Genomic DNA, 69,380 nt, shown 5'->3' with positions numbered 1-69,380 from the left:
GGAAGGAGTTAAATAAAATTATTTTTTATTGGACCATTCTAGGAGGATCCATTTCTATTGGTCTTCAGGTGTAGATTGATTTTTGCTGGACTGCAGCCAGAGGAGCAAATGGTATCAGGCCAAACTTGTGATAGGACAGAAGGAAGCAAATAGTTCTCTTTGATCGGATCACATTCTATAAACTAAAAACAGAGATTTTAATGGAACAAAACAATGGTTTTGCTCTTCTGTCCTTTATTCTCAGCCTGATCTCATGAAAATTATGTGACTGTGGCAACAGTTTTGCAAATTATTACATGGTTCCTTATACATAACTGTATCGGGGAAGTTCCAAGGTGAAATGTCGACTGTGTGGTACTTAAAGCGAGTTAAATTTGATGAGGTTTTTAAGTTTAAGTTCTATCGAGTTTTAAATGAACAAACCTCCCTACCCTAAACCTTAAACTTAAACCTAACTGATGATGTCATAAATTGCAAATGTGACATGAAAAATGCATTTGCTGAAGCAACCACATCATTTTGTTGTCCCACATGTCCACTGGCATGCTCTTCAGGACTCATACCCCGATCCTTTGGGTCGCAAATGCAACAGTCTTATCAGTTGAGCTACCACGCAATTTGAACACGCATGAACAAGCTTATAAATGCAATTGGTCATGTAATGCAAACATTAGAATGTATGTATAGTAAAAGTGTTTTGATGTCATAAGACAGCATTGTTTGAGGAACAGGGTGAAAAGTACGTGTTTATAAACTGATAATCTGCCGTTTTACTCATGATTTGTGTGAAAGGGAATTAAAGTCATGCTGTTTTAGCACCTCTAGTGGTCATTAGTGTGCCACGATACGTACAAGCCACATAAAAATCTTTTTGCAAAAATGTAGATATAGTAACTTCATTCTAGTAACTTTATTCTTGATGATGATGAAAATGAAAATGAATTTCGAGTGAATCTACAATCAAAAGCATCTGTTTTTTCGTTTATATGTGGCATACTCCTGCAGGATTTAAGATCAAAAAAGAACAAATATATATGATAAAAAGAAAAAAACAACTAAATTCTCTTGTGACAACTCTATTATTGTTTAATGGCCAGTGGGCTCAGAGCGGCATCATTGGCAAAGGAGTGGAGATTATTACAGGCAGTTGTTTGATAGCTCTTTGATGGAATTCTTACAGGGGATTACATGGAGTCCAGCCATGATTGCTTAAATTGTTTACTCCCATTCGCGCAAATGTTCGGCTCATTCAAGCACCGTGGATGAGAGATTTTAATATGCAAATTTAAATTGGGGAGCGCTGATCAATGACATTGTTTTTGAAAGCTTGAGTTTGTTTGTGTCTGTGCATGTGCTTAAAGTGTGTTAGAATGTGAAAGTGACAGAATGATGCAAATTGAACATCTGCTTCTATTATTTGTGTGTGTGTGTGTGTGTGTGTGTGTGTGTGTGTGTGTGTGTGTGTGTGTGTGTGTGTGTGTGTGTGTGTGTGTGTGTGTGTTTGTGGGCACATATGTGTAAACAACCCAACACTGTCGGCTCACAGGCACAGTTGATCATTTTAATGGTTGAGACGAGTCTGAGCATTTTAATCTGCCTGGAGATGTTGACTGACGACCCTCTCCAGGTTTCATAATTGACATATAACAGAGAGGAAGTGTTTGACATCAAAGCAGAAGGAAAACTGTGAGCAAACAGCTCTTTGTAATTCCACAGGCAGGTTTAAATGGTTTACGAGGACTTTTTTTTTAGGTTACAAACTGGTAATTGCAAGGGTATTATGCTATAAATGTGGTTTATGAGGACATTTCTAGTGTCCCCATAATTCAAATCACTTAAAAAACATACTTAACGATGTTTTATTGAAAATGTAAAAATGCAAAAAGTTTTTTGTGAGGGTTAGGTTTAGGGGTAGGGTTAGGGGATAGAATCTATAGTTCGTACAGTATAAAAATCATTATGTCTATGGAGAGTCATCATAATGATAGCTGCACCAACATGCAGTGTGTGTGTGTGTGTGTGTGTGTGTGTGTGTGTGGTCATGGTCACCCCAATGTCCTTGAGTCGTGGCACGTATTCCTTGTTCTAAACACCCAAAAAATACAACTAAACTCTTTTCTTACTGATCATTTTTGTCCTTATCTAACCATCCTTTAAACAAGAAAAAAACAAACAAAGCAAAAAAAAAAACACTTGAGAAGCATGATAACACAAGATATTAATTCTAGTTGTTCTTGTAAAAACATACTAAACTCAATTTTTTTAATTTTATTTTATTTTTTATTTTTTTTTAACAAGACATTTGAATTGTTTTAAAAATGTTTCTATATTTTTACTGGAAAACAAGACAAAAGTACTATGAAAAAAATATTTTACAGTAACAGACTAACTCAAAGGACTTGTTAGAAAAATGCTAGATACTTTATATTTAGGAAAATGTAATAGAAAGTCAGAAGAACATACAGTGAATGTTAACGAAGGTTTGTGCATGTTGCAGAACGTTTTAGCATGTTGAAACATGATATGTGTATGTGGACAATTGTAGTAGTGTAAGTTGTTACGAGAAGAATTCATAAGAAATAGTTCATCATAAAATAAAAATTCTGTCATTATTTAATAACTCTCATGTCGTTCCAAACCCAAATTACTTCTTTCATCTGCATAACACATACAGATATATTTTACAGAATGTTGCGATTGGTAATTTCCATACAATAGCAGTTGATAGCAAATCACTTTAAAGCTTAAACACTTGAAAGTGTCATGAAATAGTCCATGTGACTCATGTGACATATTCCAAGTCATTTGAAGGCATCTGATCACTTTGTTGATTAACAGATTGAAATTTAAGTAATAATTAACTCATGTAAACAGAAAAGAAACCAATCCAATTGGCAACACATCAATAACATCAAACTTCATTGGTTCTTGTCCATCTTGTGACCAGACTTCATGACAAAAGAACCACAAGTAGTAAGTCACTACCAAATGTTATTTTATGGAAATCAGCGGTCGCAACATTATTTAACATTTATTTTTTTGTGTTAATTTAGGTTTGGAACAACATAAGAGTGAGTAAATAATGACAGGACTTTCATTGTGGTGTGAAATATTCCTTTACAGAGAATTCTCGTATGTCGAAGAGTAACTAGATAAAGACTTTATGGATTAACTCAAGAAAGTTTGGCTATGCGAGACAAAATCTGGGATGAGTGCGTTCTCGCTGCGAGAGTTTCTGAAAGTCCTGAGGGCAACTCAGTGATTGAAGTTGGTGGTGAGGAAGACGACTTTAGAGACATTAGATTATGAGAAGGAAACTGGAAGATCATTAAGATGGATTTTTGGAGGAGAGCGTGTTCTTTGGTGCTAATGATGAGAGAGAGTGAGATAGTGCTGTGCAGAGCTCCTGGTGTGTGAATTAGACACTGAACGAATTTCTTGCTGATTGAGCGGAAGAGGAAGAGGGTCCTTTGAGGATGGGGGGAGGGTGATGTATATGTGTGTGTGGGTGTGTACACCAGCTACCTGGCCCAACGGAGATCGTTGAGAATACAAGGACGAATGTGGTGCAAACACGCCCCCTCATGTGTGCTCCAAAGTCACGCTCCATTTCCTGAGCAGTCTCCCTAAACACTCTCCTGTGCGTCCATTGGCTAATAACCTTCCCTCCAGCTCTCTCTTTGTGTGTGTGTGTGTGTGTGTGTGTGTGTGTGTGTGCGTGTGTGCGTGTGTGTGTGTAAGAGAGAGAGAGAGAGAGAGAGAGAGAGAGAGAGAGAGAGAGAGAGAGAGAGAGAAGTAACGATCGATTGACTCAATAAAAGCCAAACTGGAGAGCAATAGCCCAGTGCTGTGAGCAATAATTTCCCTGTGCAACTGAGGAAACCAAGGACATTAGCTGACTATGAACTGGGAGTTTTTTGTGAGACTTTATCGGGTCTGTGTGAAAATGTAGGAGGAGACTATACTAAGACATAGAGTCAGTTTGAAACTTAAAGTGTAACCTAACCTAAAAATGTAAATTCTATAATTATTTACACACCTCATGCGTGCGGCATGAAAGAAAGAAAGTCATACATGAAAGTATGACTTTCTTTCTTCAGTGGAACACAAAAGGTATTTAGGCACTTTGATTAATGGCCTTTATTAATGTTACTTGATTTATGAATAACGACTTACAAATTTCATTCTGTTCCTCACACAAAGCAATTGTATTGCTTTAGAAGTCTTATTGATTACTTTTACTGTGGGTTAATGGTGTTTTTTGTCCTTTGTCGAGCATGGCAGACCGGACTCGTTATTCACTTTTATTATATGGCAGATAAACCCTGTGAAGACTTTTTAAAATTCACAAATGGTAAAAAGAAAGCTCACGGTTTTGGAGCAACTTAAATATCAATCTAAATAATATCAGAATTTGAAATATTATTTAAAACCCAAACTCCTTCCTTGTGCCCTCTCTCTTTTCCTAGACCTGGCTTTACTGTGTGTAAAGTTGGTTGGTAGTATTATGGTCTCAGATCTCTCCTGACTCTCGCTCTCTTTTTTAAATCAGGGCAAGTTCTCAAGGACACATTGAGTCCACCCTCTGTTTCATTTTCCCTCAATTCAAGCATGCATAAATGAGTCAGACATGCGTGCTCCACAAGGATCAGGGGGAACAATTATGACATTTTCATGCTGTATGTCATACTATATGTCTCTCAGAGGAGTAAAAAAGAAAATATATGTATATAGATCAAAGAATTATAAAAAAGTCATATGAATGATAAAAAAGTCAAAATGATGACAGTACTGTATATGGGTGCTTTAGGGGAGATAGGCTGCCTGGTCTTGCTAAAACTGCTGTGAGCCATATTGTAAGGACTTTGGAAATGTACAGATTTTATTTTTTATTTTTTTATTTTTTTATTATTGAATTTTATTTACTTGTAATATTAATTAATACAGAAGGCCATTTTTCTACCCTCAGTAAACAGAAAGATCCAGGGAGTCAGTAGTAGACAAAAAAAAATTAAATGAAAAAAATCTTATGGGTGCTTCCTTGAGCTAAGAATAGTTGAACTTTGTTTTTATTTTGAAAGAAAATGGATGCTGAAACCTTGTATTTGCTTGAGTTAAAATGTTTTCCCCTTGTGGTGACTTGTTTTATATTCTTTTCTTTTCTTTGATTTATTTTATTTTATTTTTTTAATTACCAAACTAATGGATTAACTTTTAATTACAACCTCCTCACCCACAGCAAATGATGCATTAATGACTTTGAGGGCTGTAAGCGAAAACCTGCTCGAACTGCAACCTGAAAGCCAGTGCACTTCTCTCGATCAGGAATTACTGCAGGTGTCTTCCAAACAAAAAAGAAAACAAGCCAATCCCTTTCTTCCCTATCTTCTTGTCTTCCAAAATGCAAATAAGTCTTCCACTAGTCTGAGTGTGGCAGTAACTGCCAACTGGAAAGTGGCTTCCTGATAAGCCCCACCCCCAATCTTACCAATGAATGCAGGTATGAGCTCATTGGCTGTTCAGATAGCCACTGGAGGCAGAGTTAATTACACCAGCCCCACCAAACAGCATGGAGGTCTTTAAGGAGACTTAAAGGACAGAAATACACATACACGTGCTCAATGGCACCACAGGCTGACCATAGCTTAACAGCCAATAGGAAACGGCCTGTCTGCTCGCAATATCTGCTTTGGACTACAAGCACTTAGAACCCCAAACCAGCATGGCAGTGTGGCAGTGAGATACAAGACGTGCTGCTCTGACAACAAAAAGCCGACACACCTGGGAGAGTGGACTCTTGTACTGCACGCATCCCTCATTGGAAGTACTAGGAGAGGACTCCTCTATTCCAGAGCACAGGATCTCTTTAGCACCCTCTCCTGGCCTCCGAACTTGCCCCGTCTACATTTCTAGAGCAATTATACATCTCTGGGCCGGGAGGAGGGAGGGGGGCTTTACATATTATTACATATTATTGAATAAAACAGTTATATTTGTATGATTGTAAGAGGTCTGTGATGGACTGTATTGGAAGTGAGAGTGCAAGTTGTGTGTTTGTTCATGAGTCACAAAATGTCCTAACCAGACAATATGAGATAATTATTTTATTTTATTTTATTTTTTTTTATTCATTTTTTTGTCCTAATCAGCCGTGACCTTGACAAATGACAATTTGTTGATGTTTCTATTTCAGCAGCATCATGCTTGGAAGCCCCGCCACTGTGAAATATAATTGGTCTAAAATCCTGCTCCACATAACAGTATATTAAACATCAGATATGTTCTAATTGGCTGGTGTCACATTGCGCAGCATTTTCGCGTTCAGTGTGGACAAATTACTACCTTCTGAGACCCCGCATCCACATGCGTGGCCATTATGTTTTGGCATTCCTATAAGCTATGCATTTTTTATTTTGTTTTAAACAGGCTGATCTCCATTCAGGAGACTAGGCTTTCATTAAAGGGTTAAACTTTTGTTGCACTTTTGATTTGTTTGACAAAACAACATGTTGCGAACTCAGCTGAGATTGTCTTTGGGAGAAACAGCAACAAAACTACATCTGGTAAGAAACTTAACTAAGTGAGTACTTTGAAACCTGTTTGAGTCATAAGTTTAGAGCTCTAGTTTCATCCGATATGCCATTTTAAAAATGTAATCGATTTATCGTGACACGGCACGCTGTTAAACACAATTACCACGTATGTGGACTATAGGCTAATAATCCTTAAATTATCCTATATTCAATGTGCATTATCACAATGAGAGTCAATAGATGCATCCAAAAGGTGAAAAATGTTGCTTTCGGAGGCTGTATATGGAGTTAGGATGAAAATTTGGTGCATTTCAAACTGTTCTGAGACCTGTGCAGACAGGCAGCACACTGGAGGTTATGTCATTCCCTAATTAGGGAGCATTCTATAGCTTTCCTATGCAGCCAACTTCATTCACTCCTAATATCCGTTCAAGAGTTCGGTTTCAGGCTGCAGATGATGTTTGGGCCACTCAAAATGTTTGGCAGACATGAGGCAATGGTAATTAGTACATAGATTCAGACGTTTTCATGCAACATTTTATTTTAACATGGTTAGCAGTGATTGGATGATGCTGGCCATTACTTTGAATCAGAAGTAATTATGCTAATTTCTGATGTAATATCTGTAACGTCTCAAAAACATGAATAACTCAACACTCCTGGAAACATAATGAACAATTTGATTTAAAAAAATCTGACTTTCTATAGTTTAGTATTATTTAAAATTTCACAACTTAGTCCCACTGTCCACATCTGTGGACATACATTTTTAAGATTTTGCATGTTTTTTAGGGGCTACTTGTTACAAATCAAAAAGGGGAATGGAAAATGCACACAGCAGTCACGCTTGGGTCTCAGGAGGTTAAAGAATGTTGCTATTGCTTATTTTCATGCAATAGCGGTTGATAGTGACTTACTTTATAGCTTAATAAAGCACCCAAAAAGTGTCAAAGTAGTCCACGAGACTAGTGTGTCTTAATCTAGTACGTATAATAAACCATATATGATGAACAGACCAAAATTTAAGTCGTTATTTGCTCTCAAATCAAATTAAATCATTGATCAACTTAAGTATACATAGCTCAAATCAAAAAACATCTGACACTTTTGTGTGCTTCAGTTACACTTTTGTGTGCTTTTTTAAGCTTTAGTGAGTAAATAATTACTCTATAATAATGAACTATTCCTTTAAGATACAGTGTAAGACAATGTGTGTGTGTGTGTGAGAGAGAGTGAGAGAAAGTGTTTATTGTGTCATTGAGTGTTCTTACGTGTTTACCTGCCCCTGGTTTTGGAAAATTACCATCCATAATATCTGAGGCATGCAGGAAACAGATGGCACAGACAGCTGCATGTACTCACAGGTGAACAGAGCGAGAGACAGGTGATAGACAACCTCTGCTCCCATCACTAAGCATTGGCACGCTGCACATACGGACAAACGCAATTATGCACACAAACATGCTTGCTTAAACTTTCCCCTTTTGTGTCACCAGACCCTGACTAATCCTCTCACTGGCCACCTACAAACATCTGCATTATGTCACTGCATTACAGGAAGTCTCCCTAATCAGATAAGCAAGAGAACTTATACTGCAGGGTGGAATATAAAACACAGCCCACAGAATCCCAAATACACGTAACAGAATCCATCTCTTGCATGCAGAATCTTTTTAAAATGACATCATCTTCTAGGCCCTGTAATTTCTGAAAAATCATGCAGAGATCAAATTATAATTGTCATAAATACATTTGCATACCCAGCAAACTCTTAAAAGCAAACTTCTTCAATAGATTAGCAGCCAGTTGATACATTAATATGCAAAAATTACATGAAACACAAGGCATGTTTTCAAGATTAATTTCAGAGTGGGAGAGAAAAATCTAATTCAAATCCCTCTGCTGTTTAACTAAAAGTAATCACAAAAACTCATTTCTAGATCAGGACTCCTGCTGTGAAAATATTTGGGAATATTTCAAAGGCAGATTGCTTATCTTGGATAATTACAGCAGCATGTGTGTTATACAAGAAAAGTACAAAACGACTACAAATGCGAGACATACATTAAATCATAAAAGTTGGGGGGACAAGCTGGGTTTCCCTCCACTTTTTATAATGAGAATTTTGCAAATGTTGGAAAGAAACACTAAGATGTAAATAAAATCTTCAAAATGCACATAAAACAACGTATACGCCCACTTGAGTTGGATAGATTTTTATTCGATAAGAAAACATGCGCATAAACTGCGACGGAAACACATTTACTTAATAAATTCCTAGATGTGCATCAAAAAGGTATGTGACTGAATAATCCACTCATATCTGGACTAACCGGCGTACCAATATCGTCACATAGCATCTCAAATGTTGGTCATTTTGAAATGCCAGAGCCAAATCCTGTCATCAATATGATTGGCTGCAATTACCTCGCAGAACTGCCTGACACGCTTTTGTTCCCACATATAAGGAATCTGCCACCTATCGCAAACAAACATGAGGTTCATGAGATTGTTTTGTCTGTGCACTTTAAACCACACGTAATTTAATACATTGAACAAAAGAGCCACAGTGCCAACTTTTCCTGGAAAGTGGGAAAAGCTGCTTTATTCAAAATTGTTTGTGCGAAATGCAATTTTAGTTTTCATGTTTTGGAAACATGACTGGTGAGATTATTTCTCTCCAAATGATCTCCAAAGAGATAAAAATGAAAGACTGGATGAAAGTATTAGAACCCACATAAAAGGGTTATGGAAACAAACAATAAAATGATGTTAATGGAACATCCTTATGACATTGTTAGCATTCGATAAAGGATCTCGGGATGTCAGGAGAATACATTCTTAGCACAATATTGTTTTTGTGTTGTACATAGATATGTACTTTTTTGTGTTCAGTTACTGTACGTAAGCATATTTATCACTGCATACTTATATACAAGTATATTTGTATTATTTACTGTCTGTTACTTAATTCCTTTACTTCGCATATACATGTTATCAGGGGTGCCTGAAGTATGTAATTTGTGGTTACGCACAGGAACTGTACCAAGTAAAGAAGTTTTAATTCTTTTAAAAAAGAATAATTTTTTTGCAAAAACAAAACACAGAGGCGTTCAATTCTGGTGACTCATACTGAAGAAGATATAAAAATGCTTCTCTCGGTGTATTGACATTTATGTAACTATAATACATGTTCACATGACACAGCACTAGTTGAAGATTCTCAAAGTTTCCTCTCAACTGATTGTTAATGAATATCTACTTCATGCAGCGCTCTGTTTGATCTCTGTGCTCTAAATGATCCAGAAACTGTTTTACTGCATGAGAAACAATCTCAGCTAAATCTCACTGCTGGCTACTTTTCTCAATTCTTACCTCTAGTTTTATTCATTTGGAATTATTTTATAGTATACAGCCTACATTTATCCTTTCTTAATTCACTTGTTTCCCAGCAAGACTTAATGAAGTCATATGTGACTTACATTTATATTGTTGTTCTTGGCACGGACCTTTAACAAAAACATAAACTTGTAGTTACAAATAATTTTATTTCACCCAAAAAATGTATTTCTGTCATCGTTACTCAACCTCGTGTTGTTTCCTACATGAATTTCTATCTTCTGTGTAGCACAAAAGAGATGTTAGGCAGAATGTCAGTCTAAGTCACCATTCACTTTCACTGCATCTTTTCTCCATACAATGAAAGTGAATACTCAAACTAACATTCTGCCAAACATCTCCTTTTGAGTTCCACAGAAGAAAAAAATCATACAAGTTTGCAAAAACTTGGAAATGAGAAGTGATGACAGAATTTTCATTTTGGGTGAACTATCCCATTTTATCTTTAATATACAAGTATTAATATTACAGTATTTATACGTATTATTAATATGTTTACTATTACCGGTTCATATGGCCTGTTTTTATTATTAAACTTGACTAATTCACAAAGGCAGAGAAAATACCTGTATAGCCTACATCAGATAATGGAGATGAGGGATGTGAGCGTTTCTCTTCACTCTGAGTAGTTCTGTTAGCATGACACACAAGGCATCTTTTGCTGTTTCTGCCTTTCTTGTCAAAGATGCTGTTTTATAAGGGCAAGACAAAATTAGATCACTCCAATGTTGCGCACTTGTGCTGATGAGATTGTTTTAGTATTTCATATCAAATTAACAGGTTTATATAGGTGTAATCTTTAAGTCCAGTAAATGTTAAATTCTTTTAATCACTGTGTTCTCACACTAAACTCGACAAGCGTACGGAATGCTGCAAGAGAGAGAGAGAGAGAGAGAGAGAGAGAGAGAGAGACTATGACTTTTTAAGTCTTTTTATTTTCCAAAAGTTAAAAACATCACTCAGCAAAATTATTTACCACAGAACAACTGCATTAAATATATAAGACAAGAAAAAAAAAAAACAACAACAGCTCTATACAACACATACTAACTACACATATCTACTATGGAGGTCCAAAACTGCCAAAATACAAAATAAATATAGAAATAAATATATCTTTAAAGAAATGCAAAAAAGAAAAAGTGTACATATAAATAAATAAATAAATAAATGTTACAAATCTGACATAAATGTATAAATTTCATGTATAAAATCATACATTTCCTTATTTATGCATTATAGTATTTATTTATTTCCATATTAATGTATTTCCACATATTTATTTCCTCGTTTATTTTTTCGACATTTCTTTATTTTTACATGTATTTATTTCTACATTTATTTATTTATACATGCATACACAGTATGTCCATATTTATATATTTCCACATTTATTTATTTTTACATTTATTTATTTCCACATGTATTTATTTCTACATTTAATTATTTCTACATTTCTGTGTCTGTATGGTAATGAGGGGGCATGCTTTCCACTTCAGGCACAGCAGTTGAGCTCAGAGTGCTCCAGAGTGTAGCTTGGAGGCCACAGTGACATCTTGTGGTTTATAAAATGAAATGCACATATGGGTGTGTACAAGAAATTTTAAAATGTACCTGTAAGTAGAGAAAGTCAAATAGGAAATTAATTGTCTGTATTGAATGAATGACTTATACTGTGGGTGGGCTAAATGATCAAAATCTTATATCACTACTATTTAACTAATTTTATATTTCTGTAATTCTGTGTACCTAGAGTAACCATACCTGTACAGACTTTGAAAAATCCTGTCTGCAATTTCTAAAATGTCCAGGACGCTGCTGAATACTTTGGCAGATAAATTAAACAGAAACTCAACTTCAACAGATCTGATAACAGACACTTTGATATTGACAAAAAGCTGTGTGTGCACATGAAATTATCCAATGTCCAGTTTTACGCAAATGCGCGGATGTTGGCGATAGAAGCTTGCCTTCATTCAGGACAGGCACGTATAGCCAAAGTAGGCATCTCTGCAAGGGTGGCAATATATATATATATATATATATATATATATATATATATATATATATATATATATATATGGAAATATATAAATATGGACATATATACATGTAGAAATAAATGTAGAAATAAATACATGTAAATACACTTTTTTAATTTTTACATTTCTTTAAAGATATATTTATTTATATATTTATTTTGTTTTGGCAGTTCTGGTCCTCCATAATCTACACATACCAGTATAAAACAATAAGTACAGATTAATTGATTCCTTATTTAAATATAAACATGTAGGTCATCATAAGCAACTTCACAAATACAATTATTAATTGCCCATTTATATTTGAAGGTATCTATATCTTCAACCTGTTTGTAATATGTACAGGTGCATCTCAATAAATTAGAATGTCGTGGAAAAGTTCATTTATTTCAGTAATTCAACTCAAATTGTGAAACTCGTGTATTAACTAAATTCACTGCACACAGACTGAAGTAGTTTAAGTCTTTGGTTCTTTTAATTGTGATGATTTTGGCTCACATTTAACAAAAACCCACCAATTCACTATCTCAACAAATTAGAATATGGTGACATGCCAATCAGCTAATCAACTCAAAACACCTGCAAAGGTTTCCTGAGCCTTCAAAATGGTCTCTCAGTTTGGTTCACTAGGCTACACAATCATGGGGAAGACTGCTGATCTGACAGTTGTCCAGAAGACAATCATTGACACCCTTCACAAGGAGGGTAAGCCACAAACATTCATTGCTGAAGAAGCTGGCTGTTCACAGAATGCTGTATCCAAGCATGTTAACAGAAAGTTGAGTGGAAGGAAAAAGTGTGGAAGAAAAAGATGCACAACCAACCGAGAGAACCGCAGCCTTATGAGGATTGTCAAGCAAAATCGATTCAAGAATTTGGGTGAACTTCACAAGGAATGGACTGAGGCTGGGGTCAAGGCATCAAGAGCCACCACACACAGATGTGTCAAGGAATTTGGCTACAGTTGTCGTATTCCTCTTGTTAAGCCACTCCTGAACGACAGACAATGTCAGAGGTGTCTTACCTGGGCTAAGGAGAAGAAGAACTGGACTGTTGCCCAGTGTTCCAAAGTCCTCTTTTCAGATGAGAGCAAGTTTTGTATTTCATTTGGAAACCAAGGTCCTAGAGTCTGGAGGAAGGGTGGAGAAGCTCATAGCCCAAGTTGCTTGAAGTCCAGTGTTAAGTTTCCACAGTCTGTGATTTGGGGTGCAATGTCATCTGCTGGTGTTGGTCCATTGTGTTTTTTGAAAACCAAAGTCACTGCACCCCTTTACCAAGAAATTTTGGAGCACTTCATGCTTCCTTCTGCTGACCAGCTTTTTAAAGATGCTGATTTCACTTTCCAGCAGGATTTGGCACCTGCCCACACTGCCAAAAGCACCAAAAGTTGGTTAAATGACCATGGTGTTGGTGTGCTTGACTGGCCAGCAAACTCACCAGACCTGAACCCCATAGAGAATCTATGGGGTATTGTCAAGAGGAAAATGAGAAACAAGAGACTAAAAAATGCAGATGAGCTGAAGGCCACTGTCAAAGAAACCTGGGCTTCCATACCACCTCAGCAGTGCCACAAACTGATCACCTCCATGCCACGCCAAATTGAGGCAGTAATTAAAGCAAAAGGAGCCCCTACCAAGTATTGAGTACATATACAGTAAATGAACATACTTTCCAGAAGGCCAACAATTCACTAAAAATGTTTTTTGGTCTTATGATGTATTCTAATTTTTTGAGATAGTGAATTGGTGGGTTTTTGTTAAATGTGAGCCAAAATCATCACAATTAAAAGAACCAAAGACTTAAACTACTTCAGTCTGTGTGCATTGAATTTATTTAATACACGAGTTTCACAATTTGAGTTGAATTACTGAAATAAATGAACTTTTCCACGACATTCTAATTTATTGAGATGCACCTGTAAATTCAGTCTTTATTCAAGACAATCACAATGTAACATTTGGAATGTGTTTTAAGAAAATTAGTTTGTTAGCTGGGAAGATATGTTATTTCTGTAGGACAAGAGACAGAATAAAGTCCGAAACATACTTTACACAAGTACGCTTATGCAGATGCGAGCGCTTGGTGAACATTGCCAACGTGCGGTCCGGTTGAACACATTACTCAAATTACTTTCACATTATTGTGGAAGTAACAAATCCTAGTAGGCTACTCACGGGAGTGATAAAGTTACTTATAAAAGTCTGTGCCATTAAACTGGATGTCCCATTTTTTTAGGTAAGTTGCAATAAATATATTGGCTTTATCTTACTTGGTCAGCAATATTATCTTAAAACTGTTGCTCTACCATGCCAGTAGTTGACTTGAAAGTAAAAACTAAACGTACAAGTGGATAGTTTATACTAATGTCCGCTATAGCGGCCCTTATTTCAGTGTAAAAAAATAAATAAATTGCAATGCGTACTTGCATTGTGTTATAATTGTGGTATGAAAATGTTGGAACGTAATGATGCACAAAATTAAGCTTGCGTAGCTAAGCACTTGCATTCACCTAGGCTACTTGCGTAGAGCACGTGTGCCTGTGCAATATGACTGCATTTTATGCACACAGTAACATTAGTCTGCCAGAACTTGATTTTGAGTTCCAAAGGCAGAATTTGAAGAGAAAAGGCGATGATGAGTCAGTGTTGTAAAAAAAAAGAAAAAAAACAAATAAATAATAAAAAAAAAACCCTCACCTGCAGCAAAACTCTCTTGATAAAAGTAAACCACAACAGTCATGCACAAATCTGTCAAAGGTGATAAATGCTCAGTAGAATTTTTCTCCATGGTTATGTTCTAATGGCAAGACTTCCAACTGACCACATAAATGCAGATTGCTGGGGACCCGCTGCAATCTCTCCTGCGTTCACAATGCTCTGGAGGAAATACAGCAAAATGTAAGTAATAATTCATCCATGTATTATTCATGTACATGTCCCTAGAGATGAAGGGAAGAGGGGGCGGGGTGGCAGGGTCAGAGAATGCACCTCAGTATGCTGCTCCTCATTACGTTTGCCATCTGGGCTCAGCATTCAGACTGGGGCTTCCCTTCCTCATCTCAGCCAAAACACACACACGCGCAAACGCGCACGTACACACACAGGCTACAAGTATATTGTACCCAGAAACATGCTTATATACACACGTTTTTACATGCACATATACACACTGGCAAGCACATTCACAGACACACACTTTTGTACACTTTCAACCCTCTCTGATTTCTCAGATGATGATTTTGATCCAACATGGCATCTTCTCATAGCTTCTCGCTCTATATGCTGTACGTGCATCCAAACCTGACATTAAACACACCACTTGAACTCTTCCCTGAGGCCTCCAGCTCTGCCATGAGGCCTCGAGAACACATCTCCAGACTCTCCACAGAGCTGTAGATAGTACCACTTAAAATTGTCAAGGGCTTCAACTCTACGTACAAAATGGCACGAGCACGAGACCTGGTTTACAATGCCATCTAGTGGAAGTAGAAGACGCTGCATCGTCAAAGCACATGTCAATTTTAACGTCAACAGACTACTGTTGGAGAAAATGCGCACTGTGAGAGAAATATTTGGTCACATGTTTGTTAAAGATTTCGCTTTGGGTAAATTGGTACTAGACTCTCTTGTCTATGGTGTTTCTTTAACCCTTGAGTTCCTTTTAATATTTAAAAAAAAAAAAAAAAAAATCATACTTAAAGGAACACTCCAGGTTCAATAAAGCATTTGTGGCATAATATTATATATATATATATATATATATATATATATATATATATATATATATATATATATATATATATATATATATATATTTTTTTTTTTTTTTTTTTTTTTTTTTTTACTCATCCCTCTTAAAAAAGAAAAGAAAAGAATATGGGTTCCAGTGAGGCACTTACAGTGGAAGTGAATGGAGCCAATCCATAAACGTTAAAATACTGACTGTTTCAAAAGTATAGCCACAAGACATAAACAATATGCATGTTTAAATTATTTTAGTGTGATTAAAATCTTTTACTAACTTGTTCTGTGTAAAGTTAAATGCAATTTTACAACTTCTTTACAATGACGACAAAACCAAATACCAAACACTTAAACGACTGTAAAAAAATAAAAAAAATTAAAAAAAAATAATAAAAAAATGATTTAAACAACTTTACAGCTCAAATGATACATTAGTTTTAACAGAAGAATTGGCGGACTTTTATAAAACTATAAGTTTCACATTTCTGCCTTTAAACCCTCCAAAAATTGCTCCATTCACTTCCATTGTAAGTGCTAGAGTGTTAAAGACCCTGTTTATAAAACATGAATAAATGCAGTGAATTTCCATAAGATTCTCTGATTGGTGTACACACAGTACACTTCTGACCGTTGTTTTTTTTAGATTTGTTTTACTGTATTTTTTCTATCATCCATTTTTTTTCTGGTGACAAATTGATCCCAAACAGAACAATGCTACTGTCCTGGATAAGACTGCGAGAATTGCATGCCTATTTTACGGTAAAAATGAGGGGGACATTTTTAATTTCTTTAAAAAGTACTTATTAGATATACAGCGTTTGGTGTCTTTAGGACCCCAAACATAAGGAAAGTCAAGATAACATGAAGGTTAAAGATCGATCTAGAACTTACTATGACCCCATTTTTAAAAAATAAATAAATAAATAAATAAAAATAATAATAATTTGTGACCAAATTACTGACATTAGGTTGAAGTTGGTGTGCAGCTTTGGCTGCAGTGGAAATCAGTAAAATGCATTTAATTGTTCGAGTGCTATATACAAAGCCGTACACACATAGCCTACAGTATATACTGTATGTAGTTTCCTACATAAACACACTCACACAGTGTTTATCTTTAATGTCCTCCATTTTCTTTCCCTTTGAGGCCGTGGCAACATCACCATTGATTTCACTTTTATCTCATTCCCATACACATTCTCTTCTGTCCTTTATTCCCTCATTCTATCTGTCTCACCTTCTTGTTCTCATTAGGATGTAAATTGACTTTATTTTACTTATTAGACCCCAAGAATGAGACGTTTTGGTGATATTTAGCATTCATTATACTGATAAAGAAAAGAACAAAACAAATGACAGGTAAACAACACGGGTTGTGTGAGCTCTCAGACCCTGAACAGAGCCACTGAGACAACGACTCTACCTAGTGGTGGAACGGAACACTACTGGAACATTCCAATAGGGGGCGGTAGAAGGTAGAAACTGTCTGAGATAAAAGCGAGCATGAGAGTTTCTACGAAACTGGGGATAATGATGCTACATCAAAACGACATCATCAGGGATAATGATGCTACAGGATACAAAATATAGGGCTATATGTATGCAGACACCCTAGAGTTAATTAATTTTTATCTAAAAAATTAAGATGAGTTAAAATGAATATGAAAACAACACATTAACAATTGGGTATATTAGCTTCTCAACTGATACAATACTTGTCCCATTTTCTCCCAGCTATGAGTCACCAAGGTTGACAGTTTGAATTACTTTCATTGGAAGTTAAACAATTATAGGGGTTTGTCTAATCAGATCCCCCCCATACCCCTCACCCCCACCACCCCAAACATAGAGGTGACATTCAAATCTCTACTCAGAAAAAAAAGCTCAGAGGAAAAAAAAAAAGATTATTCTTGTACTACCATGATGAATATATTAATAGGAAGTTTGCGTTTGGATACAACGTCAAAAATAAACTCTCGATATGATTGTCCTCTCTGTATGTGGCTGAGAAAGTCACTGGTGGGGTGTGTGAAATGTCTCACTAGAGCATAAAAGAGTGTGAGAGAATATGTGATATGTGGATGTGTATATTGGATTGTGTGTGTAGAGGGAAATAAAAAGCGTGTATCTCTTTGTTTATATGTGTGTGTGGCTGGATTCCAGGAAATTCACAGGGTTGGTGCTGTGTTGTGCACGGTAAAACCTGTTTGGCCAGTACCGGTACATAACCCTCCCCCCAAGAGTCAGAGCAAATAATGATTTTCTAAACAGTTTCAGATACTTATATACTAGATAAGGATGTAAATGTAATTTCAGCTCTACACACTACTGCTATGGGGAGATTCATGAGGACACACATTCACATAGTACATGAAGGTGTATGAGTCAGGAGTTTGTTCTTTCTTTCTGTCTGACTGAAACCTGTGACATCATGATTTGTACGATTACTAAAGACACTCCCTTTTCTCTTTTTCTCTCTGCTCATGTTTGTGATAGTGTTTGTGTGCAAAAGAAAACGAAAATGAATGGAAAAAAAATCTCCTAAACATAAAGTTTGATCACTCCCATGAAAAGCTATTTGAGTTGGCGTAAATGACTACAGGAGATCTGAGAACTACAAAGACTTTACTTTGAACTGTAAAGAATTGTCTAGCTTACCACATTTTTCGGCAAGTACTAGGAGCTTCTGAAATAGTGAATAAATGCCAGAACAACACAGACAGAACTTATCTGTTTCTAATGAAAGGGTTAGAAAAGTGTGCTGGTGGTTATAAAATGATCAGGCCTGGTCTGCACTGTCAGCATCAGGCCTAATCAGGATAACAACCAGCACACTTTTCTAGCCCTTTTGATGGAATTAGATAAGATCTGTCTGTGTTGTTCTGGCATTTATTCACTATTTCAGAAGCTCCTAGTATGTGCCGAAAAACATAAAAATGATGTCTCTTTTTACTGTCTCGTTCACAGTAAAGTTATTTTTTTTAATTAAGTAGGTGATTGGAAATGTTCAGGAACATAATACAGAAAAACTACACAGTTGTACATTGACTGGAGTAGTCTACTATGTCACTATGTTTAATTGAGAGGTATGTTGACAAAAATATTGTGTCTGCTTCAATCGTAAGCTCTTATATTTATTAAAATGGTATAAAGGTGAGGGTTACTTACTGTAAAAGTTGACAGACTTCTTTCAAAACATTTGGTTTTCTGTCTTCTCTCTGTGGCTAATAGTTATCTCTCACATGCCACAATTGGAGTCTAAAAATAATTCCTAAACTAATAGCCTGAGATTTGAATGTCATTCTCACCGTGTTTGCCACTTGTCTTAAGATGGGGGAGTGTAATCTCTCATCCTACAGAGGTTTGTGACTTAGTACCACAATAATTAACTCAATCACTATATTCCAAATACATGGCACCAAAGTGTTTATTTGTGAGGTATGTATAAGACTAAGTACTTTAAAAAGATGCATTCTTATCTGGTGCTTTTATTAGATCACTGGTTAAAAATATGGTGTACATTTCCGGTCCTGGAATACACTATGTAGATTTGACAAAGGGTAAACCATTATATCTGCAGAATTTAACAATGTTAAAGGAATATTCCGGTTTCAAAACAAGTCAAGCTCAATCGGTGGCATACAGTGAATCCAGAAAGTATTCACAGCGCTTCACTTTTTCCACATTTTGTTATGTTACAGCCTTATTCCAAAATGGATTAAATTCATTATTTTCCTCAATTCTACAAACAATACCCCATAATGACAATGTGAAAGTTTGTTTGAAATCTTTGCAAATTTATATATATAAAAAAAAAAAAAAGTATTCACAGCCTATGCTCAATACTTTGTTGAAGCACCTTTGGCACCAATTACAGCCTCAAGTCTTTCAGTATGATGCTACAAGCTTGGCACACCTATTTTGGGCAGTTTCTCCCATTCTTCTTTGCAGGACCTCTCAAGCTCCATCAGGCTGGATGGGGAGCATCGGTGCACAGCTATTTTCAGATCTCTCCAGAGATGTTCAGTCGGGTTCAAGTCTGGGCTCTGGCTGGGCCACTCAAGGACATTCACAGAGTTGTCCCGGAGCCACTCCTTTGTTATCTTGGCTGTGTGCTTAGGGTCGTTGTCCTGTTGGAAGATGAACCGTCGCCCTAGTCTGCGGTCCAGTGCACTCTGGAGCAGGTTTTCATCAAGGATGTCTCTGTACATTGCTGCATTCATCTTTCCCTCGATCCCGACTAGTCTCCCAGTTCCTGCCGCTGAAAAACATCCCCACAGCATGATGCTGCCACCACCATTCTTCACTGTAGGGATGGTACTGGCCAGGTGATGAGCGGTGGCCGATTTCCTCCAGACATGACGCTTGCCATTCAGGCCAAAGAGTTCAATCTTTGTTTCTCATGGTCTGAGAGTCCTTCAGGTGCCTTTTAGCAAACTCCAGGCGGGCTGTCATGTGCCTTTTACTGAGGAGTGGCTTCTGTCTGGCCACTCTACCATACAGGCCTGATTGGTGGAGTGCTGCAGAGATGGATGTTCTTCTGGAAGGTTCTCCTCTCTCCACAGAGAAACACTGGAGCTCTGTCAGAGTGACCATCGGGTTCTTGGTCACCTCCCTGACTAAGGCCCTTCTCCCCCGATCGCTCAGTTTGGCCGGGCGGCCAGCTCTAGGAAGAGTCCTGGTGGTTCCAAACTTCTTCCATTTACGGATGATGGAGGCCACTGTGCTCATTGGGACCTTCAATGCTGCAGAAATTTTTCTGTACCCTTCCCCAGATCTGTGCCTCGATACAATCCTGTCTCAGAGGTCTACAGACAACTCCTTGGACTTCATGGCTTGGTTTGTGCTCTGACATGCACTGTTAACTGTGGGACCTTATATAGACAGGCGTGTGCCTTTCCAAATCATGTCCAATCAACTGAATTTACCACAGGTGGACTCCAATCAAGTTGTAGAAACATCTCAAGGATGATCAGTGGAAACAGGATGCACCTGAGCTCAATTTTGAGTGTCATGGTAAAGGCTGTGAATACTTATGTACATGTGATTTTTTTCGTTTTTTATTTTTAATAAATTTGCAAAGATTTCAAACAAACTTCTTTCACGTTGTTATTATGGGGTATTGTTTGTAGAATTTTGAGGAAAATAATGAATTTAATCCATTTTGGAATAAGGCTGTAACATAACAAAATGTGGAAAAAGTGACGCGCTGTGAATACTTTCCGGATGCACTGTATGTTGCGTAATGTTGATTATTACAAAAAAATAATTTTGACTCGGCCCTCCTTTTCTTTATAAAAAAGCAAAAATCTAAGTTGCAGTGAGGCACTTACAATGGAAGTGAATACAGCCAATTTAAAAAAATAAAAAATAATTTTAAAAAACATTTCAATAATAATACTTGAAATTACTAAAAATAACAAATAAAAAACACTGAATGAAAGTACAACTCTGTAAATCCCATTAAAGGTCTGTCTGTAAGATTCTTTACATTATTTTATTTTTCACATTGAAACAGGAAGTGGATGTAAATCTGATGACACTGTTCCTCATCATCTGACATGTTTGTGTGTTTGTATTTGAGTTTGTGTGGAAATGAGGTTGGTTGTACACAGTGTTGGGGAGTAACGAAATACATGTAACGGGATTACGTATTTAAAATACAAAATATAAGTAACTGTATTCCACTACAGTTACAATTTAAATCATTTGTAATTAGAATACAGTTACATTCAAAAAGTATTTTGATTACTGAAGAGATTACTTTGCATTTTATTGTCATTTGTTTCATTTAATATTTAGTCCTTTCAGATGGAAAACATTTATACATATAAATGATGCGATCCAAAGTGCATTTGAACAGTGGTGAAACACTTTCTTATGATGTTTTACATTCATACAAGCAGACAGAGAAGTAAGTTTGAAGTAAGTTTGGAGCACAAGAAATAGAAATAAACCTTGTGTAAATTGTCAGCTTTACGCTAAGCTAAAATGCTATTTCTAGCCATTTTACATGCACGTTACCAGGCACGATCATATTTTTTTATCAAGAAAATTCATGTTGGATCATAATTTCTTTTTTTCTAGTAAGACCTTTGATATTAGGGCAAAAATCGTATTCTTGATAATAATTTTTGTATTGTTTTCCTGTAAAAATATATAAATATCCTTAAAACAAGATCAATTTGATGTATCTTGTTTTAGAAACAACACTGCATAAGATATTTAGGTTTTTCAGAGAATGTATTTTTAACATGTGTATTTTGTCTTACTGTACTGGCAGAGTTTTTATAGTCAAAACAAGTGATAAAATCTACCAGTTCTGAAGAAGTAATCCAAAGTATTTTGAATACGTTACTGACCTTGAGTAATCTAATGGAATATGTTACAAATTACATTTTACAGCATGTATTCTGTAGTGGAATATATTTCAAAAGTAACCCTCCCAACCCTGGTTGTACAGTAGTAAAACACATCTGGGATGGGCTGCAGTGGCAAGAACCAGTGCCTCTGGGTGACAAAATATTCCAAAAAAATTAGGTTTTGTACAAAGTTATGTGAATTGCAGTATAAGCACTATTTGGCAGCGTGTACCTCGGTGCAGACACAATTGTGTCTTTGTAAATTTAGTGACTATTGAAAACAGCACAGGGAAGAAAATAAGACAATTAGAGAGAAAAAGAGACAATTTAGCAGCACATATTATTAAAGCTCTAGAGTACTGTAAATATTTACACAAGTTAACTACTCATTCTTTATTGCAACCAACTTCACATTTGAACTGCTGTTTTGCCACAACTTGGAAATATTCCTGGGTTTGGTTAAATTTTATGAAATATCAGAAGTATATCTTCAAATGTAGTTCTTAGGCAATATATTACTTGATGTGTATTTTTTAAATACCAAATAGATTAAATAGCAAATACTAATAGCAAGACAATCCAATCACGCTCTTATACAGTATAATATTACAGGTAGAGTGGTTTTAGACATATTTTCCATCCTGAAGTACATCACATATGTTAATTCCGAGAGATAGTTGCCTAGAGAAGGCGTCGTTTATTATATATCACTAAATTGTGATATCGCAATCCATTACTCATACTTCCATACGTTGTGTCGTCACGAACCCCCAACCTCTACTGAACAACACTGGCAATTTGAACGATACCGTCAAAGACGAAACTCAAAATGTATCCGCCCATTATGAGGACGAGACTCTTAAAGCTCAAATCAACAGCTCATTTCATATTCAAGGTGCGTCTTCCTGCAACAGGTGTCAGAGTTACCGCATCCACAACTCAAGAGTTTCTGGACCGATTTTTTTTACATTCTTCTTTTTTTTTTTAATTTCAAAACTATTTTTAAAGAACATTTTCTGACATTTGTGTTCCTTTGGTGAATATAACACGTTCAAAGTCGGTGGATTACGGAAACTGCTCTCATTTTTCAGAACAACTAGAGGTCTTTACGGAATTCTGTCTTCCCAATTTCAAACCGATATTGTGATATAGTTGCGAACTTAAAGCTTACTTCGAGAAAATGGCAAATAAAGGAATGCAGCTTCTGGGGTTTGCTCTGTCGATTCTTGGTTTGATTGGACTGATTGTTGGCACAATCTTGCCCCAATGGAAGATGTCTGCCTACGTTGGAGATAATATAATCACAGCGATAGCGATGTATCAAGGCCTTTGGATGTCGTGCGCTTCTCAGAGCACCGGGCAAATCCAGTGCAAGGTGTATGACTCCATCCTACAACTCGATGGTTAGTTAAAACTCATACAAAGCTTCACAAGTCAACTCATCTGGATGTACTTCCCAAACGTTCACATATTCTTTAGTGTGTCTGGGCTGTTTTAGAATGCAAGCTTTGTTTTTGAAATGCTTAAACTGTTGCTTGGTAAAACAGTGTGTGTCAAGAGCGCGTAATTCTCTCAAAAGTGGGATAAGATTACGTCTTCACACTGTGGTGATAATGATACGAGTGTCCTGGCAATCGATATATATTTTATTTCTGTTGTATCATACCTACTTAGATGATTGATTAATTTTAAACATGCTTTACAGTGGTGTTGATTGTGGATATCTTTAAAATGATTACCTGCAAAATACATTGCCACATGTAAACTATGGTGATGCTAGCCTACATAAAAGCCAGCACACAAACTGTTTTTCCTTACCACGCCCTACACTCATTTGGCGGCGAATTGTCTCAGGTTACCGCAATAAGGACACGCACCTGTATTGCATGAATTTCTGACGTAACTTGTTTTGTGTTGTTCGGTGCAGTAAGTGGATAAAAATATCCACTTTGGTAGGGGAAATAGGTGTTTTGTGTCATAATAAATCCGTTTTATCAGTATCATTCAAATTCTTGCAGAGCTGGGTGTTAATGTTTTGTTGCAGGATCTAGAATAGCTCAAAAGGGTACAAAAAAATTGAATTTATTCACAATAAACATAACATCATTATTTAAAACTAAAATGTAAATAGTTTTATCATTGGGGCGAACTTTACGACTGAATGAGCCTAGCTAAAACGTAGGGTGATACGGTTGGGTTAAGCTTTTACTCAAAGTAATGATTATACAGCGAACACCCCCCAACTCCAAAGTGTCTACCTTAATTCAACCTCTTCACTCTAATCACCTGTGAGTGATGGAAGAAATTCGTTTTGCTCACTCTGCCATTGTCTTTATGGCTGTGTTGATGGGCACTAAAGTAATTTAGTCAACTATCATATCAATGTCATTGATAGGGCTTGTTATTAACAAATTCTTATCGGGGAGTTTGTTTTACATTATCTAATGCAAACAAAAGTACAAGATTTTGCTATTCAATTATATTTTGCTGTAGTATTGTTGGTGATGAACCATTAGACATTATGCATACCATTGTAAAAACGAAGAGAGAAGAAAAATACGCCAGGTGACGTAATGGCCAGGAGCCATTTTGTACATCTGTGAGATTTTTGTGCTGGTATGCATTGGTATTGAATTTTGTTGAGGGGTTAATTTTTAGCTAATTTAAGAACTTCCTAATAAATTGAGCTGTTTTGCTTGATGATAAAAGTATGTGAACAGTACTTTGGAAGTCAAGCCCACAGAGCTAAAAGAAAGTGAATGAGTCGTTACAATGAAACAGGTTTCATACTGCCTCCCATGGACTGGTTAAACCAGTTTCTTCTTTCTCTATAGCTAAAGGGCATACTGCAGCCAACATGTATGTACAACCTTCCCGGCTCTCAAAGGAGGTTTCCGGTTGGAACCAGTCTCTGTTGCACCTGACTAAAAATATAGAGGGGGGAAGGGCTATTCTCCAGTGTCAAATGGAGAAAAAAACAAAACACTAAAGCCTGTTGAGAATCGGACAATTTCAAAGCCCTTTAGTCTGTCCTCAATCTCTGTGATTCGACTGTACTGTAAAAACACCATCCATTTTGGGTGATCAACTGACTTTAACAATGATACACCAGATAACCGATTAAGGAAGTAAAATGCCTGCAGCCTCATGTGTTTTTATTTAAATAAAACAATGGTCAGTATATAAGGAGTCTTATTTGCCAAATTAAGAATGACAGATAGCTTTTTTTTTTTTTTTGGTTTAAATCAGGAGGAGATATTAATGTACATGTTGTGAATGTAATTTACTAATGTGTAGCCGCAGAATTATTTACCAATCTCGCTCTACCCCTCCCTCTCTTTCAGGCGCTCTCCAGGCAACTCGTGCCCTGATGATTGTATCGATCATTGCCACCGTAATGGGTCTGGGTGTGGCCAGCATGGGCATGAAGTGCACAAACTGTGGTGGTGATGACAAGGTCAAAAAGTCTCGCATTGCCATGACAGGCGGTATAATCCTCATAGTTGGAGGTACGTTCACCTCAATACCATTTAAATTGCTGTTAGTCTTGTAAAACACACTTTGTTTTTCTTCAGCTGCTGCACAAGAGTTTGTCATGCTTTAATTTTTAAATGTCAAGGTTAAAGGAACTCTTTTGCCAGGTTATTTTAAGATCTCTTTACTCCCCTACTGTGACCATTTCGGTTTCTCATTGTTCTGGATTATAAAGGTACAGGTAACATGTAAAATATGTTCACCACCCCCACTCTGTGGGCGGAAACCGAGTAGGGCAGCATTGTTCCAAGAGGATATTGTTGGATCTTTTCAAAGTTTTGTTTTTCAGTATAAACTAATTTGTCTCTATTTTGTTCCTCAGCTCTCAGTAGCATCGTTGCCTGTGGCTGGTTTACAAATCAAATTGTTCGGGACTTCTACAACCCTTTCACACCTGTCAATACCAAGTAAGATCAGATATGGCTGCAAACCACAATCAAACTTGTTTAATCATTATTTGTTTGCTTCACCTCCTTTTTATTGCGTTAAAAGAGAAGTAGAATGGTGCTATTGTTCTCCATTTAATTATCTTATTTCTATAGGTACGAGTTTGGTGCAGCCATTTTCATTGCCTGGGCAGGCGCTTTCCTGGACATAATGGGTGGAGTCATGTTGGCTGCAACTTGCCCAAAGGGTAAAGCATCTCCCAAGTACCCAAAGTCCTCCAGACCACCAAGCAGCAGCAAGGAGTACGTTTGAGTCGCATCTATTGTTCACAAGCAGGAGAAGACCTTAAAGAATTGCAGAGTCCTGGTAGAAGTTTCCCTGGCTAACTGACCTGAGAACTGTTTAGATTTTTATTTTTTATTGTGATTGAAAGTAGGCTTAGGATAGAACAAACAAGTCAGATCAATGTTCTAGGGCAACTTTTACTGATGCTCCGATGTAGCAGCCCACCTCAGATAAGAGGTCACTACTACTTTCTTTTGATGTAAAGCACCATTTTAGTCTTTTACAGTTTATATTACAAATTATGTTACTGATGTGAGTTTGGAAAGAGGGGTCTTTCCCCAGTGTGTTCCTCATTTCGTAAGACTGCCATGTTTAGTGAACATGATGGAAGCAATGCTCAGGGAAAATAAATACTCATACCCCTTAGTTATAGTGCATCTCTGCTTCTTGCTGTACAGCCATGTCCTAATCTTCTCTGCTTTGCTTGCTGTGCACTATCTTTGGAGTTATTAATTGTGCCAGACAGTAGGCTACATGAAAAGAACAATTTAAATGTATTACTTTTTTTTTTAAAGGTCAGAGTACCAAGGCATAAACAGGTGAGCTCTTGCTCTTAGTCATGCAAATGTCTAGTTAATTTGCTACATGATTTCAGTTTGGTCCATGTGCCTCTAAAACTTCTCTATTCAAACAATACTTCATTTAAACAAATCAACATCCTCTGTGGGAAGCTCCGCTCATGATAACACTTTTAACTGTGTTGTTGCAAAACAATTATTGAAAGGAAAAAGCTACACATTTGTTCCTGTTGCCAGAGAGTTAAACTTATCATGCTGTAATACCAACATCATGGAGAAAGAAAAATAAATGCAAATTAGGCTGTTTGTCATTATCAGCTGAACTGCCCAAAGATTTGTCTGACAAATGAAATGTTTTGTTACGACTAGAAATACTCTCATCAAAGCACTAAACTATTCACATTTTACATGAGATTCATGGATCAGTCAGTTTCTTTTACTGACAACATGATCAATGCTTTTTTCACTTGTACTTTGTCATGAGCAATGTGCTTTACTTTTATATCTGTAAGAACAGTTTTTAAACCAAAGGAATGGCTCTTATTTTTTGTAAAGTTAAAATTTTCATTGCCTTTGTTCTCAAGTGTCGGCCTCATTGTGTACATTTATGAAGCAAGTTACAAATGTTTTCAAAGTGCCTCTTATTTCATACAGGAGAAAAAAAGGCTGTAGATATTTGCTTGGTTTTATCACAGCTGGTTACAAACCAGGAGTCATGTGGGTGAAGTATCTTTTTTTAATTCAATTCTTTAGACCAGAATTGGAAAAAAACTGATCCTACAGTATTTGACCCTGGTCATGCTTCTTCCTCTTTCTTTTATTACAAAATTTCACTTTGTGCTTTGATCACTTGAGGTGGGTTGCCCCTGTCTACTTAGAATAGTCATATTATTTTGTGACCAGACTATGCAAATATTTAACTTTAAAAAAAAAAAAAAAAAAAAAAAAAGTTTGTTCAAGTTTGCAGATTAACAATTTTATGTAAATAAAATTTTTTTTTTAAATGAGACTTGGTCAGTGTCACTGTCTTTATGTGTAGGTGAATGCTTTGACAGTTTCTCATTTGACAATAGAGCTATTCAGCTGTGACGTCAATTTGTTGGCAAACCCGGAAGTCTAATTCCCATGGGTTCCCTCGTGATTTTCCTATCACGATTTTTTTATAATGAGGTTTTTGAACTTATGAGTAAAATAAGGTCTGTGGTAAACTTTACTAGAGGATACATGGACTTTTTGACTACAATATAAATTACACACTTTCATACCTCAAACGTGAATTTTAAAGCCACAGTGTGTTTTTAAAAACAATTATGCAATTCAATAGGGCTTCAAAATTCACATTTAAGGTATGGAAATTATGTGTGTAAATTGTTGTAGAACAAAATGTCCACATATCATCAAGAAATGTTTACCACAGACTAGGGTTGTGCCGATAGATGATGATCTCGGGGATCGACGATGGTCAGAGTGATTGCCAATAACAGATGCCTTTGTCAAGATGATATTTGGCTCGTTTTCCCATTTAATGTATGAAATTACACACATATATATATATATATATATATATATATATTGAAGGAGGGAACAAAATGAATTTATTCACACACATAATGTATTTTCCCGGACATCGAAATACCCGACCGGTAGAGAATGCACAGATGAAGTAGGTTCTTTGCCAAAGAGATGTTACCCTTTAAAACTGTTGTAAAGCCATCTTTCAGAAAGTTGAATAACACACATTTTAATTGCTCTTAAATTTTTTCCAGTTTCATTTGAATTTTTAGCTAAAATAAATAAAAAATAAAACTCAAAGTTTGAAATCAAAGTTTTATTCTGTACAGTGCATCTGGAAAGTATTCACAGCGCTTCACTTTTTCCACATTTTGTTATGTTACAGTCTTATTCCAAAATGGATTAAATTAATTATTTTCCTCAAAATTCTACAAACAATACCCCATAATGACAACGTGAAAGAAGTTTGTTTGAAATCTTTGCAAATTTACTAAAAATAAAAAACGAAAAAAAAATCACACGTACATAAGTATTCACAGCCTTTACCATGACACTCAAAATTGAGCTCAGGTGCATCCTGTTTCCACTGATCATCCTTGAGATGTTTCTACAACTTGATTGGAGTCCACCTGTGGTAAATTCAGTTGATTGGACATGATTTGGAAAGGCACACACCTGTCTATATAAGGTCCCACAGTTAACAGTACATGTCAGAGCACAAACCAAGCCATGTAGACCTCCGAGACAGGATTGTATCGAGGCACAGATCTGGGGAAGGGTACAGAAAAGTTTCTGCAGCATTGAAGGTCCCAATGAGCACAGTGGCCTCCATCATCCGTAAATGGAGGAAGTTTGGAACCACCAGGACTCTTCCTAGAGCTGGCCGCCCGGCCAAACTGAGCGATCGGGGGAGAAGGGCCTTAGTCAGGGAGGTGACCAAGAACCCGATGGTCACTCTGACAGAGCTCCAGCGTTTCTCTGTGGAGAGAGGAGAACCTTCCAGAAGAACAACCATCTCTGCAGCACTCCACCAATCAGGCCTGTATGGTAGAGTGGCCAGACGGAAGCCACTCCTCAGTAAAAGGCACATGACAGCCCGCCTGGAGTTTGCCAAAAGGCACCTGAAGGACTCTCAGACCATGAGAAACAAAGATTGAACCCTTTGGCCTGAATGGCAAGCCTCATGTCTGGAGGAAACCAGGCACCGCTCATCACCTGGCCAATACCATCCCTACAGTGAAGCATGGTGGTGGCAGCATCATGCTGTGGGGATGTTTTTCAGCGGCAGGAACTGGGAGACTAGTCGGGATCTAGGGAAAGATGAATGCAGCAATGTACAGAGACATCCTTGATGAAAACTTGCTCCAGAACGCTCTGGATCTCAGACTGGGGTGAAGGTTCATCTTCCAACAGGACAACGACCCTAAGCACACAGCCAAGATAACAAAGGAGTGGCTACGGGACAACTCTGTGAATGTCCTTGAGTGGCCCAGCCAGAGCCCAGACTTGAACCCGATTGAACATCTCTGGAGAGATCTGAAAATGGCTGTGCACCGAAGCTCCCCATCCAACCTGATAGAGCTTGAGAGGTCCTGCAAAGAAGAATGGGAGAAACTGCCCAAAAATATGTGTGCCAAGCTTGTAGCATCATACTGAAAGACTTGAGGCTGTAATTGGTGCCAAAAGTGCTTCAACAAAGTACTGAGCATAGACTGTGAATACTTATGTACATGTGATTTTTTTTTTCCTTCGTTTTTTTATTTGTAATATATTTGCAAAGATTTCAAACAAACTTCTTTCACGTTGTCATTATGGGGTATTGTTTGTAGAATTTTGAGGAAAATAATGAATTTAATCCATTTTGGAATAAGGCTGTAACATAACAAAATGTGGAAAAAGTGAAATGCTGTGAATACTTTCCGGATGCACTATAGGCTTAACCCTAACTCTGCTTAACAGAAATTGCCCCATAGCAGTGGCGCCTGCAGCTGTACGGCCGTACGCACTGTGATCAGTCGGTTCTATTCAGTGAATTGGCCAAACAGGCTTGCAAATCGGTCTGAATCGATTTGTGATTCAGTATAATTCGTTCGGACCGCTCTCTCAGTGAATCATTTGGAGTGGTTTCTCACACAGTTTTGGGATATTTAGGAATACAGAAAACAAACACGCTGCATACAGTGGAAATGTACCAACAATCAACTGAAACAAAAGTCTGTCTTTTTGAGAGGTAACTTTGAGAAACTTCAGCTAGTGCTGTGTCATGTGAACAAGGGGCTGTTCAAACTGAATGTGTTTTTGTGTCCGCTCACACTGTTTTTCAATCATTTTCCAGGTAAACATTCGCTAGATGGATGTCTTTTGGCAACTGCGTCTGCGTCAGTTTTACTGTGTTTTTAGCATCTCTCATGGGAGCGCTGCATTTTTAGACGCTGTGTCAAGTTAAAAAGATCTTCTTCAACTGATAAAAATACGTTTTGAGACACCTGTGTTCTGCTCAATTCGTTGTGGTGTGTTTTGCTTTTTTAGTGCGAAAACGCGTCTGTCTGAATGGTTACTGGAAGAAATGCTTTAGCCAATAGTTACATGAACGCTACTCATACTGGAGAAAATAAAACAAAAGCTTATCTCAAAGTCACCAGGATTGAACACTTTGGTGTTGTTTTTTGCAAAAAACAAAAAACAAAAAAATCTCCCAGTGGTGCATGCCCCGGACCCCACTAGATATAAGGTTTATTAGGCAGATTTCTGTGCATACCCTCAGATTAAATCCTGCAGGTGCCCTTGCCCCATAGTACCACCTAGCGTCCAACCAGTGGTAATACCGGTGTTCATCGGTCTGAACTTGAATCTCACATACTGACCATAGTACGATCTGACTATGGAGAAGATCGCCCAACCCTACCACAGACCTTATTTTACTCATAAGTTCAAAAATCACATTATAACATCCCATAGGAAAATCCCGAGGGAACCCATGGCGAATTGTCTTGCGGGTTTGTGGACTACAACCTGAACAGCTCTATCCAGCTTATTTTGCAACGCTGAACTAAGCAGCGGCTGCATTTCCGGCATATGCGAGAAAGTTGCCTTTATTTAATTATTTCCAAAGGCGACGTTTCATAAGCCATGCTGAATGCGATATCTGAGTGTCTGTTTACTATGCAACGCTAAGAAAGAGAGAATGCTCTCTGACAAGAACAGAGAGTAATATGCATTTATTATTTTGCCAAGATGAAACAAGATGCAGTTTTGGTGCAAAGAAAGTTGAAGCAGCATTTTCCCGGCAGCTTTCTGGTCTCTGCTGGTTGTGTAAAGTTTGTGGAGGACTGTCCATGTCAGTGCCTGATTTCATTCATTCTGCCAGTGCAACAGTGTGTGTGATTAAACGATGGCAAAATGCGATAAACGGTAAAACTACATGCGCTCAAAACCAATGAGTTTATGAAAATTTTAATTAATGATAATAATATGTCGACATTTATTGCCAGCCTGTAATATAAAGCAGCATAATGTAGTATTTTTGTATAGCTAAAATAGCTGAAAATGTCTTATACCGGAAATGGTCCACATTCAAGGTTGATAATGGAGGCGCCCTAGTTTCACTGAAAAATAAGGTGGATAGACCTTATTCACAGCAGCACCATCTTTGATTTTTTATCGTAATGACAACGAGGCTGTCAGTGATATATGTACAGTCTGTTCAATGGGTTTTTACAGCAGTTTAATGTATTTTTGGATCGTTTCACTGACGAAACATTGAAAAATATCTTTCCAAAACATTTCAGTAGACAAAGAACTCCAGACAACTTAAGTTGTGAAAAATTAGAAGTGATCTTGGAGCTTTTTGATAGCTTTATACAGTGAATGCCATTAAAGAGAGGGTATGCCTATCCCTCACAGCCTAGTTTTCATTCCTGTCAAAGATGGCGCTACTGTGAATAAGGTCTATTTTGCAAATACCTCGGTCAGTACCTCGTCATCATGGTCTCTGTTTTGACGTTCCACATTTGCATTTAGCCTACTGGCCATCTCTGCAAACACTACTCAGCGTAAATAAATCTGTAATGGAAGAATTTGTAAGTGAAGGGGAAACCAAGCTGGGAATCAACGAGTGTGGGTTAAAATCAAAAATCAATAGCTAGGCCTATTGTAGGCTACATGCAGAGCATGCTCGTATTAAGTCGAGCCATCTACCTGTATTTAAAGAATTATATACTTTCATTGAGGCTTAATTCCATTTGATTATTATAAATAAAACCTTTGTTCAACTTCACAGAGCACGCATGTTTCACCTATTAGAAGTGTTAAACAAAATTGTAGGTACTTTCCTCAGTTTATCTTGAGTTTTGTGCTCTCTGCTTCCACCCACTGGTTATATACCGCTATTGTAGCTCTTCTTTAGGCAAGGTGCAATGACAAGTGAGACCACGCCATGTGATGAGGATGACGTGAAGATCCAGGCTATATCCCTCTCTTCTAATTAATTTTCTCATGCATCAAACGTTTGTATATTGCAAGTACATAGTCTAACGCCAGTAACATTGTTGCAATAAAATTAACGAACGCGAATACAAACCAAATGTCCTTTGTTCATTTAATTGGTTTTGTTGCCATCTAGTGGCCAAAAATAGACCGGTTTTACACTCACAAGACACAGGGAAAAAAAAGAGTTCAGGTTTATGTAGTTTATTGTTAAGTCCTTTAAATAATAATAATAATAACAATGATGAGATGCAGGCAACACATAACACATTATACATTATCTGTCACAGAATCAGTGAATCTATCCTTCTCTAATAAAATTGTAGCTACTTTTATTAACTTGTTACTCACCTGATCAACAATGTAAAAAATACATAAATAAATAAGAGGACGGCTTATCATAGCAATAATCAAGTATGTGCATAGCATTTCAAAGTGATAACCACATAATGCAGCATGCAACGTTTCATAAGGCATAAAGCATGTAAACCTCTGGAGCTAGAGATGAAAAGCCTCTAGAGGAGCAGCTTATATTTCCCAAACTTTGAGAGACAAATTGAGTAAAACATGACAACACTGTACAGTTTTCTTCATTTAAATTTTTTAATAAATAAACCAAAGTGAATGAAAACATCATAAAAATAGTGCATCACAAGTCTGGACTGAGTAATCTACTGTACAGTTGCTGGTCTTTGCCTTTGGTCAGATATTTATGTGCCTATCAGCATTCACATGCACATTTCTTCCTCCGATAGGCACAAATGTCACACACAATGTTCTGATCTACGAAGAAGCTACTAAATACGTAACAAATCACCTGTGTGGCCTTTTGTTTGTTGGCTAACTGCTACTGCCATGCGCGGGAACTAAGCTACAGCTGAAACGCATGCGTATCTCGTGTGAATCTGATACTGGAAGGGGTGTCTGTCTTTTCTCCTGCTGAAAGTGTCCCACTGTCCCGTTGCAGAAGGACGCATTTCACGAATGGCTGGTCCAGAATTTTAAGAATGTGAGGATGCTCATGATGGCGCGTTGCTGAGAGGCACAGGCAGCGTTCCGTTGTTGTTGTTCATGGCGTCATCGAGATCTTCGTCCTCTATAACAACTACAAAATAAAGTTTACAGCCTACTGTAACCAGAGTTCAAATCTGGGATCACGCTTAAACTTAATGTAATTGCATTAGTAATTGTGTCCTTCATTTTTTTTTTTTTTTTTTTTTTTTTAATCTATGAAATTATCAGAAATACATAAAAAAAAAAATAAAATAAAAAATGTAGTTCACACAAAACAATAACTTCACCTCTTCAATGATGAAAAATTTTCAATTTCAGATTCCAAATCCATTTTGGTATTTTTTGTAAGTGTTGTAACTGTCTGGAGGAAAAAATGTGATTATTTTGTCACATATGTGATATATATGTGAATCAGTTTTTTTGACATTTTTATGAAAATTTACATTTTGTTCAGGTCACATGGAGCAACCCTAAGAAAACTACTTGATATTCTCGACTCTTGATATTTGTAATATATATATATATTATTTTTATTATTATTTTTTTGTGAAAATTATTTTTATTATTTTTTACAAATTTATGAAACCAATTTTAAACTAGATTTTTAAACGATTTCTCAATTTTATCACCTCAGACAACCTTATTTGTCAATGACCCAAGTACGGAGTAAAAAGCTAATGAACAATGTGTAGTCTTCATAATTTTGTGGAGCTTTAACACATTGTTAATAATAATAATAATAATAATAATAATAATAATAATAATAATAATTGAGTAACGTGATGTTTAATACTAGCTATGTAAATTGTAATAGGTGATCAGTTAATGCAACAAAAGCGGAGTTGTGTGAGGTAGTAAATTAGAGATATCAAGCAAAAACTGAATACATTACTCGCCTCTCTTTGAGCGCCCGATCTGTCCCAGCTTGGGGGCCCTCTGGCCTAACCTTCTCTGATGGGACTCGGGGCTCAAGCAGTCCTTGTTGAACTCACCGCGCAATTGCTGCATCTGACACACTGAGCCAAGGGGGTTCGGCTGAAGTTGCTCCAGGAGAGGCAAAAGCCTGGGCAAATCCGGTATCTCAAACATCCCTGCTGCCAGACTTTCCTCCTGGGTTTCAATGGTGACCGTCTCCGGTTCCCCGCTGCTCATCAACGCCTCGTCCGCGCCCGTGTGCTCCTTCTCCCGATTCTCCCTCCCTCCGCAACAGTACAGCATTCAGAAGGATGTCGAAACGAAGACAATCCCACTCGTATCAAGAATATAACAATTGTTTTCAGTCTTTATATGGGCAATTTATCAGTTTGCTGAGTGTCCCGATGTCTCTGCAGTGATCTCGTTTGTCATGGCACGATCGTTATTCAAGCGGGAAACCGCAGAATCCATATAAAGCTCTTGATGTGGTAATGACCGTTCGTGTTCTGTGTCTTCCAGTCAAAGGATGCGGTGGACCGGATGATATAAAAGCTCCTCTTGCAGAGAATAATATTAGTCCCTTACACACGTAGCCTATGCTACTGAAGGACAGTGTTTTTTTCCGACATTGACGACCGAATTTTCCCGCCCTTTCTATTTGCATTGATCACGTCTTTCTCAAACATTTTCACTGAAAATGTTAGAGTATTTTGTGATAACAAAGGGCTGTCCTAATCCCACATCCCTTACGTCATAAGGATAACACAGCATTTGCCAACTTTAATCCAGGAACCAAATTGCATATCTGTTGACAAACTTGTAGCTCTGCTTATCTTCAAAAACTCCCTTACAAAAAAAAAAAAAAAAAAAAAACAAAACCTACAGGAATACTGCAGGAACTTTTTGCAGTTTTCCTACAGGATATTCTGCTCATTTTCCTGTAGCAATCCTGCAGGAATTTTATGAAGGAATGGAAAGAATTTTCTGCAGGAATTCTGTCCTGCAGGTATTATTTTACAGGTCATTAAAACACCTTTATTCCCTGCAGGAATATTGTGCTGGGTAGATTTCAAACCCTGCAGCACATAGCAAGTTTAAAACACATTGAGCAGGAGTTGTCTACAGGAACTATTTGGGTGGTATCCTGCAGGATTTGATTTCCTCCTGGAGAATCAAACTCACAAATATAATCCATATAAGTCATTTTTTACCAATGAATAATTTTATTTATGGAAATGTTGTCATTATGAATGACATAATCTGATAATTTCCTAAGCAGCGGAGTCAGTCACACCTAGAAAACAGAGAATTAAACAAGCTAAGAAACAGGACAATATTGCTGATAACTGTGAAAAATAGATCAAAACAATGGTGTGAGATATCCTAACAGTGTAAAATAGATAAGTGTTTAGGTGGTAATAGATTTCAGTGGCATGCACAGAAGGGGGGCTGCAGGGGCACCTTGGAGAAAAGTTCGTTTGGAACATGGTTTCAAGAGGCGTCCCTTTCCTGCAGCAGTGCCCTTCAAGGGAGCAAAAATGCAGTTTGGAATTTGCCCCGGAACACTGAAGTGGCCTTGCCTCAGAAGAGTAACAGGTCAGATAAAAAGTCCACTCTATGTGTTGTAGTGTATGTTTATTAAAATAATAAAACTTGATTGGTTTTCAGATATCACATAAAACTCTCTATTTCGACATTGCACACTTGCAGTGTAGACAGCTCTATTAATTACAATGACAGCATTTGCGTTGCTTTCAGAGTAGAAAGAAATTCAATACGTCTTTCAAAAAATATGGTCATAAACTGAAGGAGCTATCTTATTCAGCCAAAACCAGTTAGTTTAATGGCAGGTGTCCAGCCATTAAACTAATCATTTTCAAAAAAGTACCATGGTATTAGCATTTTTGGTTTTGGACATGTAGGCTACAGTACCAAGGTAATTATTCAGAACCAAATATTACTATCTTGACACCATCCATGCCCCAGTACCATCATTCTGACACATTATTGGTGTAAGGTCCTAAATATTAATGCCAGAATTTTAGTAAAATAACATTATATTAATATGAAAGGAAATGAAGAGAAAGTATTAGAAAAAGTGTCGGTTGTATAAAGAGGATGTTGAGATCAGAGAGGAAGCAGTGAGATTACAGGATGAAGTGAAGGCGCAGAGATGAGAGAAAATGAAGAGAAGAGTGATGAGACAAGAAAAAACATTTGAAGACATTGAAGCACTGTGGTGTTACTAGGGTAATACCATTGTACTGAATGATAACTATATTCATATTTCATGATATTGTAATAGTACTCCAAGGTACTTAAAAAAAATACAAAGTTTGTCTAAAAAAAACCTCCATTGTAATACCATGGTGCATTTTGTGATAAATATAACAAAATAGGTTCTTATTTTCTGGTAAACAATGCAAAATTAGGATATGTAGTGTATATAATAAAGGAATTATTTAAATACTCTAAAAGCAAATAAATTTGTTTAGTAAATAAGTACTATTCATTAATATATAATCAGTGCCCTTTTTATCCTTCTGCCCCTGTCCCTGCTGAGGTCTGTGCATGCCATTAATAGGTTTTTATATTCACAAAGGTGTATTACCTATCATCCATCCATGCCTTTTCCCTAATTTTTGCCCTATTCATTTCCTTTACAGCTGTCCACTATGTCTGGGGAAAAACAACAAGTACATTTCTTTAAGTTCAAGTTGAATGCATTAAATATTCATATATATATATATATATGTGTATAATAGTTCACCCAAAAATGAAAATTTTTAGAATTTCATTTCAGGCCTCCTCCTTTAAACAATGCAAGTGAATGTACTCCATTTTTTTGATGGTCCAAAATGCATATTTAGGGTGCATCAAAATAATCCACACGACTCTAGTCGACAAATAAAGTTCTTCTGAACCCAAACAATTGATTATTTTTAGAAACAAAACACTACTTACATACTTTTTAACTACAAATATTCGCTTCCATACATCTCTGATGCACGCTCATGAGATGGATGACGTAAGGTCGCGCGTGGAGGAGGAGTCAGGAAGTGCATCATTGTTTACAAGAGAAACTTGCACAGACCACAGACCAAGTGCCGTTCACATACCAAAACAGTCCAAAACAATTTCAAAACAGTATAAAATAAAATAAAAAATCATTTCCAAATAATAATAATAATAAAAACATGACTGCAGTAAATAACCATCCTTTATTTCGGAGCAATACCGTTGCGTTATCTACTTGTGCTTTATCTTTAGCAGAAATATATAGGCTTAAATATAAAGTTTTCACACATACCTGAGTTTGCTGGAAAAACAGCACATGGACAGCCAATTAATTCAAATATCGAGCCTTTGTTTCTTTCGATGGTCTGAAATCCTCAGGGGTAAAATTTTCACTGCACACCCTCCAGTATTTGAGAGAATGTAGGGGTGTACTGATATCCAGGTTCAGCGCGATAAGCCAGAGCTTCAATCACTCATGATCATGTATAGGCAATCGATGAAAAGTTAATATTTTTCCCGGCATGCATTTCCTTTGGGGCTTCTGAAGGTTGAAGCATCCAGGATAGACACACCAAACGACCATTTTGAACAATACACTTATACAAATACAAATCTACAGCAAAGACAATTAAACTTTTGTACAGCGCTCCTCTTGTAAACAATGATGCGCTTCCTGCCTCCTCCTCCACTTGACGCGTGACCTTACCAACGAGCTTACGTCATCCCTCTCATGAGTGTGCATCACAGAGATGTACGGAAGTGAACATTTGTAGTTAAAAAGTATATAAGTATTGTTTTGTTTTGAGGATATTCACTTGAATTGTTTAAAGGAGGAGGCCTGAAATGAAATCCTAAAAATCTTAAATTCTGTTTTGATGAAGAAAGAAACTCTTGGATGGCCTGAGGGTGAGTAAATTATCAGCAAATTTTCATTTTTGGGTGAACTATTCCTTTAAGGCATTCAAGGAAGGGTATTTTGAACATGTCAATTATATACCTCACAACAGCTCATAACATCACCTTTTTTCCAAGAAATTCACAATCTGCCATCTTATTGGTGTGGCTGAAAGCCCAACATCTAATCAAAAACATAAGACATTAAACACAGCACAAAATATAGGGATAATAGGATAGAATGATTTGTACAAAATAGTCTAGAGGTGAAACTCTGTAGTCTGGTATGCATACCTGCCAACACTCCCTTTTTTACTGTATTTCTCCCATTTTTCCACCCCTCCTCCCGCTGTACACCCGATTTTCAATTTCTCAAAACTCACGATTTTCTGCATCCACACTTTGCTCATGAGAATGTTTTAGACCTCCAGGTAACATTACCACCTGTCTTGTAAAATATGGGATTGTAATGTTTAATAAGAAGTTCAAAATTACACAGATCCAACAATGTATTAATACAACCACTGAGTCATAAAGACAAGAAGTACAGCTGAAGGAAAAAAACAAATAATTAAAATAAAGTAAATAATAATAATAATAATAAAAAAAAAAACGTAACTTTAAATGGTGTCTCTTCTTAAATTCTTATATATACATATATATATATATATATATATATATATATATATATATACACACACACTACTGGTCAAAAGTTTTGAAACACTTGACTGAAATGTTTTTCATGATCTTAAAAATCTTTTGATCTGAAGGCGTATGCTTAAATGTTTGAAATTAGTTTTGTAGACAAAAATATAACTGTGCCACCATATTAATTTATTTTAATATAAAATTAAAATTTAATCATAAAAAAAGAAGTTTTTGAAATTGATGACTTGGACTAAATAATAAAGAAAAGCAGCCAATAAGTGCCCAACATAGATGGGAACTCCTTCAATACTGTTTAAAAAGCATCCCAGGGTGATACCTCAAGAAGTTGGTTGAGAAAATGTCAAGAGTACATGTCTGCAAATTTTAGGCAAAGGGTGAATATTCTGAAGATGCTAAAATATAACACAGTTATGATTTATTTTGGATTTTGTTTAGTCACAACATAATTCCCATAGTTCCATTTATGTTATTCCATAGTTTTGATGACTATTATTCTAAAATGTGAAAAAAATAAAAATAAAATTATAATAAAGAATAAGTAAGTGTTTCAAAACTTTTGACCGGTAGTAATATATATATATATATATATATATATATATTCTGTTGGGATTCTGGATTCTGTTACTTGATTTGCCTGTCATTGTTTAGTTATTCAATTATTCAACTAAATGGTGAAAATAAACAATTACATAAAATATTAGGTTTTATATTTTACTTTACATTTCAAAAATACTTGACTAATTCCTCTAGATTGTATAGGCTTGGTCTCAAAGACAAACCGACCTGCTGGTGATGCCAATCAGAAGATGGGGACACAACCCATGTTTTTTGGTGGTGTGTTAAGATCCAAGAATTTTGGCTGAGGGTTCAGAGTTTTATGTTTGACGTATTGGGCACTCAAATTTCAGGCTGTGGAACTTAGATTTATTTGATAGGAAATGGGGCAGCTATTTTGCCTTCTTGGAGGGCTTTCAGGGAGGGGCAGTGGAGAGAAAAATATAGTTTTAAATGTGTGTGAATATTATTATAATTTATATATATATATATATATATATATATGTTCTTTTTGTGCGTGTGTGTGTGTGTGTGTGTGTATACTTGTGTGACCACAGGGATGTTTGTTGAGGGTCAGGGTGGTATACCATCACGTTGAGGTGTAATAGTGGGGGTTAAATGTTGATTCTGTGAATATATATTTTGCTTTTCTTTGTCAATTTTGAAAATCAATAAGAAGAATATCCTGCATAGTCTATCCATGTGTACTGTAGGATTTCATCATTCCTGCAGGATACCTGCAAACATCATGCAGATAAAATGAAAATCCTGCGGGATTCCTGTAGGGTATTTTTATAAGGGCTATCTGTCCCTGAGCTACTGAGATTACTAAACTGGAAACAGTTCCTCCTGTGCATCTTAATGTCATGCTTTCAGTAAGCTAAATACATAATTCACTGAGGATGTGTCGCTACTGGAGAGGTAGGCTACTACAGTATGTCAGATGTCAGAATAAACAAGAGACAATAGAAAAAAACTGAGAACCTTTGATAATGGTGATAGCCTTTCACCAATGAAAGATTGACACAACATCATTTGTTGAATACATAGGCTGCATACCATGGCTAATTTCAAAAGCTTATGTAAGCTGCAAAAGGCTACAGGTATTTCCTCAGGATTCCATGGCAATTCTTGAAGCAAATAAAAAAGTATTGGCACCTTTGGACGATAGACAGCCTTTTTCAGAAGTTATACTATGACCCACATTGGCTGTTAAGACATGAGTTTCAGGATGCTACCGGGTCTTTCATGAGTAAGAGGCACTTAAGGCAAGGATGTAACCACATATTCAGGCAGTGATGAGCAAGCTATTCCAAAAATGTTGCAAGCTAAACTACCAGCTACTTAACAGAAAAATCTGTTAAGCTAAGCTAAAAGCTACACTTCAGAAAAAGTAGCAAGTTTAAGCATATTTCATTTTTTTTTCAACCGCAGATGCATGGAACATACCATCATAGATAAAGCATCTAAAAGGTGTATTCAGATGATGTTAATCAAAGCCACTTTTCAGTATAATACAGTACAACTATACAGTGTAGAGCAAAATGTGTGCGCACAAAAAAAAATTGTTTAATTAATATTTTGACATACTACATATACAAACATGTGTTCAATATGAAAAATCACTATTTGTACATTAGATTTTTATATATATATACTACTACCTCTACAAATCCCATACACATTTCAACAATTTCATTTGCACATTCCTGTATAAAATCTCATATACTATACTATACTGTACAATACTATACTATACTATACTATACTATGCATATACTATTCATCTTATCCTGTTATTCTGTGTCTAGCTGTTATATTTCTGTATGTACTAGAAGCTTTTGATTAAAGGCCAAATTCCTTGTGTGTGTGAGCACATCTGGGTAATAACAATGTGATTTCTGATGGTATCAGATGGTAAAACCATTCATATTGTATTGTGAACCGATTCAGACGTATGACCAAATCATTGTAAAGAACCGACTCAAATGAGAGATTAATTTGTGATCGGACATCCTTAGTTCTGATTCAAAACTGCCGATAGTAAACACTGGGTACAAGGCATGATGTAGTGGTGTAGCTTTTGTCAGCGCTACACAGCTACCTAATCAACTTTGCTACTGAAAAGCAACTTCATTTAAAAACTAGCGAAGCTACCACCTCGCTGCTCAGAAATGTAGTTAAGCTAATAGCTTCGCTATTTGTATCGAAGCTACTGCCCATCACTGTATTCAGGATTGGGGGGACCAAATTTAATAATTTAATAAACAACCATGGAAAAAACCCATATCAGAAGACCACTATTATGAATATTGAGGGGGGACATGTCTCCCTCAGTGTCTATGGTGGTTACGGCCTTGACATAAGGGAGATATTTAATGCATGCTACTGAATCATTTACCTCAGCAGAGACAGTTCTAGATACCTTTTGAGTGACTGGAGAAAAGTAATCGAATGCTGCTACCATCTGATACTAAAATCATCTGGCTTTGTAAATTTGAGAATGCAATTCCTTTGAATTTAGCCATTTGAAAGTGTAATTTCATGATTCTAAAGATTCTTGGAATTTAAAGTGTCTTGAGATTTCTGACCCAAAATTTTTTTAAGATGATTGCTCTGTATGTAGGCAGTGTTAGGTAAGTTACTCAAAAAGTAATCTGCTACAAATAACAAATTACTCCATTAATATTGTAATAAGATTACTTATGCCTCATCAAAAAAGTAATCACATTACTAATTACTTTACATTTAAGTTACATTTCTAAAACATTTTTCACAGACAGTTTTTTGTTTTTCCATGCAAAGGATTCAAAATAATGTCTATATTTCATTGTTGCATGCAAATCATACACTCTGAACCATTTTCTCCCTTACAATGACTCATTTGGTGGGCGCACATCCATCAACTGTCACAAAAAACGCATACAGATATATATACTGTATATGAATAAGCATAATTTATTTTAAAAATGTATTCAACATAAATAATATTTTACCCAAGTAATGTAATTAAAAGTAATTAATTAAATGTCAGTTATTATAATCTGATTACAAGAATTTATAATGTAAAACAACACACTACTTTTGACTAAAAAGTAATTCGTTTACAGTAACTAATTACTTTGTAATCAGATTACACCCAACACTGTGCATATGCTATCAGTTATTTCGATACCTAATGTGGCTAGTTTCATGAGAAGCTATAAATATACTTATTTTCATAAAATAAGCATGTCTGGAATCTTCTTAAACAATCCAACAGTCCGCACCCTTTATTATTTTTTATTTTTTTTGTCTGTGTTGTATTTATATAAATGTGTAATGCTTGAAGGATGCTGACATGATCAGGTCCAACAGGTTGAGGAGGTTTATAAGAAGTTCTTTTGTTCAAAGAGGATGATCACTTCTCATCTTTTGTCATCATCCTCCAATCAGTATAAAAGCATGATTGTTATTACAGATTTAGAATCAGCTGATACTTTCCAGAGTCCATTACACTGGATCTGACAACACACTGGTGAGTGTAAATTTTCTACACAGATATTTAGGATCTAAATAGCTTGTCATCACTCTGAATTGTTATGTGAGGCTAATAATTTAGCCTTTTGTTTTAGAGCATGAATACTTTTCACTGTGAAACTTGCAAGTCCTCTCTCTAAATATGAAATAAAGCTTTAACCACTTTTGTTTGGCTCAAAGGTGTTAAATGAGAGTTTGTGGTACTGAAGTCATAGCATGCTTCTTTTCCTGTTGTACATTTTTAGCTGTAAAGATGACAACCACAATGGTAATCAGACAGCCACAGCCTGTTATGGTCTCCACAGAATCTGATAAATGGGGATCAGGCATTTGTGACTGCTGCAATAATGTGCCTGAATGTAAGTGAGGTCGATGACTTTACCATACAACTGTGGCTAGTGGAATTTCAGTGACTTTCATCAATATATGCATAGAATGGAGCCATCCTTTTGTTACAAATACAGTTTCCCTAGGCAAAGTGCTTTGCTCAAGAATCAACCCCTGCTGGTTTGATCCGAAAAAAAATAAATAAATAAATACTTTTAATTACCAACCCATTTATCACTCCCAAAGCATTTACAGTATGTTACTATATTGTGTCTTAATGACATGGTGCCATGTACAATATTATAATTACTATGGACCTAGGTAAAAAAAAGAAAAAAAAAACAAAACAAAAAAAAACAAAAAAAAAATTATGAAGATTGTAATGATCCCATTCTCGGCGAACAGGCTGCTTTGCTTTCTGGTGTTTCTGGTGTTTTACCTGTATAAAAGCCAAGGAGCACGGTGAGTGTTTATGTCTCCCCCTGCTGGACGTCTGTGGGATCGCCCCACCCATAACACTGGCAATGAGGGTCTCAATGCGCAAACGTTATGGAATAAAGGTGAGAATCATCAGTCATCAGAATCATCATTAGTTAAAGTTGAGTATATGAGATATCTTTGTGTGTTTGTAGGGCACTATCTGTGATGACTGCGTGTTGGCCACATTCTGCAGACCCTGCGTTTGGTGTCAGATGTCACGAGAGATGAAGGCTCGAGCTATACAAGTCTCTCTCGTTGGTGCCAGGATTTTTTAAACTATTATGAAACAGCTATGCTCTTGTCATGTATGTCCTATAACTTATATAAGAAATTATGAAGGTAAACGTGTCAGCTGAAATAATGAATCACAGAAAGGGTTTCATATATTTATTCTTATGTCTCATTAAATCTGTATTTTAATTTTTATATAGTATTTAAATTGTATGATTCTCCTTAACTGTACATTAAATCACTTTTGATATTATTTGTGATAAAACACAAGGATATGTAAGTTTCCATGTAAGAAACTGAGACTGATGTTAAATTGGTATATGTCTCATCACTGTCATGACTGCTATGTTACTCGGAACTGCACCCCAGACTTTCACCCACTGTTGCACTTGTGCATATGGATGTGTGACAATAAAGTGATTTGATTTGATTTTGATTTGACTGCAGATTCACATGGCATTTGTGTTCTGAAATAAATGACCTCAAAGTTTCTTGCTGTAGATGGTTTTCATAGCAAATTTACTTGTTATAAACGTGAATGTGTGCATGGAAAAAGGCATAATGACTTTTTCAATGCCCATTTTGTGCACAAAACATTAAAACATGAGTCCTTGGGACTTCTTAAAAGTAGGTCTCATTTGTAATGTCTTTACTGCATGTATCTTTAGTGTTATTAATGAAACACACAAAGAGATAGAGATAAAAGAGTTGTAAAGGGCCAGTTTACCCCAAAATACAAATTCTCTCATCATTTACTCACACTCATGCCATCCCAGCAGGAGCAGATTATGACTAGCAAGGGCCCCGGGGCCAATTTATTTTTAGGGCCCCCCTTCCATCCAATAATCTTTTAAAGTTGAAAACTACGCAATAGATTTTCATTTATTCAAGTCTCTTTTAATACCTGTTATGTTATTTAGTAAGATTAATTCAAACACACAGCACGGATGTGGTAAAGAAACTGCTCAACCGAAACACATTTGCTGAACAGCCACTGTTCTTAAAGAGACAGTAACATTTTAACATTTGTTAAACATAAACTCAATGTAAATACTAAAAATTATTCATAAAAAAAAAGAAAAAGAAAAAAAAAAGAATTGCATGTAACAAAATGTGTGATAAATCTGTAAACTTGCATATATTTAAAGGTGCAATAATACATTATGAAACATTTCTGTTTCAACCTCATCAAACACTTTAAATATTGAAGAATTTAACAAATACAGTATAGGCTCCTACAGTATCTATGCAAGGGTTTGGTGAAATTCAGAAAAGTGTTCAGGAAGTTCTGGCTCATGCTGCTATATCTTTTCAACTCAACTGAATGATGGGATGCGTTCCATTCAGGTGATCATCCCTACACCCTATTTCTTTCAAATAGAGTGGTTATTTGGTCATTTTATTGGGAAATTATGTTTGGACGACCCTACAGCTTGGCTACCATTATTCTTCTTCCATTGAAAAGCCCTGAGAAGGCATCATTTAAGCCTTTTCAAAGTGTCCAAAAATCCCGTAGACAATATTACATTGGCAGAATATTTAAATGAGCTATGAGTCTGTTTTTGAATGTTCGTATTTTCAAACTTCAGCTCTCAAAACTTACACACAAGCCCTTTAATCTGCTTTAAGATGCTCTCTTCTTTCTGTCTGTCTTACTGATAATCCTGTAAAAATTTCTAACTTAATTTTAAACTATTTAAAACTTTCAGACAAGGTTTTGTCAGACCAACATTATAGTTTTTCTCAACAAACTTTACGTATCTAGTTTAATCAGTACTTTTGAACCACACAAAGTAAAACATCAATATTTTCTTTTTCCCAACCACCTAAGCCAAGTTATTTTTTGTAATATAGGGCAAACATCCAGTTATAGCAATTAATAGTATAATAAACGTTTTTGTTCGACAGCCCTTTTGCACATGTTGCTTGAATTCAATAAATACTAATTTAGGAATATCAGAAACAATATAAACATTATTGTTAATTTTACTTTATCAAAATCAGCAAAGATTTCACATAAAAAAAGATGAGTGCATCAAAATATGAAGGTAGCTATTTTGGAAGCTATTTTACAAGGTCTTCTACTTCAAGAAGAGCATGGAAACTTTCACCAGACAGCGTTATAAGATTAAAGAGTTACTCAAAAAAGGTAGTTAGAAACAGAAAGGCAAAAGGGGGTTGGAGGCCCTCATAGTCACAGCACCCTGTTGAGGGGGCCTTGTATAAGCTGTGGGGCCCACAAATTTAAGCATATACAAACATTTGTTTTCAAAGTTGATGGGCCACAAGACCTTGCAGCCCAGGCCCCCATGGTAGTCAAGGGGCCCTGGACACTGGCCCCATTGGCCCGGCCCGTAATTCACCTATGCATCCCAGATGTGTATGACTTCATTTCTTCTGCTGAACAAAAGCGAAGATTTTCAGAAGAATAAAAAAACAAAATTTGGTGCTACACCCCTGCATATGGACCATTTTTATGTTGTCTTTATGTGCTTTTTGGAGCTTCAAAATTCTGGCCACTATTCACGTGCATTTTATGGACATACAGAGCCGAGATATTCTCCTAAAAATCTTCATTTTTATTCTGCAAAGGAAATAAAGTCATGTTTCTGGAACGGCGTGAAGGTGAGTAAATGATGAGAGAATTTTCATTTTGGGGTGAACTATCCCTTGAAATAAAAATAACCAGACAATGAATACTGATCTTTCATCCATCGCGATCTTGCGAGCCAGGTACGGTGTGGCACAATTCGGGGTTCCTTCTCCCATCGCGATCTTGAGAGTTCTGAGCGGGGGTGGCCGCGGCCAAGCAGGTATCCTGTCGAGCCGGCCCAGATAGCGTTGCCGCTCTAGGCTGCTGCCTATAACGCCTATGCCAGGATCGCCACTGTTTGTAAATCTGATCTTTTTAAGATGTTTATCAGATGTTAATACGATGCTTTCCAGATGAAAAGATCTAAAACAAACATCTCAGAGATGTACATGTGCTATCTGGGTTGCATGATATTCCAACATCATCACTGTTGTACTGAACTAGATACTCTCAGGGCCCCAGAATAAATCCCACATATTATTTTAGAAACAGACACCTGTGAATTTCCTGTATTGTAGATATTTCAGGGGTTTTACAATTTTTTTGTTTTGAAGCAATACAAACTAGCATTATAAAACATTCAGGACATGTCATGTGGGTCACTCACAACACTTTTACCACTGTGAAAAGTTATTGGAAAATGTACTTGTTTGAATAATAGTATTTTAAATAGATTTAGGGTTAAATGTTGAATGCATCAAGCTGTAAATGTATCTCTGTCTCTTGTTGGCATTCTCACATTTAGCAACTAATACAATGTATGTTGCATGTTTTGGATCCCCCTGCTGAACATATCTGGTAAATGCTGGGACCACAAGGCCGGTGCACCGCAATACCACTGGATTAGAAATGTATTAAGGCAAAATTCTGTAGTAAATCTGACATTGAGGCTCATTTGATATTTGTTTTTCAAAATCAAGATGCAATTCAAACAAAGAATTCAAACAATTCTGGCCTCTCTTGTCAAAATAAGCAAGTAAACAAACAAAGAGATAAATTAGAGCATTTTGCTGCTGCTGCAACATGGAACACAATGCCTTCAGTACGGGACATTTCACCATCAGACCGGTTGGTTACCCCACTCGAACATCTAACTGTTCATTTTCGGGACTATTGGCATCACAGACATATTTTTGCCATTTTCGTTACCTAATGATGCACAAGCCACATGGACTACTTACACGTTTGTTTGTTTGTTTTGTAAGCTTTAACCTGTCCTGGTTGTTGCAGGTCATTCTGACCAATTTAAGGCTCCAACACAGATTTTCTGCAACTTAACATCAACTTTGCAGCCTGAATCTTCATCCACACATGCCAATGTAATATTAACAATGACATTATTTAATGAACAAAGTTAAACAAAAAAGGATAAATTTGACCTGGTTCAAACGAAAACTAAAGAGAAAGCTCTTATATACCAGAAAACGTTAAAAATGTTCAACTATGGCCAAAGCGGTAACTTGTTGGACGTATGGGCAGTTGTGAGCTCCATTTTCTGGGTGAAACCTAATGTCCAGAAAACTTTAAAGAGAGAGACCAGTTACTGTACAAGAATGCAAACTTGACAAAAGAAAGGGACGGATTATTCAAAAAGTATAGAAAGCTATCTAGTCAACTTGAAGAATTAAATAAGGATATGGCCAGGGTTGGGAGGGTTACTTTTGAAATGTATTCCACTACAGATTACAGAATACATGCTGTAAAATGTCATTTGTAACATATTTCATTAGATTACTCAAGGTCAGTAACATATTCTAAATACTTTGGATTACTTCTTCAGCCCTGGTAGATTTTTTCACTTGTTTTGACTATAAAAACTCTGTCAGTACAGTAAGACAAAATACACATGTTAAAAATACATTCTCTGAAAAACCTAAATATCTTATGCAGTGTTGTTTCTAAAACAAGAGAAATCAAATTGATCTTGTTTTAAGGATTTTTAGATATTTTTACAGGAAAACAATACAAAAATTATTATCAAGAATATGATTTTTGCCCTAATATCAAAGGTCTTACTAGAAAAAAAGAAATTATGATCCAACGTGAATTTTCTTGATAAACAAATATGATCATGCCTGGTAACGTGTGCATGTAAAATGGCTAGAAACAGCATTTTAACTTAGCATAAAGCTGACAATTTACACAAGGTTTATTTCTATTTCTTCTGCTCCAAACTTACTTCAAACTTACTTCTCTGTCTGCTCATATGAATGTAACACATCATAAGAAAGTGTTTCACCGCTGTTCAAATGCACTTTGGATCGCATCATTTATATGTATAAATGTTTTCCATCTAAAAGGACTAAATATTAAATGAAACAAATGACAATAAAATGCAAAGTAATCTCTTCAATAATCAAAATACGTTTTGAATGTAACTGTATTCTAATTACCAATGATTTAAATTGTAACTGTAGTGGAATACAGTTACTTATATTTTATATTTTAAATACGTAATCCCGCTACATGTATTCCGTTAATCCCCAACCCTGGATATGGCTGACCTGTTTCACGATCTTGAGGGTAAATTGGAAGTTATTAAAAACAAAATAAATATCCAATATTAAAAAGATATAGTAACAATTTGGGTACAATCAATTTGAAAGAATTTGGATAACTGTGCTCTATGTGGAAATAAAGAGTCAATGGCTGAACTGGTTGCATTTACAGATGGATTGATTTACTATAAATCCAGTTTTTACTACATTTACTCTAAAAGGAAAAGCTGGAGTGAGAGCAGAAGATACTGCAGAGGAGCAGATCTGCTGATCATAAACAACACAGGAATAAGTGATTGAAAGTGTGCATGGGTAAGAAATCACTAAATTTAACTGATTATTATTTGATTAATTAATCAGACAATCAGTATCATATCAAACACAAAACAACACTGAAAATCTTTTGCTGATCTGTTGTTACAGGTTCTGGATGACTGCAAACTTTATTTATGAGTATGATGATGAGACCTGTGTTAGGATTTTACCATGGATAAGGTATCTAACACCATGCCATCTTACTTTGTTCTGGATCTTTGAGGGGGAAAAAAAAAACTGTTACATTACAACTATATTTTTATTCAGTATTTTAATAATTAGCATAGTTTTTATAATAGCATGTCATAAATAGCTTCGAATCAATCTACAGACAGTGTATTTCATTTCAAGTTTTAAATACAGGATATATATGCTAAATGGAAAACACACTTTTCATGTCTATATTGTCATATACAGTATGCACCAGTAACCAGTGTTGGTTCTAGACCATTTTAGCTGGGTAAGCCAGGCTGAGGCCGGGTGTGCTTGTAGGGGTGCAGCTGCATTACACCTTAAATGTCCTATGCACAAGTATAAAACTCCAATCAAATTTCATTAAAACATTATGGAAACATGTTCGAGCCATGTTGTTCTTTAGAATGAAAAATGCGGTATAATGATTGAGTAAAAATGAATGCCACATCAATATTTTAGGTTAGAAATTAAGCAGGATAAACAATGTGTGTACAGGTCTTGTAAAGTGTCACCATTTCCTTTAAGATTGTTGCCATTTTTAAGCACATTTTTTAATTCACTAGTTCATTGTAAATGGCCCTGCAGTGTTACAAATATTTAAAAGTTCAAATATTATTCCATGTAGGCTATCTTAATTACTATGAGGTTATAAAAGCTGCATGCACACTAATTGTGCAAAATTAGTAAATGTTTTAAAAGTGTTAGATGGAGGATGTCATGTCACACGACATGCCAACTTCCCAAAAGTATTTTGTGTCAATTACCCCAATAAATTTAAAGTGTACTGATCGTATGATTGTACAGTGCAAAACCAAAAATTACTTCATAATATAACATTTTGTACATTTTGTTTCATATACGAAAATGTGATAAACGTACAAATATGTCCTCTTCTTTAAAACAATGAATGCTTACCAAGATAAAATCTGTCTTAAAAAAGTTGGGTTCAGGTGCATTCAAAAGGGCAGAAAACCAGGTTTCGTGTTAATGACGAGGGAAATCGCGCTATTACAGTAATCTTAATTGACTTTTTTTCTTATTTTGATGAAAACTTGTTCCCCAAACCACATAATTACCCTGAAACTTCCACCAATATCCCAGAAATTAGTTGTAGGTTCAATATTCGTTTGACATTCGGTTTCACTTTCTGGAGGCGAAGATCTTACAAAGATTTCCTTAGCATAATTAGGTTAAAGAATATATAACTATGTCATATGGGCATAAAACATTGTTCTAAAAACAGTCAACGCTTGTTGCTGTTGCTGCAGAATTATGCCTGAAAATGCAGAGATGTGCTTTCATTGCCTCGAGGATGTAAGGGACCTTCTGAAAATACCACCAACTGTGCACAAACATCTGCGGTGTCCAAGCATTCATTCAATTGACGTGTTCAAAACTTCAACCTTTATATATGTGTTTTACAGAAATAACAGTGTTTGATAGATAGACAGGACATGCAAGTCACTTGGATGAACACTTGGACGGCAGCAATAATTAAGCGTAGTGTGAGGAATTTGCAGACGGCCCCTTAAACACCCAAGAATTAGACAACATTTCTGATTTAAAACTAATTTTACCCTGCTAAAAATTATTATAAATTCATTGAGCATCCGTGTCTTGTTTAAATATAATTAGTTTGGACTATTTACAATGATGTAGCGTCACTGAATTCTCAGTTGGGACAGAAAATAAGCAAACGACTCCAACCACTCTACCACTCTAAATTTAGGGGGTCTAATGGGAGGGCACGGCCCCCCCCCCCCCCCTTAGAAACGCTACTGCCAGTAACTAAATTAAATGTACAGATGCACATGACAAATAGATAGAGCGCTTTTAAATAAAGAATAACCTGAATTAAAAGAGAGATCAGTTACTAATCAGCATCACCAATATGATGAAATGGGTGCTGAGAGAAATCAGTTATGTTTCAGACATTTTTTTATTATGCAAGTAATAATTCTGTGTTTGTGGTAATAGTGAAAATTGTTGAAATCTTTGGTACCGAAACATAACAAAAAACATTTGTGTTATTAACTATTCATTAATTATAATGATTAAAAGCATGTGATGAAAACTGTCTGGAGTGGTTTTATTACAGCAACTTATCACTTTAGTACTTGCAATTGTAAGCATAAAGATCTATTTCAACTTGATCTAAGCATTAAATGTTTGTTTTTTTTTGTGTGTTTTTTTTTAAACCATGTATTCAGGTTGATTCAGTGATGTTATAATATGTTTGATTTAAACTAGTTACAACATGAAGCACATTTTTAAGTTACCTTATAAACCATTTTTATAGCGTGTAAATGACCTCAGTGACCTCCGGTTGGAACGTAAATCATGTAAACTGGCCTTCAACACATATTAATGTGTTAAAGTGAACTGGATACTATCAGGGGGCCCAGAATCTGTCTCACACATTCTTTAAAATCCATACTGAAAATTTGAACAGTCTATGTAATCCTTCTGGGATTTAAAGACCATGTTTCACTATGTACAGATCTAGATATGTAATGTTTGTTTTTACTTTCCTCCCACATTAACAGTTCTGAGGGTGATTGTGGAACACAGCGGTGAACTCCTACTTTTAAAGGAATATTCCAGGAATATTCTAAAATAATTTCAAATTTGTTGCTTCTTTTCTTAAAAAGAAGAAGCAAAAATCTGGCTATCAGTGAGACACTTACAATGGTAGTGAAAGGGGCCAATCTGAAAACAATCTTATTAAAATACTCACTGTTTAAGAATTAGAGCCACAAGACCTCAGTCTGCCCTGTTGTTAACCCTTAAATGCATACCTTGGGTCTTTAGTGACCCGGTGCCTCATTCCACCCCCTGTACCTCATTCTTTTTTTTTTTTTTTTTGGAGTTGTGCCCACACCTTTTTAGTATTCCTCAATCTTTCTCTAATAAATAGTGTAAAACAAAAAAGTATAATGGCTTAAGTACCAAAAGTGTATAGGGTCATTAGAGACCCTAGGAATGTAAAAGTTTATTTATTTTTTTTTATTTTTTTTTTGCACTTCCAGAAATTAAATTTTTTATGATTATTTCATGTCTATATAAGTTTACACTATCACAGGATATCTATTTCTTTGTTTATTACAGGAGAAATGAGTACTATATTCATACAAATAAATACTATATCACGTTGATTTTCTGTGCAACAGTGGTGAATTATCAGTGTCCCATATGCGTGTAGGCTACACATACATAATATACATGCTATTTGTTACTCAAGGTGGCACTGTTGTTTCAGTTATTTGCATTCTATTTGATGAAGAAACAACATGGATGTAAACTACTGTGTAGCTGGTAAAACACATGAACAGTATGATATGACTATTGTCATTTGAGTCCTACTGAAATTATATAAGTTGTGCATCTATTTAGACTCAATAAGTGCCTGACAAAACACCTATGTGTAGCTTATGTGTAATGTGTAGCTAAATATGTGTTTGACAGGCAGTTGCATCTCATGAAATTTCCATGTGAAAGTAATGAATCCTGTTCTGGATTTGTTAAGTCATTTTTATTTGTATAGCACTTTTCACAACACACAGATTTACAGAACATTATGCTACAACAGAAAATTAACCTGCAATGTCTGTCTTGGAGTCGTCATTGTGCAGTTTGATAAAAACAGTATTTTAGATTGTGCCTTAAAAATAAATAAAATAATTTAGACCCCACAGTGACCCCACAGTGACCCCACAGAGGGGAGTATTTTCCCCTCTGGCCAAACAGCATGACTATAATGCCAATATTGGTTATCTATGTCTAACACAAGTCATGGTGTTAATGAGTAAACTAAGTAAATGATAGGGGCCAGTGTTTAAACAAAATTGTTTTGTATGAACTGTAAGATTAATGACTACAATTCTTTGAAGTCCATCCTGAATTAACTTCGGAAGTTCACCCAGATGCATTGTCATTTTTCATTTGGCCAATGAAGGCTTAAGCTGCCAATTCATTGATTGTCTGTGTATTCCATTCCAAGATAGTGTGTAGTAGAGGTGGGAGCAAGTCACACATGTTCAAGTCACAAGCAAGTCTCAAGTGCAGTGCAGACAAATCAAGTAAGTCAGGTCAAGTCAAGTCAGTGACTCACCTCAAGCAAGTCAAGTCAAGTCATTGACTCACCTCAAGCAAGTCAAGTCAAGTCAAGTCAAGTCAGTGACTCACCTCAAGCAAGTCAAGTCAGTGACTCACCTCAAGCAAGTCAAGTCAAGTCAGTGACTCAACTCAAGAAAGTCAAGTCAAGTCAGTGACTCACCTCAAGCAAGTCAAGTCAGTGACTCACCTCAAGCAAGTCAAGTCAGTGACTCACCTCAAGCAAGTCAAGTCAAGTCAGTGACTCACCTCAAGCAAGTCAAGTCAGTGACTCACCTCAAGCAAGTCAAGTCAAGTCAGTGACTCAACTCAAGCAAGTCAAGTCAAGTCAGTGACTCACCTCAAGCAAGTCAAGTCAAGTCAAGTCAGTGACTCACCTCAAGCAAGTCAAGTCAGTGACTCACCTCAAGCAAGTCAAGTCAAGTCAGTGACTCAACTCAAGAAAGTCAAGTCAAGTCAGTGACTCACCTCAAGCAAGTCAAGTCAAGTCAGTGACTCACCTCAAGCAAGTCAAGTCAGTGACTCACCTCAAGCAAGTCAAGTCAAGTCAGTGACTCACCTCAAGCAAGTCAAGTCAGTGACTCACCTCAAGCAAGTCAAGTCAAGTCAGTGACTCACCTCAAGCAAGTCATGTCAAGTCAGTGACTCACTTCAAGCAAGTCAACTCAGTGACTCACCTCAAGCAATTCAAGTCAGTGACTCACCTCAAGCAAGTCAAGTCAGTGACTCACCTCAAGCAATTCAAGTCAGTGACTCACCTCAAGCAAGTCAAGTCAGTGACTCACCTCAAGCAATTCAAGTCAGTGACTCACCTCAAGCAATTCAAGTCAGTGACTCACCTCAAGCAATTCAAGTCAGTGACTCACCTCAAGCAAGTCAAGTCAAGTCAGTGACTCACCTCAAGCAAGTCAAGTCCTATATACATATCTTACATTCATTTTTTATATGAATTGTATACAGTAAACTGCATTAATGAACATGAACAGTATTTTTATGGTGGGCACTTAAACATACTGTGAATACTTCTATATACCTTATTATCCGAATTGTTTAGATTTTTTGAATTAACCAGTTAAAATGTATAACACTGCGTGAATGCTGTGTAAAAATGCGGTCAGATTTTCACATTGATCTAACAAAAACGGCAAACGGGCTGAATGAAAATGCAAACTCGCTCTCTGACAGTAGGTGGCGCTTATGGTACAGCAGAAATATAGCGGTTACCCTGGTAACGCCTGTACACAAAGCAGCCCTGCGCTTATAAACACTACTTTATTAGGCATTATTCGGACGAAAGATGAAAAAGAAAATGTCATCGAAACTTTTCTGAAGACAGTCAGTTCCCTTCAGAGATACATTTATATAAAATAGTCATAAAGGTATTGCATTCAAGGGCTTTATTTGAAGTCTTCAGAAGTCATATTCACTATGAGAGCACCTGGATTTCGTCACCAGACATTCTGTATATTTTATACTACTTGTCACATTTTAAATAAAGAGTTGTGACTGCAAATCTGCCTGTTATGTTTTTATATTGCCAACAAATGGTTATGGTATACTGTTGACTGTTGAGAAGGTTTAGAAAAGGCACACACACATTTAGAGGCAATGCTGGGTAATTTCAAACTTGTTGCGCTACAAAACATGAGATTAATCATGAATCATTTTAATGACAACCCTCAAACATTTGAACCGTAATTTTACATATTAATCTTTCTGGATAATGAAATGATAATGAAATTATTTACTTACCTTTCCTTGTGATTTTTGAAATGTCTGATGAAATTCGAGGTTGTGGTGGTTGTATCGGATATTTTTGTGTTGCATATTGTGCATCTGGCATATCTTTTTTATTCACACGGTCCAATTCGAAATCTTTATATCCAAAGGAGATTATTTTGGGAACTGGACAATCATCTGTCATTTTGGCGTGTTGTGAGCACAGCGTTAACTGCGCAGATGCAGATCAGTGGTGCTGGTCGGCTTACAATTTTGCATATGAAGCTTGTGGCAGTTCATTTTGATGAAGTCCATCCTAAATCCAAGGTTCAGGCAGTGACCAGTGAAGTATCCCATGTCTTACGGTTGGAGATGGCATTAGTTTATTCATTGTGAAGTCCATCGTAGTAGACTTAAATGATGGGCTGGCTGGCACAGACAGCAGTTAGTCATCATTACATCAGCAAAACGTAGCAGTGGGAGTCGGACATCAGGCAGGACTGGAGCTGGTTTTGGCAGGCTCTGGTAACCTCAGAATATGCATCCCAAGGTTGAGACAGGGAAACAAATAGAATAATATTAGAATAGATGCCATTCACTTTAAAAGTGCATTCAGTAATTTCGGGCTAATTTAAAAAGTTTTACACATTAACAAATGAATTGTGTTTTTGTGAACAGTGATCTGAGTGGTGTACACTCACATGAGATGAAGACTGTACTCATAATAGTTTTCTACAAAAAGTGTTTTTATTATACATGGTGCAGGTCATCCCCTTCAATGTGTTTTTCGCCATGTTGAAATGACATGACTCGCTGTGTTTCACTAAACGTCGAAGAAGAAAATCCTTGTGCTGATTGGCTGCTGCTTATGTAGATAAGCATGTCTATGCTTGGCGCAGTGTTTGGTGATGCGAAGAGTGAAAAGAACACAATGGAACATACTTATTATCGTGCTTTAGAAACAGAGACAACAGGAGATTCAGTAACTGTACTGCCAAAGAAGTGAAAAATGTCCAAAGCAAGAAGACAGAAAGACATAAAACTAGAGTAAACATCAATATGGCATACTCAAGGTGGAAAGATTTGATGACAGAGAAAAACATGAGTAGTGATGCCGATGTTGCTTCTTTTTTGTTGGACAGGTAATAAATTATTAATTGTTTAGACCACTCTCTAAAATAGTATTAGTGAAATTTACAGAAAACTCATACATGTTTCCCTCAAACTTTTTTACTGTGTAGTCAACGTATGTTAGTAATGGACAGTTTTCAGCGGTGTTTACAAATGCAACCAGAAAACAACATGTAATTTTATTTTCTTTGTTATCACAGCTATAATAAGGTGGGCCCATCTACCTCCACCTCTATGAAACGGCACATGTCTTCATTCGTTTAGTAGCTTGGCACAGCAATTGTTGTGGATTTTGAGTAAACCATGATGTTGGTTTCCTTGGAATACAGTTCAAATACAGTATTCATGAACATGCTAAATTTGATCATCAAAAACAATTCTAATATTTCCTTTACCATGACATTCTGTATCACTAGATAATTGAGGTTTATTTTATGCTAAGCAGTTTTCTAATAAAGGTAATAACTGTCTTTAGAAATAACGTGAAACATAGACAGTCTCCAAAGGTTATTTATATGAGGGACTCATATGAATTCTGTTCACTTGAATTCTGACATTTGTTTTTAGGCAAAGCAATTATATTATAGTAGTAATAAATAACTTTAGAAATTACCTCAAACTCTGACATTTTCCAGATGCAAATGATATTCCAGAGCTGGCAGGGGCAGCAGAGACGATTATGCTGATCCACATGGATAGATGGCAGTATAGCATCTAACACCACTGTCGTATCTGTACTTAAATTACACGAAGAAGAGCAATGCTAACGCTAGTTAGAGGAATACTGAATGCACCTTTAAAGCAGATTTAAAAAATATGAGAAGTGTTTCCTGTTCCAGCGGACCTAACTAATGCAGCTTAACTATGGATAAATTGATGTTAATTAAGTTGATGGATAAATTAGGTGTATACCTAGCTGAATAGATGACTCTTTAGTAAAGACTTCTTGAATACTGACCTATGACAGTGAATGACTGTATTTGCTTGTATGGAATTATATGAGACACTGTCTTCTGAGGTGCTATGGCAGATGGTTGTATAATTCAAATTTTGGTTCTGATGATTTCAATTTTATATCATGAGGTCATTATTACTGTGCTGCGATTGAATATCTGGTTCAGTCGAAGCTTTATTCCTTACTAATTAATTTAGCCACAGTACTGAATAAAGGATTGTTGTGGTTATTTTCTATGAGTTTGCTCAAATATGCAGACCTGGCAGCTTTTAGGGCCTGTTTGTAGCTATCCTTCCATGTACTGTGAAACACCTCTAATTTCGTACTCTTCCACTTGTCCTGATCTGTTGCATCATCTCTTTAATATATGAAAAATAAAACATCAAAATATATTTAATTCTATTATTTTCTAATTGTCTTGAAAATATTTCTCAAATTTGGGCATTTTGTAGATCCATTTGTGATAGATATATGTGCCGGGTCTCTACATTTACATTTACATTTATTCATTTGGCAGACGCTTTTATCCAAAGCGACTTACAAAAGAGGAAAACATAAGCGAATCATCTTAGGAGACAGTGGTATGAAAAGTGCTGTATTACAAAGTATCACAAGCATCATAATAGTGTTCAAAACAGAATAAAGTGCAACAGAATTATTTTTTATTTTATTTTTTTAATGACTGGTTAAGTGCTCATGGAAAAGATGTGGTTTTTTTGGGGGGGGGTTCCCCTTTTTCTCCCAATTTGGAATGCCCAATTCCCAATGTGCTCTAAGTCCTCGTGGTCGCATAGTGATTCGCCTCAGTCCGGGTGGCAGAGGATGAATCCCAGTTGCCTCCGTGTCTGAGACAGTCAACCCGCGCATCTTATCACGTGGCTTGTTGAGCGCGTTGTCATGGAGACATAGCACGTGTGGAGGCTTCACGCCATCCACCGCGGCAACCACGCTCAATTCACCATGCGCCCCACCGAGAACAAACCACATTATAGCAACCATGAGGAGGTTACCCCATGTGACTCTACCCTCCCTAGCAACCGGGCCAATTTGGTTGCTTAGGAGACCTGGCTGGAGTCACTCAGCACGCCTTGGGATTTGAACTAGCGAACTAGCGAACTCCAGGGGTGGTAGCCAGCATATTTTACCACTGAGCTACCCAGGCCCCCAAAAAGATGTGTTTTTAGTAATTTTTTGAAGACAGAGAGTGAGTCAGCTTCACGGATGGAGTTGGGAAGGTCGTTCCACCAACGTGGTACGATGAAGCTGAAAGTCCGCGAAAGTGTTTTGGTGCCTCTTTGTGTTGGTACAACAAGGCGACGTTCTTTAGACGACCACAGGCTTCTAGTGGGTGTGTAGCTCTGCATAAATGATTTTAGGTATGCTGGAGCAGACCCAGTGACTGTTCTGTATGCCAGCATCAGAGCCTTGAATTTGATATGTGCATCAACCGGCAGCCAGTGGAGAGAGACAAGGAATGGTGTAACATGTGCTCTCTTTGGTTCAATAAAGACCAGATATGCTGCTGCATTCTGCATCATTTGGAGGGGTCTAATTGCACACGCAGGGAGGCCTGCAATGAGAGCATTACAGTAGTCCAGTCTAGTTATTACAAGTGACTGGACAAGCAGTTGTGTGGCATGTTCAGAGAGGAAGGGTCTTATCTTCCTGATATTGTAGAGTGTAAATCTACATGATCTTGTGGTCTTTGAGATGTAGTCTGTGAAATTTAGTCTGTTGTCGATGGTTACCCCTAGATTTCTGACCAATTTGGAAGGCGTTACTGTAGTTGCACCCAGCTGCGCGGTGATGTTGTGTTCAACAGCAGGGTTGGCTGGAAAGACAAGGAGTTCAATCTTGGCTGGGTTGAGTTGCAGGTGATGCTCCTTCATCCAGGCCGAGATGTCCGCCAGGCAGGCAGAAATTTGAGCAGTCACTGTGGAGTCGTTGGGCTGGAAAGACAAGTAGAGTTGCATGTCATCAGCATAGCAGTGGTAAGAGAAACCATGTGCCTGAATGATGGGTCCCAGTGATGTTGTGTATATAGAGAAGAGAAGTGGCCCAAGCACTGATCCCTGAGGTACCCCAGTAAGTAGCTGATGTGGCTTGGATAACTCATCTCTCCAGGCTACCTTGAAGGACCTACCTGAGAGATAGAAATTAAACCAGTCAAGCACAGTTCCTGTGATGCCCAGCGAGGAGAGGGTAGAGAGTAAGATCTGATGGTTGACTGTGTCAAAGGCTGCAGAAAGGTCCAGTAGAATCAGGACTGATGATCTGGATTCAGCTTTCGCCCATCTCAGCGACTCAGCGACAGACAGCAGGGCAGTCTCAGTTGAGTGTCCACTTTTAAAGCCTGAATGATTGTCATCCAACAGCTTGTTCTGTGAGAGATAGGCAGAGATTTGATTGAAAACTGCCCTTTCAAGTGTTTTTGCCATGAATGGGATGAGAGAGACTGGTCTGTAGTGTTCTATTTGTGTGGGATTAAATGCGGGTTTCTTCAGCAGCGGGGTTACTCGAGCCTGCTTAAATGTAGTGGGAAAAGTGCCTGTAAGTAGAGATGTGTTAATTATGTGTGTGAGTGCAGGTAGGATGGACGGAGAAATGGCCTGGAGAAGGTGAGAAGGAATGGGGTCAAGGGAGCAGGTAGTGGAGTGGTTGGAGAGGAGGAGTTTAGAGACCTCAGTGTCAGTCAGAGGAGAGAACATAGGGACAGAATAGTTGCATACAGGAGACAGGTGTTTGACAAGGTGTGGTGCTGAGAATGTATTGCTGATGGTTGTAACCTTATTAGTAAAAAATGTGGCGAAGACATCTGCTGTCAGTGATGTGTCAGGCGGTGGAGAGGGAGGGCAGAGAAATGTGTTGAATGTTCTAAACAAGCTGCGAGTGTCTGTGGTGCTGTTGATCTTGTTCTGGTAATAGGAGGTTTTTCCAGATTTAACGTTATCTGAAAAAGTTGCAAGCAGGGACTGATATTTACCTAGATCTGCTGGATCTTTAGATTTACTCTAAAGAACTGAATATATGTAAGAATGCTTAGTGAAATTCCCATGCATTTAGTGGTGTACCTGATTTTAGGGTGATAAATTTGCTTACTAACCTTTTCTATGTAAAGTTAAATGCCGACATATGAAGACGTAACACTGTAAACCCTAATCCCAAAAATGATGATTTAAACAACATTACAGCTCAAATAATGCAGTTTTAACAGACTATTTAATGTAAGTGCTTTAATAAAATTATTAGAATCACATTTCTACCTTTAAACCTTCTAAAAATTGTCCCCATTCACTTCCATTGTAACCTTGATATTTGCTTTGGCTTTCTTTTCTTTTCTTTTCTTTTCTTTCTTTTTTTTTTTTTTTTCTAGAGGCGAGTCAAAAGTAATTTTTGTGGTACTCAAGATTAAGCAACAAATGCTGTCGATTGACCTTAACTTTTGAACCAGGAAGATTCCTTTAACATAAAAAAAAAAAAAAAAAAATTTAATGGCCATAAATGGTGAAGGCACAACAGATGTAGATAGATTCAATCATTTAGATAGTATCAAGGCCAAGGTTGCACAGACTTATCTTGATTTTAATTCACCAATCAGTCATTTGGACAGACCTCATTGGACATCTTTTCAGGTTTGGCTGCATATTATTTGTAATGAAACCTTGCGCCTATACAGTCCATTTTTACTTTTTACAGACACTGAAAAGTTGCACAATTGAAGAGAGAGCAAGTAAGCCATTTTTTTTTTTTTTCTTCAGCAGCTACAGTAAGTGAGGTTTGTATAATGATTAGCAAATGAATAATGACTTTTGTGCATGACCATCTTTTAAGAAATACTGATAAGGACAAAGTGTATTATTATTTTAGATGTGCTGTATGTATGTAAGCATTTATTTATTTTTCAGAATGTCTTCTACTGAAATAATTAGTTAATAGTTATATAATTAATAATTGTTTTAATTGTGTGAAATTGGCTATTCTAGGTTGCTTCTACAACCAGCAGTTATTAATTGCTAATTCTCAGTTGGCTCTTTTTGTTTCAGTTACATCATGCTTGATCATTTGTGAAGCTATAGAAGTTCTGAAACTAAACAAAATAGTTGAATACTAAACTATAAATCATATTGAATAACATAATTGTTGCAGAAAACCTTGTGACAAAAAACATTAGACTGTTGTGATGTTAAATTACACATATTTTTTCTAAATTACTTTACAAACATGGACATCTCCCAGTATCAGTAAGATTGTGTGCAAACAAACCTTCATTAATGTATTTATTTTTTAATATGAATAATAATGTATTAATATTTTATTAATTAAATAGTCTTTGCATTAAACATTTATTGAATAAATCTTCTGATCATTTTATTATTATTATTATACTTTGTTATTATACAATTAACTTTGTTCTGTATATACAAACATTAGAACACTAATCTTTCAATTGATTGTACTCACAAACTATGAACAGAAAAAACCAGATGAACAGGTTCACGTGCGTCATGGACAACTACCCAGCTGGCACTCATCAGAGTAAAAGTATCATGTTTGAAAAATGAAACTAATAATTGCTTTGTATTCGTTAGGTTGAATTAAAAGGTCTCTGAAGAAAAATAACTTGTTCTGTACACCTTTTCATTTTACCATTAATATTGCAATGTTAGAGTATGTAATTATTTATATGAATTATATTTTTACATAACTCACTACATTTCTACAAGATATTTTTTTTTACTGTTTTAAAGAAATATTTAGTTCACAGATTTAAAATAATTACTGGTCCAGAGGGTAGCTGGAAATACATATATCAATAGTACATACAGTATCTCAATAGTATCAGCGATAACCTTTGCTCTCTTGTTATTCCTCTATATCAGTAAGGCTAAATAATTATGGCGACTACCGTGGTTGTCCAGCAGCCACATGTGAAGGTAAAAACTCAAATGAGTGCCTGGAGTACAGGACTGTTTGACTGTTGCCAGGACATGAATTCTTGTAAGTGCACTTTGTAAGTGGGTAATTCCTCGTAAAAATATTAATTTTCCATTTCTACTTTTCATACTAACTGTTTTTTATAAAAGTAATTCACTGTCTAAGATCCATAGACAAGAAAGCGAGAATTACTGTTTTTCTTGCCCTCAGGTTGCTATGCATACTGGTGCTGCCCATGCTTTGCCTGCTCCACCACTGGGGAGTTTGGGGAGAGCACCTGTCTGCCTCTGATAGACCTGTTAGGCCCAGGTCTTATGGCTGCTTTCGGAATGGTAGTATGTGTGCCACCTGTTACTTTGGGAATGAGGGTGGCAGTTCGTCACAGATACGACATTGGGGTGAGTTTTACCCTCTGCTCTGCCAGGGGAAAAATCTATAAATCAAGAAAGATCTCAAATGTGGAATGTGATGGAAAGTTTAATTGGCAACATTATCTCGCGGGAAATCGTCGAGTTAGTTTTTTCATTCAAATCTTGATCCTTATGTCCCAAATTCTGGACCAGCATTGTACCATGCAGCAAATGTCTTGAATGACCTAAAATCTACAGTACAGTGTCTTTATCTGTTTTGATATCCGGTACTGAGATTCTATATTAGCAAAACAATAAATGAAAGAATGCTGTTTTTGTATCTGTAGTGTTAGAGTTAGATTTAGGGTTTGGGTTAGGAATTTATTAATGTAATTATAATTTTTTTTTTAATTCAGATGCTTACTTGTGTCTTGCGTGATCAACATGATCACACAGTAGGTCGCAATGTTGTTCCCGACTCTTCCTGTACCCTATCGGCACCATTATGCTGACTCACTGACAAGCTCCATCTCCTATCAGACACGTTTGCAACGGCTCCAATGTGTTTACCTTCCACTGCAAAGCAGTGTTGCATCAGCAGCATGGGAGACCTGGGTTTGGATACCACGTTGAAACCAGGAATTAAACACGTTCGCATCAGTGACAAGTGCAATTTGGAGGTTGCAATTTTCCCTCTAACATTACATTTTTACTCCACTGACAGTTAGGTTTAGGTTTGGGGTATGGGTTAGGGGGTACTGTTTATAAAACAAAAAGCAGTTCTGAAATTCAGAAAGAAGAGACCGATTTTAGCAGTCAAAAAATTCAACCGCCTGTCGCTGATTTCCTGCAGATCTCTCTTATAAAGTACTTAAAATCATCGTTTATAATTTAATTATAACCACATTGATTAGATAATTGTAGTTTTTTTGCCACATTAAAGACATTAAGTACACAGTCTTGTACCTTTATCTTTTTGTACGATTTTCTTTCTTTTTTTTTTTCACTTTGAAACAAAGCTTGTAATATTGTGATTCACCTCTGAGCTGGTTGTTTTGGTTCATGGCTTAGAACTTTTATGAAGACTTCTATGAAATCCCTATGGAAAAAATGTATGGGAAAAAAAATTCTGGAACCAAGATGGTTGAAAAAGTGGGAAGGAACTATTGTGCTCTTTATAGGGAAGTAAACAGAATAAATTCTATGTGTGTATGTGCTTGTGTGTGTTTCAATAGGGCAGTCTCTTTGAGGATATCCTGGTGTCCTGTTGTTGTGTCTGGTGTTCCTGGTGTCAAATGAACAGAGAAATCAAAGAACGTAAAAAACCCATCACTGTAGTGACCATGCAGCCTGTGGTTCAAGCTGTTCCCATTACAACCACCACAGAAGTTCTCTCTGTCAGACAGCAGTCGACTGAAGTGATGGGCATGGCATAGGTAGCAGTCGCACCTCCTCCAATCCCGATGTCACCGATCCAGACTGGTTCACCTGTTGTCATGACAGTTGTTCCATAGAAGGTTGCCCAGCAGCCACATGGATGTGACCTGAAAGATTTTGACAGATAGTTCAGGTGTTTAATACGTAATGACTGTTCTTAATGTGCAAAGTTTATGCCATTGACTAAAGACAACTTCTGTGTATACACACTAATATAATTCTAAGTGACCTTGAAAAGAATGATCAATAAGAGTGGTGTAATATCTAACCTGCATGATTAATATAAATGATTTTGTGTGAATGACTTTTTGGGAAATGCATTTGGGAAATACTATTTCTGTGGCTTTATATTGCTTATTCTGTGTGAGTTTGGGTCAGGTAACCTGAGTTATTCAAATATAAATAATTGAGTACATCTTTGTATAAATCTATTTTTCCTGAAAGCATGGACAGTTCTTGATTAAGTGTTTCAAGGCCATCTTTTCTATAATTTAATGTGAGTCTTAAACAGAAGAAGTGTCCAGACAACTTTTTATTTTAAAGACAGCATACACTCAAGCTTGCTTGATGACCCATGCAGAATCTTGTATTTCTTACTCATTTTATTTTATGTTTCTTTGTTTTAAATGTATCAAACAAAAATAAAAATTTTGTAATGTGGATTCTGTATGTGGACTTTCAAACATCACTGTATATATAATAACTTCTTCTTTTACAAACAGTTTTAAACTTCTTTATAAGTTTGTAAAATATTCAATATTAGACAGCAATTAAAACTGACTATGGTGCTGTTTTTGTTATTTTAAAGGAGAAAAACCAGAAAAAATGCGTGGAAACGCAATTTTTTTTTTTATTTGGACATCCCTCCTTCTCATTTTGCCCTGTGTTTATAATGGTGACAAGATCCTGGTTTTCCCCATTGATGGCAGTTATTGGGTGAACATGGAGCTACTGATTTGAATATGCAGTAACAGCAGAAGATGATGGCACTATGATGCACTTCTTTATGTGACTTGGCAGAGGCGTCATGCCCATTCAAACTGAGGGGGCACGTGCCCCCTTAGATTTTTGAGCAAAGAGGATTTTGAATGGATTATTTGAAATTCCAAAACCTTGTACCTTTGAAAATTAAATTAAATGATTATTGCATGTAAAAAAGAATGTCTGTGGGAGAAATCTTTAATAACATGTCTAAATTTTGTCAGTCCAATTGAGTCATATATTCCGCTTTAGGTGGCGTCCCATGGCTGCTTTGGAGAGCCCGCTCACGAGGAAGGTCCAGCACCAAAGAAAACACAGTGTTATGGTAATAAAAAAAAACGAATTCATTGCATCAACTTCAGTGCAGTTAACGTTTGCCTATGTTTGTGTTTGATCAGTCATGGTTCAATTCCTTTGGTGCTGAAATGCATTTGACAGGTTTTGCTGTGTCTTTACACTTTCACACAAAGCAGTGGCTTATTATCTTATTTAAGTGTGAATCCTCCCCTTTCCAGTCATTATACAAACTTTAAGTAACGAAAAGCATTTTTTCTCGTGTCTTCATGGAAATTGCCTGCACAAAAGAGGTGGCAACATCAAAAAAGTGACGTAAAATCACCTGAAGATACGCAATCCATCTCAAAACATGGAACCAAATGCAACTATAACTTAAACGCATTCATTAACAAACAGCTGAAAATTTTATTATTTTATAAAAAAACAAAAACGAGTGTGATACTGTTGTTCACCTTGGTGCCCCCTAAAAAAAACAATTAAAATAGGTGCATGACGTCCCTGTGACTTGGTGTGGGTTGCTGGGAGATATAGCAATTCAATATAATTTTTAAAATGAAAAAATAACATTAGGAATCAAAGACTATTTAGCTTGTTTCCTGTAATTACAATCTGAGTGAGATTCTGCATTACTGCCCCCTAGGTGCTGGTAAAGAAGCTGCATTCTCATGGACAACAGCTGAGTGTGATTAAACTGGAAGATAGCTGGTTCATCCAGGAGAGCTCGCCTTTCTACACCTCTGTTACAGTGAGGCTCAAAAAGAAAGAGATAGAACTGGACCTGTTTGAGAATGCAGTACAAAGAATCCTGAAGGGCCGCGGGAAGGGGCCAATGATGGGGGCACTAGTCCAGATTTCGTAACTGATTGGCATCCTGCAGGTGCCTCATAGAGCAACATGTTCCATGCTCACCACCATGCTGGAGAACAAATGTGTCAGATGACAGAAATAAAGGAGGCAAACTATAACTTGATTCTCACTGACCCTGACATGCCTTGTGGGGTTATCTTGGCACATAACCTACACCTGCCAATAGTGTATAATGTCCTTTGGATGAGTTTTGGAGAGTGTCACTTCTTCATTGCACCCTCTCCAATCTCCCATGTTCCTGTGCCTGGTTCAGGTCTGACGGATTGCAAGGGACTGTTAGAGAAGAGCCGGAATCTTCTGCATTATGGGCTGAACCTCATGCTAGAATGCTGGCTGGTGATCCCCATGTACACCAACTTGTTACTCAACTACTTCCCTGCTACACTGACCTCCTAACCATGCAACGTTCTGCAGAGCTATGCCTCGTGCTTGTAGATTTTGTTTTTGAGTTCACACGATCTTCAATGCCAAACCTAGTCTATATTGGTGGCTTCCAGTGTTGTCCGTCCAAGCCTCTCCCTACCGAGCTTCAAGAGTTTATGCAGAGTTCAGGGGAACATGGTGTGGTTGTAATGTCTCTAGGAACTCTTATTGGAGTGTTTCCCAAAGAGGTAATGGAAGCCATTGCTGCAGCTTTTGCCCATATCCCTCAGAGGGTGGTTTGGAGGTTTATAGGCAAGAGTCCATCAACGCTAGGCAATGACACCCTGCTTCTTGAATGGATACCACAGAATGACTTGCTGGGCCATCCAAAACCCGTGCTTTCGTGGCTCAACGGGGCACCAATGGGCTGAATGAAGCCATCTATCATGGGGTGCCTGCTCTGGACTACCTTTGCTATTTGACCAGCTAGATAATATAGTACATCTTCAGGCGAGAGGTGCGGCACAAATGCTAGATGCGGTCACGTGCACCTGGAATTCCTGGAAGGTCTGAGAGATATCTTAGAGAACCCAGTGTATCGGCAGAACATGTGGAGGCTCTCCGAGTTACACTGAGACCAGCCTCAGCATCCCCTTGACAAAGCAATTTTCTGGATTGAATTTGTCCTGTGCAATAAAGGTGCGAACCATCTGCAAGCTAAGGCCTACAACATGCCCTTGTACTCCTATTACTGTCTAGATGTGGCTGCATTGGTTTTCTCTGTACTCCTGCTGACTCCGGGAGTCGTCTACACAATCTGGACACAATGACAAAAAAGAGAGACGAACAAGGCAGTGAAAGACAGTAATAATAAAGATTCAGATGAAAGCAGTAAGATCCTGAAAGAGACCATTAATATTCTGAAAGAGAGCAATATGATTTTGAAAGAAAGCAATAACATTCCAATTCTGAAACTAAGAGCAAGCAACAAAAAAAAAAAAAAAAAAAAGAATTCAGTGAATAGGTAAAGAATTCAGAGAGCTCTATATTCTATTGCTGCTTCCTTTTCTTTTTCTATATTTTTTTTCATATTTCATTTTCTTTTCCCTCTCTTTCTTTCTTTCTTTCTATCTTCTAATTCCACTGTTTCTTCCTTTAGCTCTTGGTATTCCCTGCCAAAAATAAACTGTATGCTGGTGATTAGGTGCAGATCACTACCTGGAATCCTTAAAGTTTCTTGTAATCCTCCTTTTTGCTTAACAATGCATTTAAGCCTCAGAGACCCAAGCAATGATACTGATGAAAAAAAAAAAATCTACATCTTGAAAGTGTTTTTAGGAAGCAACTGGTTATAAGAATGGTGAGAATAAGAATTTTTATGCATATTTTGTTTTGGGGTGAACTTTTTAAATGCTGGGAATTTAGGGTTGTAAAATTTCACCATTGTTTTTTAGACAATAAGCTGAAGTTCTGAATTCACAACTAAGTCCAACAGACAAAAGTAGGCCTGTATGAAAAATAATTAAGAAATGTTACTATTTAAATCTAATTATGGCTATTGATATTGATGACATATTTGCTGGAATAATAAAAATAATAAAAAATAACCATCTCAATGTATTATAGTATTTAGAATTTACAATGAATACATAAACAAATATTTTTTAATGATGGAGCAGCTAAAAATAATTTTCAATAGTTTATCTATGATTTACTGAATATATATTACAGGTCAAATACTGCTATTGCAATTGTGCCAACCAGCCGCGGCCTTTTTGTGTGACTTTTTTTATGTGATGCAAAACATTTTCCCACCAAAACAGTGTCAGCTAATGTTATGTGTAGTTTTTATCCATATTTAATGAATATTACATATTATTTAGTTGCTTTAAACAAACATTGCAGTTCTGCTATGGGTCTCTGAGGGTTTGGGTATTGCAGGCTAGTGAGAAACAGCTGCTGGTCAATATTCTAGCTTGTCTGGTATGTAACTCCAATGAATGATATGAATAAATAGTTTAAACCAGGTTTTATAGGTCATAAAATAGTCAGCCTGTTTACAATGTGACATCCAGCTTCATTAAGCAGATCCACAGTGGTGTGTCGAAAGCTTGCAGAAAATCTATTTACAGTCATAAGCATGTGT

The 69,380-nt window shown here is 36.6% G+C and overlaps 3 protein-coding genes and 1 pseudogene across 4 annotated transcripts; all 4 read left to right on the top strand.

Moving 5' to 3' along the window:
- The first annotated feature begins 22,978 nt into the window (after nt 1–22,978).
- LOC127433169 (claudin-7-B-like) lies at nt 22,979–27,870 on the top strand. The gene is made up of 4 exons (XM_051684873.1): nt 22,979–23,482; nt 25,424–25,588; nt 25,936–26,020; nt 26,156–27,870. The coding sequence occupies exons 1-4, from the start codon at nt 23,260–23,262 to the stop codon at nt 26,310–26,312; spliced, it is 630 nt and encodes a 209-aa protein (XP_051540833.1). The 5' UTR covers nt 22,979–23,259; the 3' UTR covers nt 26,313–27,870.
- Nucleotides 27,871–43,384: 15,514 nt separating this feature from the next.
- ponzr2 (plac8 onzin related protein 2) lies at nt 43,385–44,980 on the top strand. Its single transcript, XM_051684877.1, has 4 exons — nt 43,385–43,445; nt 43,693–43,806; nt 44,180–44,334; nt 44,407–44,980. The coding sequence occupies exons 2-4, from the start codon at nt 43,701–43,703 to the stop codon at nt 44,527–44,529; spliced, it is 384 nt and encodes a 127-aa protein (XP_051540837.1). The 5' UTR covers nt 43,385–43,445; nt 43,693–43,700; the 3' UTR covers nt 44,530–44,980.
- A 16,702-nt stretch (nt 44,981–61,682) lies between these two features.
- Nucleotides 61,683–65,353, top strand: LOC127433170 (cornifelin-like). Of its 2 annotated transcripts, none has more exons than XM_051684876.1 (4): nt 61,683–61,770; nt 62,885–63,002; nt 63,150–63,337; nt 64,525–65,353. In XM_051684876.1, exons 2-4 carry the CDS (start codon nt 62,900–62,902, stop codon nt 64,723–64,725), a joined length of 492 nt encoding a protein of 163 aa, XP_051540836.1. In that variant the 5' UTR covers nt 61,683–61,770; nt 62,885–62,899; the 3' UTR covers nt 64,726–65,353. The 2 variants fall into 2 exon arrangements, with proteins under 2 accessions (XP_051540836.1, XP_051540834.1); XM_051684874.1 differs by having other exon boundaries at nt 61,688–61,779.
- Nucleotides 65,354–65,482: 129 nt separating this feature from the next.
- On the top strand, nt 65,483–68,073 carry LOC127433162 (UDP-glucuronosyltransferase 2A1-like; annotated as a pseudogene).
- Nucleotides 68,074–69,380: the final 1,307 nt, after the last annotated feature.

Source organism: Myxocyprinus asiaticus, chromosome 43 (assembly GCF_019703515.2).
Source record: "Myxocyprinus asiaticus isolate MX2 ecotype Aquarium Trade chromosome 43, UBuf_Myxa_2, whole genome shotgun sequence".
Lineage (NCBI taxonomy): Eukaryota > Metazoa > Chordata > Actinopteri > Cypriniformes > Catostomidae > Myxocyprinus > Myxocyprinus asiaticus.
This window is presented reverse-complemented; position numbering and strand designations above follow the sequence as displayed.

Excerpts from the sequence above, each read along its gene's own strand:
- LOC127433169 (XM_051684873.1), top strand. The coding sequence starts at position 23,260 with ATGGCAAATAAAGGAATGCAGCTTCTGGGGTTTGCTCTGTCGATTCTT. Across the intron at positions 25,589-25,935 it reads TATAATCCTCATAGTTGGAG|CTCTCAGTAGCATCGTTGCC; the intron begins GTACGTTCACCT and ends TTTGTTCCTCAG. Across the intron at positions 26,021-26,155 it reads TTCACACCTGTCAATACCAA|GTACGAGTTTGGTGCAGCCA; the intron begins GTAAGATCAGAT and ends TTATTTCTATAG.
- LOC127433170 (XM_051684876.1), top strand. The coding sequence starts at position 62,900 with ATGGCGACTACCGTGGTTGTCCAGCAGCCACATGTGAAGGTAAAAACT. Across the intron at positions 63,003-63,149 it reads TTGCCAGGACATGAATTCTT|GTTGCTATGCATACTGGTGC; the intron begins GTAAGTGCACTT and ends TCTTGCCCTCAG. Across the intron at positions 63,338-64,524 it reads GTCACAGATACGACATTGGG|GGCAGTCTCTTTGAGGATAT; the intron begins GTGAGTTTTACC and ends GTGTTTCAATAG.
- ponzr2 (XM_051684877.1), top strand. The coding sequence starts at position 43,701 with ATGACAACCACAATGGTAATCAGACAGCCACAGCCTGTTATGGTCTCC. Across the intron at positions 43,807-44,179 it reads CTGCAATAATGTGCCTGAAT|GCTGCTTTGCTTTCTGGTGT; the intron begins GTAAGTGAGGTC and ends CTCGGCGAACAG. Across the intron at positions 44,335-44,406 it reads GCAAACGTTATGGAATAAAG|GGCACTATCTGTGATGACTG; the intron begins GTGAGAATCATC and ends GTGTGTTTGTAG.